At 34.9% G+C, this 72089-nt stretch overlaps 4 protein-coding genes and 2 long non-coding RNA genes across 9 annotated transcripts; 1 reads left to right on the top strand and 5 right to left on the bottom strand.

Moving 5' to 3' along the window:
* Nucleotides 1–24375: 24375 nt before the first annotated feature.
* Nucleotides 24376–27378, bottom strand: LOC132300177 (uncharacterized). Of its 2 annotated transcripts, XR_009480310.1 has the most exons (5): nucleotides 27248–27378; nucleotides 26748–26891; nucleotides 26436–26528; nucleotides 26289–26349; nucleotides 24376–24696 (listed from the first exon to the last, which is right to left on the bottom strand). It is a non-coding gene; the product is annotated as an uncharacterized LOC132300177 (long non-coding RNA). The 2 variants fall into 2 exon arrangements; XR_009480309.1 differs by lacking the exon at nucleotides 27248–27378 and having other exon boundaries at nucleotides 26748–27165.
* A 2148-nt stretch (nucleotides 27379–29526) lies between these two features.
* On the bottom strand, nucleotides 29527–37927 carry LOC132300168 (uncharacterized). Of its 2 annotated transcripts, XR_009480300.1 has the most exons (3): nucleotides 37329–37828; nucleotides 34452–35846; nucleotides 29527–29814 (listed from the first exon to the last, which is right to left on the bottom strand). It is a non-coding gene; the product is annotated as an uncharacterized LOC132300168 (long non-coding RNA). The 2 variants fall into 2 exon arrangements; XR_009480307.1 differs by lacking the exon at nucleotides 34452–35846 and having other exon boundaries at nucleotides 37329–37927.
* Nucleotides 37928–38595: 668 nt separating this feature from the next.
* LOC132300159 (protein PROTON GRADIENT REGULATION 5, chloroplastic-like) lies at nucleotides 38596–39756 on the bottom strand. Its single transcript, XM_059797140.1, has 2 exons — nucleotides 39280–39756; nucleotides 38596–38899 (listed from the first exon to the last, which is right to left on the bottom strand). The coding sequence occupies exons 1-2, from the start codon at nucleotides 39556–39558 to the stop codon at nucleotides 38795–38797; spliced, it is 384 nt and encodes a 127-aa protein (XP_059653123.1). The 5' UTR covers nucleotides 39559–39756; the 3' UTR covers nucleotides 38596–38794.
* LOC132300148 (pentatricopeptide repeat-containing protein At1g28690, mitochondrial-like) lies at nucleotides 39681–48915 on the bottom strand. Of its 2 annotated transcripts, none has more exons than XM_059797119.1 (3): nucleotides 46732–48915; nucleotides 41728–41840; nucleotides 39681–41602 (listed from the first exon to the last, which is right to left on the bottom strand). In XM_059797119.1, the coding sequence occupies exon 1, from the start codon at nucleotides 48770–48772 to the stop codon at nucleotides 46877–46879; it is 1896 nt and encodes a 631-aa protein (XP_059653102.1). In that variant the 5' UTR covers nucleotides 48773–48915; the 3' UTR covers nucleotides 39681–41602; nucleotides 41728–41840; nucleotides 46732–46876. The 2 variants fall into 2 exon arrangements, with proteins under 2 accessions (XP_059653102.1, XP_059653111.1); XM_059797128.1 differs by having other exon boundaries at nucleotides 39681–41004.
* A 13647-nt stretch (nucleotides 48916–62562) lies between these two features.
* On the top strand, nucleotides 62563–69647 carry LOC132300141 (peroxygenase-like). Its single transcript, XM_059797106.1, has 6 exons — nucleotides 62563–62803; nucleotides 66152–66301; nucleotides 67093–67178; nucleotides 68859–68953; nucleotides 69045–69170; nucleotides 69269–69647. Exons 1-6 carry the CDS (start codon nucleotides 62695–62697, stop codon nucleotides 69420–69422), a joined length of 720 nt encoding a protein of 239 aa, XP_059653089.1. The 5' UTR covers nucleotides 62563–62694; the 3' UTR covers nucleotides 69423–69647.
* A 210-nt stretch (nucleotides 69648–69857) lies between these two features.
* LOC132300964 (acid phosphatase 1-like) lies at nucleotides 69858–71543 on the bottom strand. Its single transcript, XM_059798296.1, has 3 exons — nucleotides 71022–71543; nucleotides 70701–70910; nucleotides 69858–70156 (listed from the first exon to the last, which is right to left on the bottom strand). Exons 1-3 carry the CDS (start codon nucleotides 71399–71401, stop codon nucleotides 69979–69981), a joined length of 768 nt encoding a protein of 255 aa, XP_059654279.1. The 5' UTR covers nucleotides 71402–71543; the 3' UTR covers nucleotides 69858–69978.
* Between the last annotated feature and the right edge of the window lie 546 nt (nucleotides 71544–72089).

Here is a 72089-nt window from a genome sequence, read left to right as displayed (position 1 = left end):
AGATAAGGATAAGAGAGATGAAAAAACAAAGAAACCAAGGGCTGAAACACGCACAAACTGTGGTGAACGTATGTTAGTAAGGTATGATGAGGGTTTGCAAAAATTTGCTGTAAAACAGTTTGAAGAAAGTCACAACCATCCCATCATCATGCAGTAGTGCACCCACATAATACCATTGCAACGAAAAATCAGCTCAGTGCAAGGTATTGATGTGGAGTTGGCTTGTGATTCTGGAATAGCAGTTCGTAAAGCCTTCGAATTAAGCTCCAGGCAAGTTGGAGGTAGAGAAGCAATTGGCTACACCAAGGTTGATGTACAAAATTATATTAAGACAAGAAGGCAGAATGAGCTACAATGTGGAGCGGCGGGTTGGCTTATGAATTATTTTCAAACTCAGTTATGGGAAGATCCATCATTTTTTCATGCTGTCCAACTGGACAAAGATACAAAGATAACTAATATATTTTGGGCGAATTCGAAAATGATATCAGATTATGGCCATTTTGGAGATGTGGTTACGTTTGATACAACGTACAAACTTGTCCAAGGTAACAGGCATTCGGGTGTTTTTCTCGGTTTGAACCATCATCGGTAGACATGTGTGTTTGGTGCCGCTTTCATGTATGATGAGACGGTGGATTCGTTTGCTTGGTTGTTTAATACATTCTTGAACGCAATGTCCCGTAAAGTGTTGAGGACAATATTGACTGACCAAGACGCAGCAATGGCAAAGGCATAAGCAGAAGTAATGCCCGACATTAATCACCAGTGGCACCTTATGCTTAATGTACAAAAGCATATCGGCAACATTTCTATTGGTGAGAAAGGCATAAAAAGTATGATCTCTAAATTAATGTTTGACATTGAGGAGCATGATGAGTTTTTACAGGAATGGTCTTTGATGGAAAAGGGAATTTGGTGTGGAGAATAATATATGGTTGGCTAACTTGTTTCGTTTGAAACATGTATGGTCAAGGCATACGTATAAAATGTATGGTCTGCTGGTATGCGTACCACATAGCTAAGTGAAAGCTTCAATAGTGGGTTGAAACAGTACTTATCTAGATAATATGCACTTCCAGATTTCTTCAAGCATTTTGACACGTTGTTATACGATAAGAGGTACAAGGAGTATGAAGCTGAATATGATTTGGTCTAAAAGATGCCTAGGATGAAAGCAAGATCTCCTATATTAGATCACGCCGGACATTTGTACATTGCTAATATATTTGAACTTTTTCAGGAATAATTATTAATAGCTTGTATGAGTCAGTATATCCTAAACTGCAATGACAATGGTAATGGGGAATATGTGTATGAAGTTGTGCTATATAATGAGAAGGTGATATGGTGAGTGATACAGACACGTGACGACCATTTGTCTTGTTCTTGTGGAAAGTTTGAAATAGAGGGTGTCATGTGCAGCCATACTCTGCAAGTCCTTAGAGATAAGATGTGTGCGAGCAAAATACCGACCCGATATGTTTTGAAAAGGTGGACAAGAAATGCGAAGGACGGCAGATTGGAAGAATTAATTGGCACAGATGTGCTGACGGATCCTAAACTTGAGATGAGACGACGGCACAGAATACTTTATCGTCAGCTCACAGAAATATCTTCCATTGCATCCCTTAGCCACGACGGATTCAATAATGTTTTGATGCAGTTTAGTAGTTTGAATCAAATTGCCCAAGGATCAATACCTAATCCTACGGCTGCCACCAAAGACATTATGCAAAGCATTCCAATATTTAATCCGAAGGGGATTGCCACCAAAGATACATTGAAAGGAAGAAGGCGTAGGTTCGTATCTGTGTTGGAAAAAACCACTAGAAAGAATAAAAAGACTGATAACCGTAATTTAGAGGTACATACCCTTAGCCTTATCATGTATGTATTTAGCTTTATGTGCATGGTTTTACTCTGTTATGTTTATCGTTTTATCTCAGTTCTCATTATACAATTTTTAAACAAGAAACTCCTCATATCGTGTTATATAGAATTCCAATAGTGGCGTTGTTGCCGGAGTGGTAGGTTGCAGTGCTGGTATTACCACCCCTTCATATATTTTACACAATGTGAGTGTTCTTCTTAGTTTGACATATCCGAAATCATTTATACATCATAACACTTGAGTTAATGGTTTGATTGTTTGAAGGGTACTGAAATTCCATCACACCTATTCATGTCTGAAGAATATGATAGGGTAGGACCTTCAACACAACCCCAGGAATTGGATAATAGCCCCCGTACAACTTATTTTGGTGAACCCATGACTCCATTAAGTAACTTGTTTGCAAGTGAACCAGTAATGACCCCATCAGCATATGAAGAACCATTCACGTTGAAATTGGTAAGTGTATATTATATGCAGAAGGCCCAAATTTTTAATAAATTTGTTGTTGAAATTGCAAACAACTGATGTATTGTTTTGTGTGAATCATGATAGTAAAAGGGAGTTGATGTAGAAGCTGTATGTCAATCGAATATTGCGCCAATGTCCCCTGTGCCAATGGCAAACATGAATCAGACATGTCACCAACAACAGTGTCGGAAATGGGCAGAACAGAACATTCTGAAGGACAGAAAAATTTGGTGTAGTTATTTCTTTTGCTACAAATATGTTATTGAAGAACATATATGTACTTAAATCTTTTGCTTCCTATGTGATCTTAGAAAGACTTTTGATACTTTATTTATATAGATTGCATTTATTATTGCACCTTAAATAATTCAGTTTGGTGAAGTTGTTTGTAAGAACTGTAAAGAGTCTATGGTTTGTTTGGACAATTACTTTCCACCTACATTGGTAGTTGTTTGAACAATTAATTACGGTTTGGTAAGAACATTAAAAAGGCGAGTTATGTTTACCCATTGCTAAACTTGAAGTTTAAATATTCAGGGATTCTTCATCTCCATATCCTTCGTCTCATATTCACATCATATATTCTGTATAAGCAATGGGTGCACGTCGCTTTTATATTGTTTTCAAGGGCCGGAATGTGGGTATATACAGGAAGTTAGCAGACACGAAGGCACAGACACGAGGGTATCTTAATGCGAAGTATTATCCTTATACTAGTCATGCAGACACTGTTGAAGCCTTCAGCAGATGGAATGCCCACTGCCATGCTGAAGTGGTAAAAAGTAAAGGTGAGGTAGTACAAGATATTCAACCTAATGCAGTCCGTCCACCTCTGTAGGTTTCTCAAGCTGAATGGCAACCGGAACAACTTATTAAGTATGAGGAGTTAACAAATGCGAAGAGTGTAATTGTTGCAGAGTGTAGACGAGCAGGTCTACCCATTCCAAGACCACGTTCACTTGAAATGAAGCTGGCAAGTACATCAGATATGTGTTCCATCATTGCTCAGATTAACCGTGAAATCCGTCAACTTTATCTGAGATGGCGTAAGGTGGAGAAAGTGAATGAAGCTAAATAAATATATGAGGATCCAACTGAACAAATTGCCTACATTTTGAATAACCAAGATCTGAAATCAGATTCTAATTTGTCGGATTTTTCTAACCCGGGAGATGATGACTTTGTAATTCCACCTCAAAGATATGGTAAAAAGAAATAATGTAAGTGGATGTAAGAAATATTATTTCTGGAGTTGTACCTTTATTGTAATAGTTATTTTCCAATTAATTTACTGGGAATAACATCAAAACGATTTCATATGTTTTGTCATAATTAAGTTATATGTACTGTAGGAATTATTTCATAACATAAGTGAAAACAAATTTTACCTAGTCGCTGCATGTAATCGAAAACCATCAATTATAAATTTTATTTTATAATGTACACGTGTACACTTCTACAACATCAATGAACTTTAAAAAAATGTATTAATGATTGACACGTGGAAACTTCCATCTTACCCTTATAACCATTGTTATATTGAAATGTTTTAACTTTATAACTACCCTAGACAACGTTTAAAGCTAAATTTATGCCTATATTTATATCGCCATCCTCTACACCATATGCAGTCGCTGCATGTATTCGGAAACCATGGATGTTGTTCTACATACTGCGATTGAAGATGTAGTTAGACGAGTTGAGGCTATAGGTTTTACAAACAGTCAGGAGAAACATGCATGGTGAGTTATGTTTCAGTTTATAATTTACAATTTACATGCATTCTCAGCTTATGGGTCTACATTACTAAAGTGAGACATATGGGTGTTCTACGTATTGAAAATGAAGGGAAACAGCATAACTGGGCACTGGACCATGGACGACGGGTCTACAGCGATACGATGCAACAATTGAATTAGTTGCACATAATAGGCCAGATGAAAGTATCCCAGCAAGACATATTGTAACGACCCACTCCACCATATGGTATGATATTGTCCGCTTTGGGCCTGAGCCCGCACGGTTTTGCTCTTGGGCTTCACCCCAAAAGGCCTCATACCAATTGGAGATGACACACTTACATATAAGCACTTCACCTTTCCTCTACCCAGGCAATGTGGGACTGTGCACCCGTAGCTCGCTAGTGTGGTAGCCTGACAGTGTCTCTCGCACCCGCCCACGGCACACCCGCCCACAAGGTCGTCACAATCCACCCCCCTTGGAGGCCCGACGTCCCCGTCGGCACACTTCCGGCTGGGTCAGGCTCTGATACCATTTGTAACGACCCACTCCACCATATGGTATGATATTGTCCGCTTTGGGCCTGAGCCCACACGGTTTTGCTCTTGGGCTTCACCCCAAAAGGCCTCATACTAATTGGAGATGACACACTTACATATAAGCACTTCACCTTTCCTCTACCCAGGCGATGTAGGACTGTGCACCCGTAGCTCGCCAGTGTGGTAGCCTGACAATTTTGTAACGACCCGCTCCACCACATGGTATGATATTGTCCGCTTTGGGCCTAAGCCCGCACGGTTTTACTCTTGGGCTTCATCCCAGAAGGCCTCATACCAATTGGAGATGATACACTTACATATAAGCACTTCACCTTTCCTCTACCCAGGCGATGTGGGACTTGTGCACCCATAGCTCGCCAGTGTGGTAGCCTGACAGTGTCTCTTGCACCCGCCCACAAGGTCATCACAATCCACCCCCCTTGGAGGCCCGACGTCCCCGTCGGCACACTTCCGGCTAGGTCAGGCTCTGATACCATTTGTAACGACCCGCTCCACCACATGGCATGATACTGTCCGCTTTGAGCCTGAGCCCGCACGGTTTTGCTCTTGGGCTTCACCCCAAAAGGCCTCATACCAATTGGAGATGACGCACTTACATATAAGCACTTCACCTTTCCTCTACCCAGGCGATGTAGGACTGTACACCCGTAGTTTGCCAGTGTGGTAGCCTGACAGTGTCTATCGCACCCGCCCACGGCACACCCGCCCACAAGGTCGTCACACGTATGTATCTGGAATAATGTTTTCAATCTCGGGATCATGTTGCAAAGTTTATTAAGGGAGTGATATGTTTACTAAGATCATATGTACTCTTTTACGTATTACACTTTATTTATTTGTATGCTCTAACATGCAAAAAAATTTGTACAGGTTGATTAGATTTTTTACAATGAAAAAATAGGGTTGGCTTTCCTTCGTACAAATGGTTACGCGTTCTTCTATCCTATGTGTATTGCATTATTGTTTTTCAATGAAGCGGACAAAGAGGAGGGGATTAATTTATTAACGTTGTTGAGGACAAATTCAATACTCAGCACTTGTATCAAGTCTGCCCGTAGAAAGATGTTAATAATTATTGAGAGGACTTCTTCCTGCAATCGGTCATTCTTTACACATGTTCTAAAATGTTGTCCAAAGGCAACCATATTGATTGCCATTGCTGGATCCTTAACGAGGATCTCATCAATTGTAATCATTGTTGGTGTGATTTAAATATCATGGTTTTGCAAGGTCGTCTTTCGCCACATCACATAGAAGGATTATTTGGGTAGTTCTGTAATTTGAATGGGTAACACACAGTAGACTTTTGCCATATCAGAATGGACTTTCTTCATGTATTCAAGTATATGAATTATAGAATATAATGCATGATGAAAGTGATGTAGTAAAATATAATATTTGTAATTGTTATATAATTTTTGTATGGAGATGTTATTTTGAAAGTGACGTCATAACATTTTAATAACAAGTGCCACAAGTATATTGTATATAATATACGTATATATTTTAAACACATGTCACAACAATTTGTCAGATGTACATAACATAACATATGTCACAACTTTATATATGTTTTAAACATATGTCACAACTACATAACATAAGTAAAATATTACAAGAACACCATGAAGAACCATAAAACATTTATAAAAGTTATTTCATCCATCCACCTCTAAACTTCCAAGTCACAGTAGTAGATGAATCAAAAGCAGGTAGCTAATGGATAACCTATTTCATGTGTTTCAAAGAAAACAATCATCGTTCTACAGGGATATTTCAATTCAAACATCCTCACCATATCTGAATCGCTGCTGAACACTATTATGTCGAGTGTGTCGGGGATAGAAGCATATACGTTCATGGCAAAAGGATATGGAATTGCATGAATGAATGGCAGTCCACACAAATCTTCTAAAAATTTCTGGTAACCATAATTTTCTGGGTCCACATTTCTGATTTCACCAATACGTGGACCATAGTAAACAAGAATGGAAACCATGCCACCAATGCAATCTGAAAAGTAAGTACACAAAACTGAATACTTAAGTGCTCAGACTGAAAAGTATAATTTATATATGCACAGTTAAGATACAAATATTATACTTAACATAGGAACACTCACCAACTTCCCGATGAAGCTGCCTTCCTATTTCTCGAGTTGCAAGAAGCTGCCTTGGATTTTTATGGTTGAATAATATATTTTCAGTAAACTAAATAGTAATGAGTAGTTGGGCACCATTAAATTTTCATTTATACCTAACAACTTCATTATATAAACTTGTTTTACACAAATATCTTAGTTATTAATGTAATGCAGTTGCATCTCTGTGTTGCGGAACAACTAATTGAATACATCATTTCCACTCTGTTTTGTCGAATAACTAATTGAATGCAGCTGCATCTTTCCTTTTGCCACACAAAGCTCTCTCATGCTTCTCTTTCTGATGCATCTCTCAATGCATTAATCATTGATGAGATATGGTAGTTATATTTCTACCCTATAAAACCTAACTTTCCACACTTTTTATAACCACAACCAAAACAAAGATGGACAGGAAAACTAACCCATCTCCTCCACCACCAGTCCCCCCACCTCAAACAACCACGGCTAAGACTGATGATGAGTTAGATATGAACCATCCTAACTTTCTGAATACCATCATGGGTAAACTGACCCGTGTCATCAAGAAGATGCAGATGATGAAGAAAGAACTGCGCTGGGTGGAACGTCGCTTAGCAGACCTGGAAAACGAGCACGACAATGCTTTCATCAACGAGCTATTTCCTCCATCTCCCATATCCTCTCCAAATGAAGGTTAGAACCCAGATTATGCGTAGAAGGGAGCCAACAATTCAACTCTTTTGTTATATGATATATAGTTCGTAAGGTACTTACTTTCATACGTACTGCATGAAATATGAAATATGAAATCTCAACATTTTGGAAAATGATAGCGACGAAGGCCCCCGCATGTACGGCAGCACCTTCTTATAAATATGAAAGTAAGGAAGTACGATGCGAATGTAAGCAAATATGAAGAAGGGCTGATGCGAATGTAACAACTATTTTCTTGTTCCCAACTCTTTTGTACCTGCTTTGTAGTTTCGGCAGTAGTTCCGGCGGCCCCATTTTATTTCATTTTAACTAAAACCCTCTGTTTTTTCTTTTTTCTGTTCATTGATTTCCTATAATACAAACCCACTTTGACAACATATATTACATTGAATACAAACATTATTTTATTGTAATTAAAACTAATTATGTAAACCACTTGGAAACTGATAACTGGCCCTTGAATTTGAACCGTTATAAATGAACCATTATAGAGCCGTTATAAACACACAGACACACACACACACAGGTACATGTGTATATATATATATATATATATATATATATATATATATATATATATATACACACACACACACACAAAGAACTAGTAACAGAGCACCACTAAAGTACGTCGAAATATATACCCTTAAAACCTTCCGATCATCAGTCTTATTCCACTTTTCTCAAGGGTAGGAGCTGTCTAAGGTGTGTACTTTGTTTACTACGTAGTTTTAGCATCTTCAATGACGTCATCGAGCAGCACTGGAGTACGTTGTAGAGGTGTTGTTGACCATCCAATTTGTTTATGTGGAGAAAAGGCTCGTTTGCATGTTTCAAAGACGAAAAAGAATTCTAGGAGGTGATTCTTCAATTGTGCAGAAAAGCGTTGTTCTTTTTTTTTGTGTGGATCGATCCACCATCCACAACAGTTGAAAACGATGTTGTTCGTGCAACAACAACTACTGTAGATGCCGATCTTCTAAATTTACATTTGTCAATCATAAAAGCTTTGTTTATTTTTTTCCTTGCAGGCCTGATTTTTTTTGGATTAGCAGTGATTTTACTCATGCAGGTGTTGTTGCGTATATGAACTATTCAAATTAATGTCAAGAAGTTTTTTATATGTTATGCCCAATTCTTTTGTAACGCATATTAGTAAAAAAGTGTGATGGGTATTTCACAGTTACCTTCAACTTCGTAATTAAAAGTTGTGATGCATGTTAACAAAGAATTCATATATAATATAGAATAACATTGTAACACATATTAGTTAAAAATTATGATGCGTATTTCACAGTTACCTTCAACTTCGTAATTAAAAGTTGTGATGCATGTTAACAAAGAATTCATATATAATATAAAATAACATTGTAACACATATTAGTCAAAAATTATGATGCGTATTTTACAATTACCTTCAACTTCATAATTAAAAGTTGTGATATATGTTAACAAATAATTCATATATCATATTAGTAAAAAATTATGATGCGTATTTAATGATTCTTTCTACGCTCCCTTCAACTTCTTTTGCTCTACATTGCTTGTAAAAGCTGTGATGTATGTTAAGATAAATGTTATATTATATACAAATATGTTCTAACACATAGTACTCAAACATTCTGATGTCTAATAAATGAAATTTGTATAACAGTCCCACAACATTTCAGAAAATTTGACAGCTATCAATTTCACCACATTAACACAAATTAATTATATGAAAGTAATGCAAATTAATTGTTCGTTTGGGACCCACGAATAGATGACAGGGTGTACAAATCAACTTTTTTTTTCATTCCTATCATCATCCAAGAGCTGGAGCAGTATTTCAGAACGCATCGCCTTTGCGTCTGTCTGCAACATTATGAAAAGTATTACACTTTTAGTTAATTCATGATAAAGTAAATGTAAAATCTAACCATTAATGTAATTACATGCATTATATTGTACGAATAAGTTATCACATTTTTTACTTCCATGTTCCAAAGTGGGGGATAAACATTTCCCATTCCACCGCTCCATAAACCTCATGACAAATACTCCACATGATTCACTGCAATTGCAACATTTTTTAATTGAAAGTAATTACTTATATACATGTATAGAGTAGTTTTCTAATTAAATACATAATAACTTATTCTTACCCATCTGGTTGTCTGGGTATTGCCCTTGGTGTGTTGGGCTGAAATTCTGTGAAATCTTCCTCACACACGATCCCAATAAACTCTTTCTGTTATACATACCAATATTTTAAAACTGATAAATGTTCACTCCTAATCAATTACATCAAGACAAACTAAATATACGCACCAACACTTTAACATAATCCAGATATTTATGGGGCCTTCCCAATGAACAAAGGTAATCAACCTTCTTCTTCGGACGGTTGACAACCAACAGAAACCAATGTCCTTGTATGCATGTAGGGAAAAATAACTACAGCAAGGTAAGTATACAGAGTTAATGAATAGTAAAAGTAAATTTTACAAGATTATGGAGTAAAGAAAAGAAAAAAACACACTAACCAGTTTTGCTGTGTCCGCATCAGGTAGAAAACAGTACTCACCATGCTTCTTGAATTTTTCCCACAATTCTTTAAAGCGACTGATGCATTCAAGTTTTTTCTTTAATTCTCTTACCTTTAATTCACTGATTAACTGCATGGCTCTACTACTAAAGTAGTACCTGTCCCCCTTGGATCCTTGCTTGTTATTTAACATATTCCCAAAGTAATTTATTACTTGTAAAAATTACAGATTTTTTTACATACATGCTAAAGTAATTCAATTAACATTCATACATATGTATAAATAATGTAAAAAGTTAATTTAACTCACATCGTCGGATACCCAGTTATCAGCGAAGACACTATGAATCTCATGGCGAGATATAATAGTACCGTACATGGAAAGAATTGGTCACTAACACAATTAACAACAAAGCTTAAGAATTCAATTTCATTTTGAATAAATATTCTGCTATATATATGATCCAGAAATATAAATATATTAAGCCACTATTGGTCTAAAACATTTTTTGTACAATAAACAATACATTACACAGATATATATATATATATATATATATATATATATATATATATATATAGTTTATTCATATATGGTGTTCATGTTTTATTACATAAAAAATTAAGCATTCCACAAACACTGTCTAAGCAAGAAGTGGAGAGACTGCTTCACAAGAAGGAAGAGCTACAAAAGGAAGTGGAGAGACTGCTTCACAAGAGGGAATAGCTTTTGTCAATGCTATCTAGGCAAGAAGATACAAATAGTATTAAAAAGGAAGGACAAGTAGTGGAGAATATTCAAAACTTTCTATCTGTTGTCTCAGCAAGTCCACTAGGTGATAGAGAAGTGGTGGTTCAGATATCCACAGTCAAGCACAATAAAAGTCTGAATATTCAAAACTCTTTATCTGTTCTCCTGTATGCACAGTAAGTGACAATTGAAGGGCATTTCTGGAAGTTAATGAACAATTCTGTTTTTAATCTCTGAAATTAGCATGAAAAGTGCACTGATCCACTGAACTATAAAATGAACCTGTGAAGTTAATTTTCTGGTGTAAATCTGAGGCTGCTGAAGGTGAAATCAAGTTGTGCCTACCTCTGGTGTTAAAACAAGGTTCAAGCATGTGTGGTTGTGGTTTTTACATCTGCAGAAGGTGCTCTCTTGTACCAAAGTGAGCTGCAGTAAGATTTTACATCTCACACTATTACAACTATTTTTCTGGTTTTGTCACTTAATCTGAGCTTATATTGTTTATACCTTGCTATGAGCTGCATGTTATTCATCCTACCAAGTTTCCATTACTGATTAAAGGCTATTGAAATTCAAGATTTACCAGAAAACTGATTATCTTTGTGGTTGACCTATTAAACCTCACATTAGAGAGGGTTTTAGGCTAGTTTACTGTGATTTGAACTAAGAAAGCATTATACCTTGGTATCATTGATGAGATTTGTGTTTGAGCATGTGTATTAACATGAAATATGACTGAGGGTGTCCAGTACAAGACAGTGCACCTGTGAATTTACATTTCAGTCCCTAGTTGCAGAGTTTCTGCAAAAACTGGTTTAGAACACATTTTGAGGCTCAAATTTAATTAATAAAGAAATGTTCCACCTCTATGTTTTGTTTCAAAACATAAATCACGTATAGGAGAATATTTTCCAGGCCTGACACCTTGCAACATACCTTTTCTAGCCTCGGTTGATAGGGATCACAGTAGCTACAAAACTGACCTGATCCTAGTTGTTTTGTTACTAATTTTGTGCTAAAGTGTGACTATTTTGCTGTGCTTATTGACAACATTGTTGGTGCAAGTTTATTTTGATAATTTGAAGGTGTGACAACCTATAGTTGCTCAAGGTTCAGGTGTTTTTGTAATACCCCCTAATTTCGAAACATGGGTTAATCAGGTCCGCGCACAAAATTAGGGAAATATCAAAACAATTAAAGTATTTAAACAAGCACAGATTACAAAATGAAATAAAGAATAAAATAAAACACTGAAGAAATCTAATCAATAGTAAATCCATTAATAACTCCCAAATGGTTACAACTCGGGAATCCCGTAACTCAAGGACCCCTTAACTAAAAGTTACTACTTAGAATTCCAACCAAATAAATACTAATATCAATTGAAACAATAATAATATCCTACTTTTAAATAAACAGAAAGAATGGATAAGTCCTCCAACTGCGGATCCTCAACCTTGAGACTTAACCTTCTAACAACCTGAAAAATAAATCGCGGGTTAAACCCTACGAGCAAGTTCCCTCTACCAAACCTCTGAAAGCCAATAAACAAATCATCTATACCAAAACAAACCCTAATAAAGTTTAAACTCACACAAATCAAATAAACAATTCACTCATTAGCATTTCGCAAATCAAACACCATACAAATTTAACAAATAAAATTACAAAAAATATAATTCAATTAAAACAAGATAGTATATCTACAACACTTAATTAAATAAAACAAACCACAATTTATCTACACACTTAATTAAATAAAACGAATCATTAAAAAAAATAAAAATAAATAAAAATAACAGCACTTAAATTAAACAAATCAAAAAGAAAAATAATAATAATAGTAATTATTTCCAATTAATAAATCCTTTAAAATATTGGGGTATTACATTCTTCCCCCCTAACAAAAGGAATTCCATCCTCGAAATTCACGAATCCATGAAACGAAACTCTGGTTATTTATCCCAAATTTTAATTTTTTTTCTATCCGAAACGTTTACCATCTTAGATAACCAAAGTGCAAATATCGATAGTAATATGCCCCAAACTTTATATATATATCATTATATATATCACCATCCTAAATTAAAACAATCCAGATACGAATGAACATAATGCACTTGTATCTAATAAATCATGTCTATGTATATCTCAAATAGAAACATACCCTCAATTCTTCTGAGGTGCCCACGCATTACAAGGTGTGGCATTATACACCATGCCCTGATACAATTGCTGGATAGGTTGTCCCTATGGTGGTGGTGGTGCTGGTAAGGCCAGAATTGTCTGAGCCTGCACCCGTGGAATTTGTGGAGTAGGTAATGGTTGTCACTGTCCTTGTTGCCCGTGCTGTTTCTGAGCCAACCCAGGACACCGTTTGGCTGAATGCCCATAATCTCCACACTTATAGCAATGACCTCTAAATATATTTGACTGCCCCTCCTGGTGATTACCCTATAGCTGTCCCTGTCCAGTCTGAGGTGCTCCATTATGCTGAGTGGGAACTCCCTCTCTCTGAACTTCTGAATTACCCTTATGCTTCTTCCAAGGCTGTTGGTCCTGGAATTTGCCATTGTCATTTTTTCGATTCCCAGTATCATTCGCTTTCTCAGCTGGCTGATTAGCAGAATCTCTGCCACCCCGCTTCTCACCTCTAATCTGTTTGAATTCCTCATTCAGCTGATAAAGCTGCAAAGCAGCGTCCACCACTTGAGCATAAGTAGTGTAGGCTGGACTACCTGTAATAGATCACTTAATAGACCACATCAATCCCTTAACGAAACTAGTACGTTTTTTCTCCTCTGTATCCACCTCCTCAGGGGCAAAAAGAGATAAGCGCGTGAACTGCTGCTCATACTCTGCCACTGTCATATTCCCCTGCTACAGATTTAGAAACTTAGTTTTCATAGCTGCCCTGACTGCATAAGGAAAATACTTCTCATCAAAGCGAGTACTGAACTGATCATAAGTCAATGTCATCCTCTCCTCTGTGGTGGTAACTGACTCCCACCACTGTCGTGCATCTCCAACTAGCTTGAAGGTAGCTAGCATCTGCTTCTAAACCTCCGTGCACTGAACCAACCGAAGATGTCGCCCAATATCCTTCTTCCACTGATGAGCTGCTCTCGCATCAGTGGAGCCTGTGAACTCAGGTGGGCTCCCCTTTGTGAAAGAATTCCTAGCCTTCTCCCAAGTATCAGTCTGAACAACTGGTGTTGGTAATGGTGCCGGCTGTACCTGAGGCTGATTCCGAAGTGCAGCTGTTACCCTTACTTCTATAGCCCGAGCAATGAGGTCATTGATATGAGGAGGATACTCTGGATCCCTGACCTGATCCTGAGTCTGCAAAACTGCCTTCTGTTCCACATGCAACTGACCACCATTGTCCTGGCAATCATAGCTCTTCCTCCATTTGTTGACGCCATAGGAAATATCGTTGCCTACGTGCCACTCTCCTTTGCTGCCTGTTACCTTGCATGTCTCGTCCTCTTCTACTGTTAACCATTCTGTTTACACAGAATGACAGACATTAGAACGATTATAACAGACCGTAAAGGAATACAATAAATCCTAAACTTAAGCTCGAAATAAAAGAGTACACAATGCGGAATTCACACAACGAAAAACATCCTAGGGACACTTGAACCTGGAGTGCTCTGATACCAACTGTAATACCCCCTAATTTCAGAACACGGGTTGATCAGGTCCCCGCACAAAATTAGGGAATTATCAAAACAATTAAAGTATTTAAACAAGCACAGATTACAAAATGAAATAAAGAATAAAATAAAATGCTGAAGAAATCTAATTAATAGTAAATCCATTAATAACTCCCAAATGGTTACAACTCGGGAATCCCGTAACTCAAGGACCCCTTAACCAAAAGTTACTATTTAGAATTCCAACCAAATAAATACTAATATCAACTGAAACAATAATAATATCCTACTTTTAAATAAATAGAAAGAATGGATAAGTCCTCCAGCTGCGGATCCTCAACCTTGAGACTTGACCTTCTAACAATCTGAAAAATAAATCGCGGGTTAAACCCTACGAGCAAGTTCCCTCTACCAAATCTCTGAAAGCTAATAAACAAATCATCTATACCAAAACAAACCCTAATAAAGTTTAAACTCACACAAATCAAATAAACAATTCACTCATTAGCATTTCGCAAATCAAACACCATACAAATTTAACAAATAAAATTACAAAAAATATAATTCAATTAAAACAAGACAGTATATCTACACACTTAATTAAATAAAACAAACCACAATTTATCTACACACTTAATTAAATAAAACGAATCATTAAAAAAAATAAAAATAAAATAAAAATAACAGCACTTAAATTAAACATATCAAAAAGAAAAATAATAATAATAGTAATTACTTCCAATTAATAAATTCTTTAAAATATTGGGGTATTACATTTGTGATGACCTTGTGGGCGGGTGCGAGAGACACTGACAGGCTACCACATTGGCGAGTTACGGGTGCACAGTCCCACAACGCCTGGGTAGAGGAAAGGTGAAGTGCTTATATGTAAGTATGTCATCTCCAATTGGTATGAGGCCTTTTGGGGTGAAGCCCAAGAGCAAAACCGTGCGGGCTCAGGCCCAAAGCGGACAATATCATACCATGTGGTGGAGTGGGTCGTTACAAATGATATCAGAGCCTGACCCAGCCGGAAGTGTGCCGACGGGGACGTCGGGCCTCCAAGGGGGGTGGATTGTGATGAACTTGTGGGCGGGTGTGTCGTGGGCGGGTGCGAGAGACACTGACAGACTACCACATTGGTGAGTTACGGGTGCACAGTCCCACATCGCCTGGGTAGAGGAAAGGTGAAGTGCTTATATGTAAGTGTGTCATCTCCAATAGGTATGAGGCCTTTTAGGATGAAGCCCAAGAACAAAACCGTACGGGCTCAGGCCCAAAGTGGACAATATCATACCATGTGGTGGAGTGGGTCGTTACAGTTTTCAACTTGGTGTTGTGACACCTCATTGTAAATGGTAGTGAGGCTTTGTACATCTTGTGTTCATGTGGTTTGCTTAACTTAACTTGTAATATATATCCTTCTCAGCTCAGTTTCTACTTAAGTGAAAAAAATAAGAAAGTTGTAAACAGACCAATCTGCCACCAACCACAACAAAGCTTAACAATTCAGTATCATACTCATGCAATCCATTTTGAACAAATATTCTCCTATATATATGATCCACAAATCTAAATATATTAAGGCAATATTAGCTTAATTATAACTCAAAGTACCTTTCATATATAGTAAGCATTCAAATTAAATAACTAGCCTAATAAAAGTCGGTGCATTGGAAAACTTACGATTTATCCGCCTCAGCATTTGCCACATATGTCAACAACATGTTTTGCTCCATAGTCAGACTAACCATTTTGCTGCCTTTGTATACATATGGATAGAAAAAAAAATTCTTCACTTTCAATTTATTCTTCCCCTTTCCCTTTTTTCCTTTTACATCACTGGTTCCCTCTTCAACATTTCTTAAATCAATAACCTCATTTAAATCATTTTTTTCCTCCGCACCTACCAACACCTCCTGCCTAAGACTAGAATGACCCTCATTTTTTTCACCTTCCACATCACTGCACTCATGGTCACTTCTTTCATTACTTTCCTCACTCCCATGCGATTCATCTTCATTATTATCTGAACCACTTCCCTCGCCCACTATTTCATTATCACCACTAAAGTCTTCATCATCATTCATTTCACAATCCTTACCAACTCTGCTATCATCTTCACCTGCGTTCTCAACGGTTCAACATCCCCATCCTTACCACCTCTGTTATCATCTTCATATTCCCCACCTACACTGCTGGCGTTGCCATTGTTGTCCCCAGACATTTTTCCTTTTTTTCTGAATTCCACGCTTCTTCAATGAAGTCAACAATTTTCCTAGACTCCTCTTCGAATTTCTTATATTATATTCAGCTAATGCAATGTCCATCTTTACTTTTTTAATGCAAACCTGCGTATATACAGTTCAATGACATCCTACATACATAAAATGCATTTCACTAACTAAATGATTACCTCCAACTCTGAGTCAGAACATTCATAATCATCATATTCAAAGCTCAATGAATAAAACGGAGAAGGGGCCGAGCCATCTTCGGCTATACCATCATCGTCTCTGCCTCTTCTACATGTCTTCGCCTTAAGAGGCACCAACTATTCAAATTCAATATGAAAATACATAAGTCAGTCATTACATTATCATATAATAAAATAAATTACCTGTTCACAACAAACACTTCAATTACCTGTCCACTACCAAAACCTCCGTTACCCAATTCCCATCTTACTCGAGACAGAAAAATTTTTGTGGTCCAAAAATCAAGGGCTTTAACATCTCCCTCTGGGTAACCTCCATATTGTGTCTCACAGCTCATCATATAAAGCATTTGTTTTTAATTACAACAAACAAAGTAAATAAAAAGGAAATCTAAAGAAAATAAAAAGGAAATCTGAAGAAAAGAAAAGAAAAGTAAATGTTGAAAGCAATGAAAGCAATGATACCTGCAAAAACATCAAACAACCACCATAGGACTTTTTTAGCTTCCCATTTGTATGTGATTTCGTAGTTCTCAACAAACAATTGCGGACATAGCCGCACCAATTGTAAGTACTGATACCATTAACATTATCAACATTTTTCAACAACCCCCAGTGGCATGTATTTTTGCCAGTAGGACTTAGTAAAGTGGAGCAAGCAAAGAGGACAAATGCTCTCTTAAATTCAGTACTTGCCATTAACTTTAAAACTTGGTCAAACAATAACTCGTCATGAATTCCGCCAGTGTCGAAGTAACTACCTTCGTCTATCCACTCCGTATCGTAGAAGTGGACATTTATGGGAACATTTGGAACTCCAAATGGTATCCCAAGAATCGAGTGTACATCGGCTAAATGTATCGACATAAAGCCTCCGTCCTCAAGTCTTATGCAAGAATTATCAGGGTCGTAATTCTTTAGTAAGTACATGCATAAGTCCCGATACATATATGTACATTTCAGCTTCAATAAATTTCTGAATCCAATGTCATCCACAGCTTTTCTCTTATCGTTATCAAGCTGTGCAACAGCTTAAACAAACTTGGAAATGGTGCATCTGTGCCACGCACCTGGATGAACAATTTTTTTGCCCTTTCTTTTCTGCTTCAAAGCCATACCATTAAAAAACAAACATCATGCATATAATATTTTCAGAGAACTTAGCCATAAAATTAACTAATTACAATGAAATATAATTACCTTCTCTTTTATGGGAGCTCTTTTTTTCTGGAGCGAGCTTCTCATACTCTTCCATTTATTTTTTTCTTTCCCTTACCCACAGTTCTTTCTCACTAGCCGACATTCCATTCCATGTCATTTTGCAAGCATTGTGCACTAAATTCATCACAGCCTTCGACATCCTTCCAAGTTTGTTATTAGCTTTCTGATACTTGGCCATATAGTCAGACCTGTAATCATAATAAAGAATTTATTATCAACTTTTTAGACGACTCAATTATTAAATGAATGTATATTGCATCAACAAACTAACTTCCCTACCATGTCCAACAACAGAAGATAATATGCAATACAAATTATCTACTAATTATGTTTTAGGCCTACCTCTATGTTCTTCAGGTCTTAAAGGGAATAATTGTAAAGATCTGGTTGATAATGTTATTAAACAGATTTCTCATTGGAATACTAAGCTGTTGTTTCTTGCTGGTAAGTTAGAGTTGATTAAAACAATGGTGAATCATATCTTTCTTTACTGGTGTAACAGTTTTAATGTCCTTGTCGCTGTGACAAATCAAATTTAATACTTATGTAGAGATTTTTTATGGGGGAGTACTATTCATGCTAATAAAATATATTTGCTGAAGTGGGATATTATTACAAATACAAAAACTGAAGGAGGTTTTAGCCTTAAGAAGCTGTTTGATCTTCAAAGAGTATCTAAAGTTGTGTTGGCTTGGGACTTTTTACTCAGTAAGGATAGGTTGTGGGTGTCTTGGTTTCGTCATAAATATTGTGCTAACTCAATTGTCTGGAATGTGGTACCAACAAGTTCTAATTCTGTCATTTGGAAGGCTATTGTGGAGGCTAAAGCAACTATGTTGACATTTATTTTTTATCGATCAAGTTGGAAATGGCAAGGAAATTATATTGTTTCTTAACCCTTGGAGTGAGGGGTTAACAATTACACAAAAATTTGATCATACGCTGCCTAGAAGGTTATATTTACACAGGGATGTTTTAATGCAGAGTATTGTGTTGAATGGAGGCCAGAATTTTGCTCTGTTGGAAGATGATTTGTTTCTCCCTTTCAGGGCTTATCTTGAGACTATCAGTATTCAGTCTAAACCACATAAAATGATATGGATTGTTGAAGTCCTACATTGGAATATGGAATTGTTTGCAGCTGTTAACACAGTTTGGGAGCTTTTTCTCTGGTTTAATTCTCAGTACCAGAGTTTGATGGTTCTGAAAAGTTTATTTGCAACATCTTTGTGGGCTATTTGGAAGGAAACAAATGTTAGATTACATTTGGATGTTTGCACTCTTTCTAATTCAGTGGCCACACACATGTTTTTTGATGTTGTCATAGTACAGAATGCTAGTTAACAAAATATTACTATATAAATTGTGGTTTTTTGTTGCTGTCTTTTGTTTGTGCTTTACTAAAGTGGAAATTGTAGGGGACCCTATTTTTTGCTGCTGTTTTGTTACCATGAACTGATTACAAGGCTTTATAAGTAAAATTTGTGAGAATGTTAGTAAAAAGTTGTGATGGTTTATTAATAAAGATGTTTACACTTGTTTTTGAAAAGTTATGCTTTTCAGTTGAAGTATGTTTGGATATATTTTGTATGACATGTTCATATTAGTGGTGCCACATGTTGGAAAAGTGTATGAATGTGTGAATATGCATTATATTACTCTATCTGTTAAAATCAAGTGAAGATGTTAGGTTAAAGATGTGATGTTTTATTTATTAAACCGTTGGCACTTGTGATGTTTTGTTACCATGAACTGATTACAAGGGTCTGCATTTTCTGTTTTTTGAGTTGATATTTTTGGATTCATTGGTTTGCTATTTCACTTTCCATTTGACAGCTTCATTTTTCATTTCATATTTCTAAAAAAATAACAATCACAAATTCTTTTAACATCTGTGTATTATGAATTCCATAGTACATCAACAAACCTTCCTAACATATGTATGTGTATTATACTTCTTATTGCAATAAATAAGATACACTTCATTTTTTATTTCATATTTTTATAAAGATAACAACCACAAATTCTTCTAACATCAATGTATTATGAATTGCATACCATACTAACATGTGTATTTACAGTTATATAACTAAAAGTAACACAATGTGAATTTCCAGTTCTATAAATAAAATTAAAAACACTAATTTAATCAATCAAATTTTATATAAACAATCAATTTTTGTAAAACCTAAATACTAAAATAAATGCAATTGTGGATATAAATTAATTTCAACAGCTTAAGGAATATTTACATATGCATCACGAAGACTGAGGCAGGCGGTTTCACCAATGTCTGCTCTCCACTTGCAATATCTTCTTTGTTCATTGTTTTAGATACCGATTCCTTTTCCAATTTCTTCTCCACTATAGTTTTTTTCCTCACATTATATTTCCCCAAATGCTTAAAACCCTCGCAAAATCACATGATTTCTTTTTTGACGGAATAAGATGCAACAACAACAATGACTGAACATCAACAACTGCTATTAAACAAACGAAAGGGAAAACGGACAACCGAAAATACGATACCGCCTCAGAGAGAAAACGAGACGAACCAGATGAGGGAGGGAGGATAAAGGAGGGAAGATAAGGTGAACCAAGAAGAAGATAACAGAAGCTGAGGAAGTAAAGTAAAAACTGAATGACCAAAGGGAAGCCGCTGGCGCACGGTTCGGACGGGAAACCAAAGGACGAGGAAGGAAGAAGAACAGAAGCTCAAAGAATATAAAGAGAAGAGAAGAAAGCAAAGTAAAAAGTGTAATTTGGGCCCACGTATAATTTTGGTATATTATATTCATATATGGTAAGTATGTATTTTGTCTGCAGTATTCGTACATGGTAAAAAAAGTAAGGTTCAAAAGTTACTGCTGACTTGGCGCTTCGTCATTGCTAACAAGGAAATGACATGGCAAGATGGGCTAACGTGTCTTCATCCTAGCCCTTGAATCTGCCATGGACACACTCTAGTGAGAGGTGCCAGTGAGATGATTATAGCCTTATGAATACCCAATAAAAGTAAGACCAAACAACAAAAATTCAAAACCACTTAAACCAAAAAAATGACTAAATAGACCCAAAAATATATATTTTTTTTGATCCATTCAACACCGAATTAATGTAACTTAAAAACAACAATTACCTCAAACTCACAAGCATGAAGGGAAAAAATAGCTAGACAAGAACAAGTTAACTGACCCATTAATCCCAACAAAAATTATATCATACAAGTGAGCTGAACAACAACAACAATCTACCTACATATGAGTTCAACAATTTACCTATTAATACAACATCAAAAGTTCAAAACAATAAAAGCCCTAAACTTGAAAGCATGCTTAAATATAATCATAATGATAAATTGAACTCATACATTAACACCCAACAAAAACAGCATCACAACAGAAACCCTTAACGCAAAAGCACAAGAACATGGGAAAACATATACATACAGGCACATATAAAACAGTTATATATGTTAGTGAGAACCGAACTATAAAAAATTGAACACCCAAATCACATTCTTGAACAGCAAAAACTGGTAAGTAAATGAGGATCAAGAAACAAGCCATCTATTGTTGTAAATTTAAGGTTTAATCTCACCGTTCATCCGTCAATAATTTGTCTCTCCTCAAGAACCCTATCAAGAATCGAAGGATCTGCGAAGACCACGAATCCGAACCCTCTGGGCTTACCAGTGAGCTCATTAGAGTAGATCTAGTGCGGATCTAATGGCTGTGATAGTGCCACTTATTCATATTTTGCCACATCATGATCTAGTCATTGCCTAGTCGGCCAAAAGGTCAAAAAATTACTGAGCTACATTAATTTTTACTATACATACAAATACCATATACAAATACACTTTACAATACAATTTCCTCGTTCTCCCATTTGTCTTCCTCTCTTTTCTTTGTCTTAAACTTATCTTTTCAAAATCAAACATCAAAACCTGTTCTCAAACCCCTCACGCACACTGGTCCATCCATGGCGGTCACACCTTCGGCATGGTAAAGAGAATGTGTACGTGGCGAAGATCGCATACTGCCTATGAAGGGATGTTAGAGTTCATGGAAAAGATCTCGGCGGCGGCAGACTAGTGGAGGAACGCTACTTCCTATCCGTTGCTGACAAGAATGTGATTGATGCAAGAAGAGAGCCTTTGCAACAAGACCACATCTCCATGATCGGAAACTACATATCGAAGGTTGAGTCCCAGCTCTCCTCAATCTGCGATGGTATTCTCAAGTTATATAACTTAGGCATCATCCTTCGGCTTCGATTGGACTCCATAGTCTTTCCCGAGCGATTATCATCATGATCTTGCTGAGTTCGAGGCCGGTTCAGAGCTCAAGGAGGCCACTGAGAGCATACTCAATGCCTACAAATCAATTTAGGTCAAATGCAATTTGATCCAATTTGTTTTCCTAAGTTCAAGGTGTAAAGTGATTTTTTATTTTTATTTTCATGGAATTAGTTATAAGAATATAGTAAGTTTACTGAGCTCGGCCGTGAAATATTTATTAAGATATGTGTCTGTTCTTAATCATTCTTTCAATTTTTTTTTTTTTTTTTTTTTTTTTTTTTTTTGGAAATGTTGTTATGGAACACATTTCACATTAATAAAATTAATTGTAGATGTAATCCCCTTTGCCTAAATAGAATTTTGGTTCAATTCAACTCTACGAAGGCTTATCTTGACAAGTCACGCAGTTGCACAAACTCAGATTTGCCATTATACTCTATCACACAACTTCAATTATATTTTATGCTATCATTTTTATTTTTTTTTTTATCATCTAAACTTGTGTTAATCTTTGTCAGCATTATCCTCAACAGGGACATAGGTGTAGTTATAGTCAACTCCTGATCATTAAATAATATAAATCAGGACAAAACTCTTAATTAATGAAAAAAAAAAAAAAAACATATTTTTTTGGGTTCTAAAAAAAAATTGTCATTTAGAACATGCATCTTTACCTACCAAATAAAAGGTTAATTTTTGATAAGCAAACAGTTGGATCATAGCAATTTCATAACTACCATCATAACTAAAATTTAATTAGTGTAGGACAATATTTATAACATAAATCACAACTCATTTCATTTAAGATATATGAGATTCATAAAATTAACTGAAGTCAAAGGAAAAAATATGCACGTGTTTAGAATAACACTATAACGATTTCATAATTAATAGTTTCCATCACAATTAACCTTTATATAGTGTAGGAACATATTTGTAACAAATATCACAATTTATTTCATTCAAGGGGAAACCAAGTACGTGTCTCATCATAATGATTTCATAACTATCATCATAACTAAATTTCATATAGAGTAAGAACACATTTCTAACATATCATTAATATATATATATATATATAGATATATATAGATAATTCGTAAAATAAACCGAAGTCAAGTGAAAACCCAACATGTGTTTAGAATAACATCATAATGATTTCATAACTAACATCACAACTGAATTTCATATAGTGCAAAAACTCATTTCTAATATAAATCATAACTATTAAATATATATATGAGATTTATAAAATTAACCGAAGTTAAAAGGAAACCAAACACATATTTAGAATAACATCAGAACGATTTTATAAGAGTAATCACAAATAAATTTTATATAGTCTATGAATCAATTTCTTATATAAATCACAACTTATTTAATTAAATATTGAATTAAGCAGGCAAGTTGAGGCATGTCTTCTTTTTTCCAATGGTACTTCTTTTAGTTTATTTTTTGATCCTTGGTACGTAGGATGTTCTTAATTTGCACCAGAAATTTGGTTTAAAGAATCTTATTACTGGTTTCAATACTAATGCTACTGTTAGTAAATTGTGGCAAAGCTCTAGGTGGACTGTACCACCATCTTGGCCATCTGAGATACCACGGTTCTTAATAAGTTCAACACTCCTGAAGCTGATGATGAGATAGGATGGATTGTAGGTCAATTTAGCTTTAGAGCAGCATAAAACATTTGTAGCTAACAAGGTGCTGAGGTTCCATGGTATTCATTGGTTTGGAATGGCAGTAAGCCTAGCTAGGATATCCATTTTTGTTGTGTTGGTGCTGCAGCAAGCAAACAAGTCATTGATACACCTTAAGAACCAGTCTCATTTTCACAGCTATATGTCATAACTGCCACAAGGATGAATACTCAAATGCCCATCTTTTCTGGTCTTGTCCATAAAACTTGACAATAAGAAACTCATAACACAGCAACATGATAACTTAAAAGGTCACTGTGAACTGGGGAAGAATAATAGAATTACACTTCAAGCTGTTGATTAAATAATAGTAGATTTAACATTCATCGTCTAATATTAATACAATAATAGTAATTGAGAAGGCTACATTACTGATTATTTTAAAGAAACAAAATAAAATAGCTCAAAAAACAATTCACAGTGCCAACGACTCAAACCAAAAAACTTTCACTCGGTATTTTGTCTAGAATTCCTCAAGAAATGTCTCTTTCTAAACTCAATGAACAACCAATTATTCAGTTTCACTGTGTACAAGAAAAATTAACCTTGGTGTACAAGATAATAGTCAATTCCTTCTCTGATATCTTTAGTCCCCTGCAAACACAAACACGTTGTTAAATCAAATTAAGTACATTTATAGGATGAAGTAAGAGTAATCAGATTCATATAGATTTATGAAAAACGTCAAAAGAAGATCAACACAAAATAAACAAACTTTAGCAATAAAAGGCTAGTAGGGTGTGCAATTTAACCACTCTACTTGAAAGATTTCTCATGCAAAGAAGTACTAATTTTCTCAAGTTGTTCCTACTCTGGGAGAATCCTAGAGTGAACAAATTAACCTTGTATCATGAGTAAAAGCATCAACTTCCAAGTTTACAGGTCTCACAGAAAACGGTTTCCAATTGTTTTTACTCATTCTCAGTATAGATAAAATAGATATAGTTAGATATATTTTAGGTTTACTAATTTTCCAAGGTCCCAATATGTGCAAGCATACCAGGTATAAGTAATGAGTTGAGAAAAGAGAAACACTAAGAAAATAAATTAATATATATATATATATATATATATATATATATATATCCTTGCTCTTTATTGCATCTAGATTAGATAAAACCCACACATACAATACAAAAGACTGCCACGAAATTCATTCCAATAACAACTCTAAACTTGAGTATATATATATATATATTAAAAAAAGAAGAAATTTCAATGATGTCAATCCAAAACCCTGAAATTGATTAGATTGCAAAAGCAAAATCTCAAATTAAAAGAACCAAAGAAAAGCAACCATTACAAAGAAGGTCAAAATTTTCATTATACATAAAAATTAATATAAAGCATCTAGAGAAAATAAAGAAACATGTAATTGCATTTCAGATTATCAAGAAGTATATAAGGGTCTGTTTGGCTGCTAATAAAATTGTGAAAAATGAAAATTTATTATTATGTCATTGAAGTTGAATCCCAATACCAAAGGGTATTAGGCTAGATGTAGGAGAGATGTTTAATTGTAATCTTTGTGTAGTTAAATCCTAACCGGCATATTTAATTACAATTTTTGTGTAGTTAAAATCTTTGGTTGCACGCTCATCGTCTTCCTCTTCCAAATCCTTATCTTCATCTTTTAGACCTGCTTAAATCAATATATTCAGACTTCTATACTATCAAGTGAATTTTCATTGAAGGAATTTGTAAAACTTAAAGTAAAATTCAACATGGTCAAGGAATGAATATATAAATATAAAATCAAAACCGAAGGAAAATTTTAACATACAACTTTGACCATGTTTATATGACAAATATAAACCACGTTTCTCACATTATTTTAATTGGTTCAATCTTCTTTGTCATTTTATTTTTCATTTCAAAAGAAAATTTATAACAACCATTTCCAATACATTCCTTTCTTCTTCTGTCTTCCATAGAAAACATAATCAGAAATAAAAAACACCACTGAAACATATTGAACAATTAGTCACAAATTTCAGACATTACCGAAAAATTCATCAGGCGTTCGTAACCGATATACTCAAATCTACGTAAATAAGCCATCTTGATAAATGGACACGACTCAAATATTTACTAATATTGGCAAAACAGTATTGAGATCAGATTCAAATTTGTACTAATGTCAGCAACTAATATGGAGGAGGGTAAAAGAAAAATAATAACAATACCCCAAGCATAAGGTCGGCCTTGATCATCAACAGCCAAACAATGCCACCCACCAATAGTTGCCTGCAATCAAGAACCCACCAGTAAATTCCACTCACAACAGTAACACTTATTCTGTGTTCCAATTCAAACTGATATATTGAAATTACCTGACAATTTGTACATGGACTCTTTCTTTATTCTCTATTTTAGTCTCAGGGATGTCCTAAAGTTCCTCTTTGGTTCCAACCTAAAGTAAAAAACTGATAAACACCCAATTGAAAAAAATTAGAAAATAAAAATAAAAATAATCTAACTAACAACAAACAATTCTATCTAAAATAATAATATTAAAGCTACAAATCAACCTAATAGTAATAAAGGGTTCTAAAAAAAATGCAAGAAGAAATAAAAAGAAAATTAACTGATATTTATTTAGATATATATATGTGAGTGATAGATATAAAGGGTAAAAAGGGAACCTTGCAATCTTCACAAACAGTGAGTGAATTGCGACTTCCGGCAACTACATAACGGATGTGTTGAGACTCAAGAGATTTCATTGTGCAAACCCATTATTTCTCTTTGTTGTTGATGATTCCCAACTGTCCGTCTTCTCCAGAGCCCTTGAAAAAAACCAAATCAAAACCCTAAAAAACTCAATCTTTCACCCAACAAAAAAGAAGAATAAGATGAATTGAAGAATATGTTTGTCTTGGCTATTCTTATTTGTGTGTAGTACAAAACCCTAAATCAAATTTCATGGTTAGGAGAAGAGAGGGCTTTTTCTCTTCTGTCCGGAAGAGAATTTGGAAGAAAATGTTTCAAGGGAGTTTTAGAGTTTCAAATGGGAAGTGAAAATTTGAGAATAGCTGACACCAACTAATGAATAAAATAATTATATATAATATATACATACTCTATATAAAGAAGTTGTATAAAATAAATATATATATACTGAAAATGGTAAATATTATTTTACCTCAATTGCCACCTCAGCAATTTTACCCTCACCGGACAGTTTCTAGTGAGAGGGGAATGGAGACGATTTCTTTCCGATAAAGGCTGGGTTTACGATGAGAGAGAAAGAGGAAGAGAAAGAGAATAGGTAAGTGGAGTGAGAGAGTCGGTACGCAAAGTTAAGAGTATTCTGAATGGACGGATGAGATTGTTTTAGTTGGACGATTGTTATTTTTAGGCTTCGTTTGGATACACTGGAGAGAAAAGAAAAGAAAGGATTATGAGAGAAAAGAAAAGAAAAGAAAGTGAAGGAAATGTTTATATTCATGTTTGGATAGATAGGAGAGAAAAGAAAAGAATTGATAATATTGTTGTTTGAATAACAAAAAGGAGAGAAAAGAAAAGAATTGATAATAATAAAATTACTATCTTACCCTTTACCCTTTTTGGTAGGGTTAGAACACAAAATCATTTCAGCCTCCTCCATCTATCTATTCCCGATCTCACAGATCCCTCTCTCTCTCTCTCTCTCTCTCTCTCTCTCTCCAACTACAAAATCTACAAAAATAGTCAAAAACCCATATCAGCTCTCTCTCTCTCTTCAACTGCCAACTACAAAATCTACCAAAATTAGTAGTTCAAAACCCATCTGCTCTCTCTCTCTCTCCCCAGCTGCAAACTACAAAATCTACAAAAATAGAAGGTCAAAACCCATATCGGCTGTCTCTCTCTCCAACTGCCAACTACAAAATCTACAAAATCTACCAAAATCAAAAGACGATCTCTGCAACAGACGATCTCTACAACTTCCAGCGAATTTTCCGGCGTTCTCTGCAACTTCCGGCGAATTTTCAGACGATTTCTGCAACTTCCGGCGACTTTTCCGACGATTTCTGCAACTTCCGGCGAGTTTCCGACAGTCTCTGCAACTTTCGACGAATTTTCCGATGATCTTTGCAACTTCCGGCGAATTTTCAGACGATTTCTGCAACTTCCGGCGACTTTTCCGACGATTTCTGCAACTTCCGGCGAGTTTCCGACAGTCTCTGCAACTTTCGACGAATTTTCCGATGATCTTTGCAACTTCCGGCGAATTTTCAGACGATTTCTGCAACTTCCGGCGACTTTTCCGACGATTTCTGCAACTTCCGGCGAGTTTCCGACAGTCTCTGTAACTTTCGACGAATTTTCCGATGATCTTTGCAACTTCCGGCGACTTTTCCGGATGGGCTCCAAAGGTCATTAGCTCCCTTTCTCTCCAAATCCCTCCAAATCTTGTCAATTTTGGAGGGATTTGGTTTTACTGTTTAGGAGAGATTTGGAGGGATAGGCTATCCCTCCAAATCCTTCCCAATCCTTTCTTTTCTCTCCAAAACCCTCCATCCAAACACACCTATCCCTATCCTTCCCTTTCTTTTCTCTCCAAAACCCTCCAAATCCCTCAATCCAAACGAGGCCTTAAGGTTTGAGAGTCATGGCTTAATGGCTATGATTTAATCTGGGAGTTTTTTTTTTTTCAAATCTGGGAATTTTTAACTTGGTCCACATTAAAGATACGGAGTATTTTACAAAATTCGCAAATTCCCATACATGTATTATACGCATATAATATACACGATATATCAAATTTTAAAAAAGGTATATTTTCTGTACAAATTTTTAATCATATTATTAAAGAAAAAACGTTTTTTTCCAATATTGCGCAATTATAATAACATAACTGGTAATTGACCTAACAATCTTAGGTCCTTTGTTAAATGTTAAGATAAATTAATTTGACTATATAATTAATAACAAGCTAAATATTAATAATAAAACAAATAATAAAAGATCCATTTTTTTTGTAAGTAAATATGTTTACATATATAAACAATTTCATTTAGTATTGGAATATCATTGGAACCAATAACAAAATGGTATAAAAAAATAATTATTTTGTCATTTATATTGATATAGGACGATTTTGTTTAGTATTTAGTATTTTTTTATTATTTAGATTTCTTTTTTCTTTTCTTTTTAATATATTTTTAGGAAGGTTAATTTTAGGTAGTTTCCTCGTGTTTTTTATTTTGTTTAGATTTTTCTAATTTTATTACATTTTTTATTCTATTTTTTTTAAAAGTTAATTTTCTTACTCTATTAGTTTTCTTTTAGTGTTTAGTTTCTTTAGTAATTAACTTTTTTATTTTTATTATAAAATATGTGAGGTCTAAAGATCAGAATTAATTGACACGCATTTATTCAATTATCAAATACAAATAAATTATATATAATTGCTACCATATTTGTAACAACCCTAAATGATGCCAAAATTAAAATAAAATAAAAAATCGGCATGACCTCTGCTAAAAATCGTCCTACAACATGTTTAAATGTATTTTTAACCTGTCCCAATACAATAAACATATAATACATTCCATGGTGGTACAACCACATACTATATCATCCAGATATCATAATTACAGTCTCAAAATACAAGATTAATATCAAATTTCCATGTTTTACAACATAAGTACAAAACAACAAAATAAGCTCCTAATCCATATTAAGCCTGTGGTAGAATGTCATCCGCCACTTCTTTCCCGTTTCCTGAAAAAAAAAAAATGTAAAATAAAAGGGGTGAGCAAAATTGCTCAGTAAGTGGTGCCTAAAATACACATCTTGTGTCCCCATAAATCCAAATAAGGAATAAGACAACAGGAATCGGGGTCATACTATGTCGAGAAAGTACAACATTAAATCCAATCTCAGCATGCACAATATGATGCTATGAAATGTAATGCATGCCGATGTCACTTTCCATTTTCAACATTCAAATTCATCTCTTTTAAACTGTTAATATAACCCGCCCTTTGGTGACCCCGCAGCGTGTCCCTGACCCTTGGTAACCCTGCGGCGTCATTTTGGGCCCAGCTAGCTTAACCACGCTAGGACAATCTCCCTAGTTTCCTCTAGGCTATATTAACACTCCGGCTCTTTGGTACCCCCGCGGCGACCGAGTTTTCATAAAACACTTTATTCAAAACTTCTTTCCCAAAATTTCTTTTTTTCATTTCAAAGCAATTTGTTCCATTTTTCTTCCCAATGTTATCCATGTAATTCGTTATTCTACAACAAATTAAAATTTTAATCTCACATTACATCTTCCAAGAATTTCTAAGAATACATAACATGCTTTCATACAACAATTTTAGCAAGTTAACAACATTGTCGGCTAGGGAAAATAACACATAGAACATACTTTTCACACATAACATAAATTTAACACATATCCACATACTCAAATTTCAAGGTTTAGTCTCCTTAAAACAAAATTAACTCAATCTAGCATAATAAGCAACAAATAACAATAATTATACTCACTAAGGCACAACAATATATGGATTAGAGACCCCTACCCCACTTTTAATCAAAACCCCCAATTTTCACCTCAAAATGGGTCTCAATTTTCAAACTCCCTAGGTTGTTTAAAACTGAAATTGCTGGGACACACGTGTAGAGCTCGTCGTGCTCTCCGTTTTGCCGCAAACAGCACTTAAAAACACTAAGAAATGAGGGAGAAATTAAGCCTTGAATTTGTAAAATAAAAAATAAAATAAAATAAAAAAACAAAGAGCCGAAAGGAAGACACAGAGACAGAGATGGGAGAGAAGGAATGAGATTATAGAGAGCTAAAACAAACGTGGTCTTATGACCACTTAAACCATTAGTGGGTCGCACCTATTTTTTTTTTTTTTTTTTTCTCTTTTTTTTTTTTTTTTTTCCTTTTGTTTTTAACTTACACCACATATCCATACATATCTATATATATTAAATCAGACCATTACAATCTCTCCAACTTAAAAAGATTTCGTCCCTGAAATCAAGCCATACCTGAGGAAGAAAACAACGCTGGGTGCTTGGAGCGAACCTCCTGTTCGAGCTCCCAAGTAACCTCCTCAACTCCGTGGTGTCTCCAGAGAACTTTCACCATTGGTATCGTCTTGTTCCTCAACACCTTCTGCTGTGTGTCAAAGATCTGAACTGGTCCCTCTTCGTAGGAAACATCTTCATCAATGTCCACATCAACCCAACTCAAAATGTGAGATGGATCTGGCTCGTACTTCCGTAACATCGATACATGAAAAACATTATGGACCCTGTCCAACTGTGGTGGCAAAGCAAGTCTGTAGGCAACCTCTCCTACACAGTCCAAAATCTCAAAATGTCCTATGAATCGTGGTGATAACCCGCCACTCTTCCTGAACCTCAACAACCCTTTCCGTGGAGAAACCCGAAGAAAAACGTGGTCTCCCACCTCAAAGGATAACAGTCGTCTCCGCTTATCTGCATAACTCTTCTGTCGGCTCTGAGCTGTAAATAACCTCTGTCTGATCAGCTTAATCTTCTCAATAATCTCGAGTACTATGTCGAGTCCTAAGGCGGCAGTCTCACCCACCTCAGTCCAATAAACAGGTCACCTACAAGGTCTACCATACAACGCCTCAAATGGAGCCATCTGGATACTCGCTTGATAACTGTTGTTGTAGGCAAACTCAATAAGCGGTAGAAGATCTTTCCAACTACCACACAAGTCAAGCACACATCCGAAGCATATCCTTCAAGATTTGGATAGTACACTCCGACTGGCCATCTGTCTGTGGATGAAATGCCGTACTAAGATACAACACTGAACCAAACGCTGCTTGAAGTCTTTCCCAGAACTTTGAAGTGAACTTAGTATCCCTATCTGAGATAATGGTTACTGGAACTCCATGTAACCTTACAATCTCCTTTACATAAAGTACACCAAACTTCTCTACATCGTCTGTTGCCTTAATAGGCAAAAAGTGAGTCGTCTTAGTCAATCTGTCAACGATGACCCATACGGCTTCATCGCCCCTCTGTGACCTTGGAAGACCTGTCACAAAATCCATAGCAATATGTTCCCATTTCCACTGTGCTACAGGTAATGGTTGCAACAAACCAGCTGATCTCTGATACTCGGCCTTCACCTGCTGATAGCTAAGGCACTTAGCCATAAACAGAGCAACATCTTTCTTTATCCCGTTCCACCAATACTGACGTCTCAAATTGTAATACATCTTGGTACCACGTGGATGAACTGCAAAGCGGGAAGTGTGAAACTCCCGTAAAACGTCCTCATGACAAACCATGGGAACCACCAACAAAACCCTGAACCATAGACCCCCATCTGCATACAAGGCCTAATCTTTCACTTTCTCACCACTGGAGATCAAAGCGTGAATGGCATCAAAATTCGGGTCCTGTCTCTGTGACTCAATCACTCGTATAACAAGAGTAGGCTAAGCCACAAGACTAAACAAGAATGCTGGCTCACTGTCAACATCGTCATCAAAACAATACAATCCCACATCTGCCAAATCCTTAAGCATCTTCCACTTCCGAATAGCCAAACAGGCCAGAGTCCCATGAGATTTCCGGCTTAAGGCATTTGCTACCACATTTGCCTTGCCCGGATGATACTGTAAGTCAAAATTATAGTCCTCCAAGAACTCAATCCATCGTCTCTGTCTGTTGTTCAAGTCCTTTTGAGAGAAAAGGTACTTGAGACTTTTATGATCCGAGTACACCTCGAATCTCTCACCATACAAGTAATGTCTTTAACACTTCAAGGCAAATACAACTACCGCTAACTCCAAATCATGAGTAGGGTAGTTAAGCTTGTGACTCTTCAACTGTCGAGACCCATAAGCCACTACTCTACCATCCTGCATCAACACACATCCCAAAGCATCACGTGAAGGGTCACAATAAATCACATAACCCAAGCCACGCTCAGGTATCACCAACACTGGAGCTGTAGTCAATCTTGTCTTCAACTCCTGAAAAGATGACTCACAGGCTTCATTCCACACAAACTTAATCCCTTTCCGGGTCAAACGGGTCATAAGCGCTACCAAACGGGTCATAACCCGCTAGGCTAAGGAAACTCCGAATCTCAAAAACATTCTTGGGTTGCTCCTAATTCAAAATTGCTTCAACCTTTGATGGATCTATTGACACTCCACCTTCTGAAACAACATGCCCCAAAAATTTCACCTCCTGTAGCCAAAACTCACATTTCTCATATTTGGCATACAATCGGTGCTCCCGCAAAATCTGTAAAACAATACTCAAATAGACCTCGTGCTCCTCCCGAGATCGTGAATACACGAGAATATCATCCACGAAAACTACCACAAACTAGTCCAAGTAATCGTGAAAGACGCAATTCATCAAGTCCATGAATGCCGCTGGCGCATTAGTCAAGCCAAAAGGCATAACAAGGAACTCATAGTGTCTATACCATGTACGGAACGCTGTCTTTGGAATATCCTCATCCCTAACCGATAACTGATAGTAGCCTGACCTCAAGTCAATCTTCGAAAAACAACTGGCTCCTCTCAACTTATCAAACAAATCATCTATCCTTGGCAAAGGATACTTATTCTTTATGGTGGCACGATTCAATTTCTGATAATCAATGAACAACCTCAAAGAACCATTTTTCTTCTTAGCAAACAAGACCGGTGCGCCCAACGATGACACACTCAGTCGGATGAAACCTTTCATCCTCAAATCATTAAGCTGCCTTTTTAATTCTTCCAATTCAACTGGTGCCATACGATACGGTGCCATAGAAATCGGCGCGGTACCTAGCATTAACTCAATAGTGAACTCCACTTCTCAGTGTAGAGGCGACTCTGTCAAATCCTCTGAAAGCACATTCAGAAAATCACGAACAACTGCAGGATAATCTTTTTCCACAACATCATCTTCTTCGGCTATAAGGTTAGCTAAGAAGTAATCACCATGACTCTATCCATGAACTTCATAAAACGATGAAATGTGGGAATCACTCCGAAGTCCCACGAAAAAGAAACAGTCTCCCTCGGAAGTGCAAACTGTTACCCTTCCTCTATAACAGTCGATCGTGGCATGAAAGGAAGCTAACCAATCCATCCCGAGAATGACATCAAAGCTAGTCATCTCTAGGAGGGTAAGGTCAAACGCAAAGGTCCGCCCGGCTATCACAATGGAACAATCCTGCATAACTCGGCTCAAAGACATTGAAACCCCAACTGGTGTATCAACACACTACGCCTAATCCATGAAACTAACCTCTAACCCCAATGCAAGTGCAAATGACAATGAAATGAAAGAATGAGATGCACCAGAGTCAAACAAAACATGGGCCCAAGAACCAAACACTGGAAATATACCTCGGAGAACTGAAGATTCAGGAGATGCATCAGTCAGTGCAAGTGCAAAAACACGTCCCTGCGGTGCTTGAGAACTACCAATCTGAACACCAGACTGTTGTGCCGACACAGTAGAAGTATCCCTCCTAGCTGATCGTGAACCCTGAGAAGATATGGCAGGCTGTGGTGGTGGCGGTGGTCTGAAACCTGACTGAACCGTAGCCGACTGTGACGGCCTCTGCTATGACCCTCTGCAACTACCAGTGCCTGGTCCTCAAGTAGGACAATCCCGAATCAGATGGCCCTGCTGGCCACACCCATAACAAGCTCTCGATGGTGCAGAAACTGTGGTTGAGTTCATAGGACATCTGAACTTGTAATGTCCAGGCTGCTGACACTGATAACAAACAACTGCACTCTTATCTGACCCAGCTGGCATAGAGTGGTAGGAGTAGATCATGCAGACGGCCGCCCCTGAAACTGAGATGAACCACCCCTATTCCTCTTCCCTGAAGGTCCCTCTGGAAATGACCCTGCATTCCTCTTTTGTTTCCACTATTCCCTTCTTGCATCTTTATCTTTGGCCTCCGCCTCTAGCATCAATGCCCTTTCCACTGCCTCAGAATAAACCTTGATGCTTTATGCTGTTAACAACGGCCTCATCTTGTAGTCAAGTCCGGAGATAAACTTCCGAACCTTATCAACTTCATTACTCACCATCTCTGCAGCAAAGCGGGAAAGAGAAGTGAACTTGTTCTCGTACTCTGTCACTGACATATTGCCTTGGATAAGGTCAATAAACTGATCCTTTAACTCCCACCTCTTGGGAGCAGGAAAATACTTCTTATATAACAGCTCCTTAAACCTATCCCAACTCATCTCTTCAATCTTATACTGATTTATGATCGATTTCCACCAAAACTTGGCATCCTTTGTAAACTTGTAAGTGGCTAGGATGATTTTCAAGTGATCCTCCGCCACATCCATAGAAGTCAATTGAGTTTCAACTTACTCCATCTGGTCATCCACTACCATGGGATCTGCACCACTTTCAAACATCACTGGCATCAACTGAGAAACTTTAATAATCTTAAGACGCTTCTGTGCTGGCGTCTCCTCTACTTACACTACCGGTTGTGGTACCGGCTGCGGTATCGGCTGCGGCTGAGTAGTAATAGTGGCCCTCAAGGCCTTCTGCAACAAGCGATTTATACTAGTTTCGCCGAACTTTCACCCTCTTCAACGGGTGCTTCCACGTTATCCCTACTTATAGGGAAACTTCTAGGGGCAATCAAATCCCTAAGAAGTGTGTCCTCGTCAACTGGCTCCGCCGGATTAGAGCTCGAGCTCTCGCCAACATCACCCCTTGTTGGCCTAGAACCAACTTCCCTTAGTTCTTCACACCGTGACATCGTTCTATAAAACAAAGAAAACGATTCAATAATGATAACACTAAGGTCCAGCCGTGAACAACTCAACATAAAAGGATGTTATACTAACACTTAACATGCAAGACTACGCAATGAACACATTAATATAAGCATTTAAGCACATAAGCATGTAAGCATGTAAACAAGTAAACAGTTAAGCATGCTTTTGCACATAGCAAAACACTTTAACAATTAATCACATAAACTATGTAAACGACTTCACATGCAACCCCTATGTAGGCCTCTACCCGTCGTCCTAATGGTTTTCGAACCTCTGCTCTGATACCAAATTTGTAACGACCCTAAATGATGCCAAAATTGAAAAGAAAAAAAAAAAAAAAAAAAAAAAAAAAAAAAAAAAGTTCGACATGACCTCTGCTAAAAATCGTCCTACAACAACATGTTTAAATGCATTTTTAACTTGTCCCAACGCAATAAACATATAATACATTCCATGGTGGTACAACCATATACTATATCATCTATATATCATAATTACAGTCCCAAAATACAAGATTAATATTAAATGTCCATGTTTTACAACATAAGTACAAAACAACAAAATAAGCTCCTAATCCATACTAAGTCTGTGGTAGAATGTCATCCACCACTTCTTTTCCGTTTTCTGAAAAAATATATTAAATAAAAGGGTTGAGCAAAATTGCTCAGTAGGTGGTGCCTAAGACACACCTCTTGTGTCCCCATGAATCCAAACAAGGAATAGGGCAATAGGAATCGGGGTCATACTATGTCGGGAAAGTACAACATTAAATCCAATCTCAGTATGCACAATATGATGCTATGAAATGAAATGCATGCCGATATCACTCCCCATTTTCAACATTCAAATCCATCTCTTTTAAACTGTTAATATAACCCGCCCTTTAGTGATCTCGCAGCGACACGAGAAAAGGATTGGCTAGTGTCCCTGACCCTTGGTAACCCCGCGGCGTCATTTTGGGCCAAGCTAGCTCAACCACGCTAGGGCAATCTCCCTAATTCCCTCTAGGCTATATTAACATTCCGGCCATTTGGTACCCCCGCGGCCACCAGGTTTTCATAAAACACTTTGATCAAAACTTCTTTCCCAAAATTTCTTTTTTTCATTTCAAAGCAATTTGTTCTCTTTTTCTTCCCAATGCTATGCATGAATGCTTCATGCCATATAATTCATCATTGTACAACAAATTAAAATTTTAATCTCACATTACACCTTCCAAGAATTTCTAAGAATACATAACATGCTTTCATACAACAATTTTAGCAAGTTAACAATATTATCGGCTAGGGAAAATAACACATAGAACATACTTTTCACACATAACATAAATTTAACACATATCCACATACTCAAATTTCAAGGTTTAGTCTCCTTTAAACAAAATCAACTCAATCTAGCATAATAAGTAACAAATAACAATAATTATACTCACTAAGGCACAAGAATATATGAATTAGAGACCCCTACCTCACTTTTAAGCAAAACTCCCAATTTTCACCTCAAATCTTCAAAATGGGTCTTAATTTTCGGACTCCCTAGGTTGCTCAAAACTGAAATTGCTGGTACACATGTGTAGAACTCGCCGTGCTCTCCGTTTTGCCGCAAACGGCACTTAAAAACACTAACAAATGAGGGAGAAATCAAGCCTTGAATTTGTAAAAAAATAAAAAAAAACAAAGAGCAGAGAGGAAGACACAGAGACATAAACGAGAGAGACGGAATTAGATTACAGAGAGTCTTATGACCACTTAAACCATTAGTGGGTCCCATCTTTTTTTTTTTTTTTTTTTGAATTTTCTTTTCTCTCTTTTTTTTTTCCTTTTGTTTTTAACTTACACCACATATCTATATATATTAAATCAGACCATTACAATATTGTTTACCACAGTTTTTTGTATTAACATTCATATTGTATCCATCTACACATATATGTGTAGTCTTACGATTTATAATTTATATTTTTTAAAAACGAACTTTTTAAAAAAAGAATTATACATATAATGTATTTTTTTTTTTACGAAGAGAATCAAGCTTATAAGTTAATCTATTGGATCACATTAACAGGATGGTTCATCCAACCTAGGTTGGAACCTTATCCATATCTTGGAACTGTCTCTCAATCTCAATAATCAGTTTTCTTATCTTAATAATATATTTTATCAAATATCTATTTGATTTACCTGTTATATTGTTTATATTTGTTGATAACTATTCGATGTGGTACAATACTTGGATTCGAACTCAATTATAGTATTCTTTTCATTGTTGTATAAATTGTAAACCTTGCTAATTGCATTTTTAGATTTATGTTCATGTTAGTGTCATTTTATTAAATGTTAAAAAGTGATGTCTCTTTTGGTAACATTTTCTGCTATGATCTTGATTAATTGCTTCTAAATGTCTCATGAAGTGTATAATTCATACAATCTTAATATTCTAAGCAAGGCATCAGCATGATATGAATGATATGAATTGGGTGGTATAATTTCTCCTTCCCAAAGAGAGAGACGAGCGTTCGAGTTTCATAGCAGGCCATGTGAGTATACGTATGAATGCGCCTAATAAGAATATGAAACTCGAATCTATTTGGTGTATATATCCTGCAATTATCTTCATGGGTGATTTTATTTTGGAAATAGTAAATAATCGTGTATAAGTGGCTGGTAAATTAAAAAATAAATAAAAAAACCTACTCTGCATTATGATTTCTTGGACCATTGTATATATAGCGCGCTGATGAGCAATCTTTCTTTTGCAATATATTTCATGATAGTAAACAAAATATTACAACTACGCGACATGAAAGTAACTGCATCTAGTTTACGTTACAATATTTCTCCGGAAAATGAAAATGACTATATATGTATATAACTATGAACTTGTAACATTGCTTATGTGTTGATCATGAATAAATGGAAGTACATGATTTTAAATCATGCTAGGAATCCAAGTCTCTCTCCATTCTTCTTCGCTAGTTGAATTAGTCCTTGTCGTTGTTTCACGTCTGTCCCTATCGATTTGCAGAATTTGGTAATCACCTGAAAAAATGAACAAGTTCATGTAAATATATATATATAAGCATATATGCAGCCACATTCATAATGGCTTAATTACGCTTAACTCCATGTGCTATCATGCATTTTTTAGCACATTCTTGAACTATCAAAAAAAATAACTTACAAGGTGTCGTTAGATTGGGTGTAAAATGACACTATTGCCCTTTCAAAGAGAAATATGTTCTATTACAGAAAATATCAAAAGGGGCAATAAAGTCATTATACAGATATTATTCATGTTGCATTGTGCTAGTAACCAAAATTGAGCAGGACCATGTTTTTGTAGCCTCAAGAGTTGTATGCAAAATATATAGATACGAAAGACTAATGATATATATATATATATATATATATATATATACCTGAGAGTGTAAAGCAATGGCTTTGCCTCTGAACTGATTGAATTGCTTCTTGCCGATGATATCACGAGTGACAACAACCACCGGAGCAAAGACACCCTTCCCTTCATTCACGTTCTTCATCATAACTTGTGATCGTGTCGGCTTTCCGACTCGAACATGGTTGGGCACTGACTTGACCAGCATGGTGTGATCATGTCCAGCCATTGATGTTCCCCAACTTCCATGGAAGGAAGAGCTCAAACCTCCTTTAAATCCAGCTGCAGAAATTGAAGTTGCCATTGAAGATAGCTCAACTAGCAAGATCTAGTAGGTATTCTTCAAACTTTTGGTGAAATGGGTGGTGGTTTTAATTTGCTTTCTGTTCTTTGTTTGTGTGAAGTTTGGTGTGTAAAGTTGAGATCCTTTGGTGTCCTTTTATACTATGGTATGTGTATGTGTGTTTGTATGTGTGAGAGAGATATTTGTTTGTGAAGGTATGATGTTTTGTTGTGTAAAGTTGAGAGCCGTTGGTGGCCTTTTATAGGACGGTAGTGTGTGACTGTGTGAGTGTGAGATGCATTACGAGCCACAAAAACTGGTGGGTTGGAATTTTTGTGCCGATGTTCCCAAACGCGTATTTCAATTGAATAGGCTTTTCTCCTACGGTCACCAGCTACATTTGGACATCTGTTTGTGTTCTTCTAGTGGCTCTTTCTACGATCTGGGTCCCAATACTCTTCTATCAGTCAATTGGGTAATCACAACCATCAAACTCGAATACTTTCCACTTTGACCTAAATTTTTGATGACTTTATGGTAATGACCAAAGAATGTCATACTCATACCTTCCTGTTTCTCACCAACTGCATGTGAAATTCATGCTGGAGGCTGGACGGCCATGCAATGAAGAGGAATTAAACTATGAATTTGCAGCCGTTGATGTCTGCATCAAAGGAAGGTTCTGCAACTGTTCGTGAAGTTTCTTAATTCTCAAGTTTTGAATTTTTTTTATTTTTTATTTTTTTGACAAACCCAAAGAAATTTCAGTGGACTCTTTTAATTGAACTCTCTTAAAATCTGGTATTCAATAAAAATTATTAAAGTTAATCCTATAAGTTGCAAGAACCATAAGATCCAGATTTGACTCCTAATTCTACTGATTCAAAATAGTATTATAAAATGAAATTCAACACCAAATAACATCACAATTAGAAACCACAAACTAGTCGAAAACCAATGCGATGCAGAGGTGAATAAGTCTAATAATTTAATGTATTCCAAATGTTTCTTACTTCAAAATTTTGAATAATCAAGTATGCCTTGGATTTCACAATCTGTATGGTCCTGTAAACTTCTAGAAGGAGAGGAAAGTTAGGTATACTACAGATAAGCAATTTGCTTTACTAAAAAAAAATTTAAGAATCTAGGTTTTAGAAGCTTCTCACACAGAGAAACCAAACTATTTTACCTACCTGATCTTAACAACGAAGGATTACACTTGTGATACCAATGGGCATTAGCTTGGTTGATATGATCTCTCCCCCCTAAAGGAGAGGTTGAGAGTTCAAGCCATGCTAAGGACAATATTGTGGGTGTGTGCGCGTTTGCTTGAACTTTCGGGAAATAAAAAAAGGACTACACTTCGGGAAGTTTCCTTTCCCACATGCCTCCTGAAGAAGAAAGCCATAAGTTTTCCAGTTGCTGCTAGTGATCTCGTTCCATTTGTATGTAGCCAGTTACCTGCATCTGGAAAGGATTTAAAGTTAGGGGTCCCTGGAACAGACATTTCCTATCTGTGCATAGGCAATGGACAATGAAACAAAGACAAAGTTCAATATATGTTGCAATCAAACTAATGCAGTCCAAAAGAGGGAGTTCTATAATTAAATGGCGAGTCATGACTGTATCATATGTTGTTTAGATGTAGTTTAGATATGGTTGTGTAAACAAGTAGCTCTGTTTTTCGGAGTGTGTGAGAACAACATTAAATAGGAGTTGCAAAACCAGATTAGAAGGAATTAACGAACACATTATGTTAAAAAGTACTACAGTTTATTCAATCACTAAACTAACTGTAACAAAAGATTGCTAAGCCAAAGTAAAAAGTTCATATTGGACAAAGTAAAACTGGAGTCCAGCATATGACAGTCCGCTGGACATCTAGGATCAACTGGATGTTATTGCTTCACGAGAGCAAGATGCTGCCTTGATCCAAAATATTAATTTGACCTCTAGCAGTAACCCTTTGTCCTAACCCTTCTTGTCCTCACAGGTGATGGACATCTTCTTAACAGCCTTTCTCTTGTGACCTGATCCCCACCCTTTAAAGTTTGGGACACAAATCCTACAGTATAATATAGAACGAGAAAAATCGGATGAGAAAATTTAATTTTTCGCGTTTTATTTTGTTTTTGTCTCACATAATTATAAAATCGCTACATAGTCCATACCTTAAGAATCTACTATTACCTCATTGGAAAATATAAAAGCATGAAGCGCAGAAACAAGGCTGAAGGTAGAAAGACTGAAAAGATTGCCAATTTTCAGGGAAAAGAAAAGGCATTCATGATTCACCTATTCACCTGCAAATGATTACAACTATCAAGTCAGTAAAAAGCTCAGATTAGAACTCTTCCATAAGCTACCTAAGTAACCACCTTTTGGTGCGATTATATATTTATACTAACTAATTTATTCAGTAAACTGCATCATGACTTACGGATTCTTCTAAATGGATGAAATACCTGTATTTGACACACGACATCTGGTATGGGTATGGGATACTCATCCAACTTGTCTAGTCGGACATGCAAATGTAAAGTGCATAAAAATCTCCTATTATATTCTTTTTGTCACCTAATTGCTTCAAAAGGAATGAAATGCGGACGTTGAACACCACATGACATTCAAACACCATTTAACCCTAAAATTGAAGAAGAATTTTGAAAAATACGAATGTTTAGACGTGTCTTTCTGTCCTTTGTTTTGGAGATTGCATAAATACAATGCTTAGACATGTACCCTATTATTTGTAACAAAGATTACAAAGATTGAATAAAAATAATAATAAAAGAATGAATGGTCCCAATATAAAGAAAGAAGATTCAAGTTGAATTCACATTGTTGCATCACAGTTCTCACATACTGTGAGCTTGCTATGATTGGAAGGCTATCTAACTCAGCTTTCAAATCTCAATACCATTAAAAGGCTTCAAGGTATATTCCACGAAATCGACATGACAAGACCAAAGAAGAATCACCCATTCCTCACCACCATTGTATAAGAGTTCTTCAGCTAGGGTCTTTTACAAGTGCACTTGGACATAGTAGACACAGGAAGATTCAATAACCAATACTCTTTTCCAAGGCATTACAGGGACAAAACCATCCTCTAAAATACAATGGAGCCAACAAAGAAAATAGGATCATCACTACTAAATTGTAGAAATATTAAGAATACATCCTTCCTTAGTCATTTCTCTAATCACTTCCCTCGTTCACATCTCCTAAAGTAGCACATGAATTATACAGATTAACATTGTCTGGAAGGTTCTTGGGTTCTAGTCCAATATCTATGAGCTAAACCCTTCATTTCAACAAAAAGTTGCACGGGCGCTTACAAGAGCTCTCCAATCTCCAACTGACAAACTGATCAAGCTTCACAAACATTGTTTTGATAAAATCTAATGTTTGGTAGAGCTTATGTAATTTACCAAACATATTGACAATAAGGCATTAATCTCCGCACTCAGTTTAACTTCCACAATTATTCACTATTAAGCTATAAATGTCAGAAACTTCACTTGTCAATCCTGAACCACCACAAGCAGAAAGAAAACCAACCATCATCGTCGTGTCTTATTATGAAACATTATTGCATCCCATTGTAATATCCCTTATTTTAAAAGGATGGTCTTGGCATTTTAATTATGGTTTTATTGCATTTTTGTGTGATTAATTGATTATTTGCTAAATTGTTTAATTGTTTTATTATTTATTTTATTTAATTGTTTAATTGTGTATTTAATTACATTTTTGATTAATTGGTTGTTTAATTGAGTTAATTGTATTTTTATTTTCTTGAATTGGCTAATTGTATTTTTATTTTTCTTTATTGGAAATTACTTGTTTTAATTGGATTAAATTGGTGTAATAGTTATAATGTTGCAATTAGGTTTTATTCTTTTAGAAATCACGTATGGGCCGACTAGGGTTCAGTTTAGGGTTTTAATTGGACTTAGGTTTTGGTAATCTCCTATAAATATATATGTCATATGTCTGCCTAGGGTTTTAGAACCCTATTCACGGCACAATGAAGACAGAGCGACATAACAGAGACTTGTGAGAAAACAGAGCAAGTTCGGTGAGGGTTTTGGCCGTGGCTTAAAGGTCGAACCTAGGAGGAGGGAAGGCTGAGCAGTAGGAGGTTGAGTAGACATTAAACGAACGTTGTCAGAAAGCTTAGGAAGACGGCGACAAGGTTTTGATTCCAAAACCACACAGGCAAGTTCTATTATGTCCCTCTCCCCTTGGCCTGTGTTCTGTGCATACCTAGGTGGTCTCTAGGGTTTTAATTAAACGTTAACTGAATCTTGCATGCTTAGTTTGTGTTAAATTAATCAACTGTATGTGTTTTAATTTAATCTGTAACTGTTCTTGCAAGTTGGAGTTCGTTATCTGTTTTAAAGTATAATGAATCCGTGGTTTTTCTAATTGTTGTTATTAATTCCTACTGTTGTAAACACATGAGTGGGATGCTACTGGGTATAAATTAGACTCTTAGGTTCAGTATTAATGAAGAACAGAAGGGTAGAAGTGGCCGAAGACGAAGCAAACGGTCAGAAACGGATCGGGCTCTCAGAGAGGGAGAGAGTCGGCTCCATGGAAGAGGGAGCTGGCTCCCTCAAGTGCAGAGCCGGCTCTAGGGGGTTTAGAGCCGGCTCCCACCCCTCTAGAGCCGGCTCCAAGGTGCATGGAGCCGACTCCATGCATGGACAGAGCCTGCTCTCAAGTTTTGAGAGCAGGCTCCCTTGTTTTAACGCAGTCTGGAATGGTTTTAGGCACTGTTTGGACAATTTGGGTTTCACGAACTGTTTGGAATATTAATGAAGGTTCTATATATTAATTCAGAGTGTATTGAAACCCTAGGAGGCATAATTTATCTCTATATGCTAATGGTTTTCACAGTGTGGAAGTTTAAACAATGTCGCATACTGTTGACGGATTTAAAGCATTTAGTTGCTTAAACTTATTTTCAGCAACTTAGATGACTAGAGTATAATTTCTAAATTTATTTTGGATGCATAATAAATTCTTTTACATATTAGATTTTGTTATGGTTCTCCTGGATTTTAATTGATGAATTAATAAAATTTATTCTGTCAAGTACATGAAAGTTTCCCTGGATTTTAATTGATGAATTAATAAAATGTATTCTGTCAATTATATGGAAGTTAACCTGGATTTTAATTGAGGAATCATTAAATTATATTCCGTCAATTACCTGGATTTATGTGTTGGAATTTAATTGCTGAATTATTATATTAAATTCTGTCAATTATATGGATGTTATGGATTGCATGCACCGGTATGGGACGGTGGCAAACTAGGGATGGTTTAGCTCAGAACGCTAAGACCTAACCCATTGGAATAAGAGAATGGATTGTAAAAATTGAATCCTACTTATAATTAGGTCAGATCAACTGAGTAAGTTGGGTGACTATATGGATTAATTGTTATTTGTAGTTAAGTCAGATCAACTGGATAAGCTGAGTGACTAACTGGATTATAAATCTTATGTCAGATCAACAAAGAATTGAAATGACATACTCTGGTTTTGGACGGACTTTAAATATATGAATATGGTACCACGATATGAGCTTGAGTCTCAGAGTCGATGGTTAGGGCGCGTATATGCAGTAGATGTGTAGCTGGCTATGATAGGTTGAGGTGTACCCTGTTAGGCTTAGGTACTCATGCCCACTCAGATGCGTTTTGCATGTTGCCTTCTATTCAGGTTAAGACCCCCTTTGTAGTCCAATGAATGTCCCTTAGTGTGGGAGACAGTCACTCATTCATCTGTTTACGTAGGACTTCTCTCTATGTTTTAGTTTGGGATTTTATTTTCAGTTATTCAGTTTCAGTTGGGATTTTGTTTAGGGGTCCACTAGATGGATTCTCGAGTTGTACTCTTGGAGGTTTTGGAGAGTTGGATTATTTTTATTCATTATCATTTTGAGGATTTTATATTAGCAATTCCTTCAGTTTTGTTATTTATTCTTTAATTCATTTTGTATTCTTGTTTGTTTATGTATTAATTGTTTGATATTCCCTCGGGTTTGAGCTTGGGCCTGATCAACCCATGTCTCGGAGTCAAGGGGTATCACACCCATGATGAAGCATCTCATACACAATGAGTGGCTCCATACCCTATACTTCCATGTCCATATCTGGAAATCATCTAGAATGAGGGCACAATCCAAGCTGTCAAAATTTGAAAAGGTATAATATAAAGCACAACTTAGAAAACATGTCATGGTTACATGGCTTGCTAATGGAGAATTTATCCACTTACCTTGCACCAAGGCGATGAGGACTAAATGAGGACAATTGTAAGTTGAAAAGAGGTTATCAATGGATCGCATATGATTTGAACCAGATTGGGTAATTTGGATCTGCTGGTAATGTTGCGACCCATTAACTCAATTATGATCTCAATCCAGAATCAACCTTGGATTTGGTATGACACAATCTGATTATTACCAATCTATATTATATATAAATATCATTTCATAAATATCAATTGAATCACCTACCGAGAGAGAGAGGGAGAGAGAGATAAATATCCAATTTATCAATCTGTCAAGAACAAGTGAATAATATTTCTGATTTCTTGATCAACTAAAATGAACATTTTGACACTGCACTATATTGAAATGATGTTTCTACATAGCATTGGAATCATTTGTTTCCTATAGAATTTCAAAAAGAGTGTTCTTATGTATAGGAAAATGAGCTGTATGACGCGATTTTCAACAATATATTATCAATTTGTATGCTTTCTTATAGTAGAAAACTTCATTTATTTCTTAGTGACTCAATACTCCTACTCTAGTATAGAGAATGGCTTCCCACTTTCATCATTATTGGAGCTTAACTTGCTTCTCTGTCCCATTGATTCTGCTCTTAAAAGCTGTCACACTGACATGCCATACATGTATTTTTCATGTGCAATATATATTTAGCATGTTTATATGATTATGTTCCATAATCACATACCTGCAATCAAGGGCTTGGTTATATAAACTTTGTATAAACATGTGTTACATATCAATAAAAGTATTTCAGTGTTGAAACTTCCCTTAATCTGATACAAAAATCTTATCGATACATTAACCATTAAAAAAGAATATATCGGTCCCAGGTGAATCTATCTTAACCTTAAATGGCCACAAGGAAGAAGATAGAACAAACCTGAGCAAAAATACATTTCACCACACAGTTGACAGATCCCAAAATGACAGATGGGAAAAGAGCTCCTATCATCAGTTTGCTCTCTGTTTGTTGCAGCACCACACAATTGTACAAGACAGATCACTAACCCATTGGTGTCATATGACTATGTCAAATATTCAAAATCAGAAGAAGAACCCGTTCCCTTCATTGCCAAAACGAGTTCATCTAGCATTTTATAAATTATATCAGAACAAGGATGTCCTTTATCAGCAACACAGAAGCTATGGGTTTTGCTATTAATGTTAATCCAACTGCACCCAGGCAACTTCCTCAATCCTCTATCTTTCATCATTGTTCTCACCTCGGCCACAACATCCCACCTCCGGGAAGAGGCATATAAATTTGATAATGAAACATAATTTGAGGGGTTTTCAGGTTCTATCTGAATAAGGAACCTATAAGCCAAATCTTGCATCTCAGAGTTCCCATGAAGTAAGGAAGCACTAACAAGAGCACCCCAAACACTAGGACCAGGTTGCAAGGGCATTGTCTTGATGAATTCCAATGCACGATCAAGCTGGCCTGATCGACCCAACATATCTACCACACATGCACATATCTCTAGTGTAGGCTTAATCCCATAATCATTTACAACTGAGCTATAGATATTAAGGCCTTCATTTACCAATCCTGACCTGCCACAAGCAGAAAGGACCCCTACTATTGTAATCATATCTGGTTTTATCCCAAGTTGAAGCATCTTATCAAAAAGAACAATGGCTTCCTGACCCTCCCCATGTAATCCGTATCCAGAAATCATTGAACTCCAAGAGATTGCATCTTTACAAATAGAATCGTCATTGAAGACTCGTCTTGCACATTTCAAGCTCCCACACTTGGAATACATATCAATCAGTGCATTGCATAAAGTAATTTCATGATTCAATTCCTTTCTAATGGCAAACCCATGGATTTGTTTCCCACCCATTAAACCAGCAAGTGAGCTACAAGCAGGGAGAATGCTAACAAGCGAAACCCTATTGGGCTCTATTCCATCTCTCACTTGCATTTCTCGAAAAAGAACCAAAGCTTCATCTGAAGCACCACTCTGTACATAACCATTGAACATCGCTGTCCAGGCGAAAACATTCCTACACTTCATCCGGTCAAAAACCATTCTACCTACATTGGCTTTATCATTTCTCGAATACATATCGATCAAACAACAACCCAAGTGAACATCTGAACCCAAACTCAAAGCCAGTTCATTCTTCACAATATAACAATGAAGCTCTCTACCATAATACCATTTCCCATTATTGGCACCACACAAAGGAAGAAGACTAGAAACGGTGAAAGCATCCGGTCGCATTCCTTCAACCTCCATACATTTAACAAACTTCCACATTTCCTCATCAAAATTATGATCCTGTAAAACCGCATAACCCGCTATTATAACATTCCAAGAAGAGACATTTCTTTGCGGCATTTCATCGAACAACTGGCGAGACCCACCAAAATCCTCACATTTACCGTACATTGACATAAGGGAATTAGCAACTACAGTGTCTGACACAACCCCAATTCGTATACACTTGTTATGAATCGCTTTCCCAACTCGCAAGTCCCCAATCTCACCGGAGACTTTTGAAAGCGTCGAAAGCGTAAAGTCATCGGGCAAGTCCTCACTTCGGCACATTTGGTTGAAAAGATCAAAGCTTTCATTGTACAAACAATTCTTCGCATACCCATTAATCAGTGTGTTCCATAGATACACATTCTTGATACCAACATAGTCGAAAACGAGTCGCGAGTCAACTGGGTTTTTGCATACAGAGTATGCCGAGATGAGTTTCGTCACAATGAAAGGATTTTGATCGGACCCATGATGATAGACTAGAGCATGGGATTGTTGGGTGAGTTTCAGAGATTGATTGTCGATTGAGAGTTGGAGAAGTTGGAGGAGAGAGAAAGGGGGGTCGAGCTTGGTGGCAGAAGTGTAATAACGAGAGGTTAAAGGGCCAGAAACAAATCCTTTACATGCAGAGAAGAAGATCATTAATCAAGACGAAAGCGTTGAGTTTTGCCACTGATTTTGCAAAGACGCTGAGATTGTGTTTCTGTTCTTAGAAGACTGATTGTGGGAGAGGAGTTACTGCTTTAAATGGTTGTACATAGTGGACAGGTGAATCTACTTCAAAATAGAAATAGAAGGATAAATTAGTCTAAAATGTACAACTTCCTAGTTGAGGATTTGTATTTTCGGATGTTACAACTTACAACGTAGAAGTGTCAATTTTGTGGTCAGTAACCTTGTGTACTACCACCGTTGAATTTTCTTGTTGTGTTTTAATTAAATTAATTGATGTAAAAATTAAAAATATTTTAAAGCGTAATTTAGATATTGTACCTGATTAATAATTAAATTATATAATATTTTTAGAATATTTATGTAATCCTCAGTAAGTTTCTGCAAAATATTAGAACGTTTTACCCTTTTCTGAGAGTTGTCGATACGATAGGACTAAATAAGGGTTTTAAAACCCTTATATATAATAACAACAGAGGGGGACGGCTTCTCTACAAACAAGCATATCTAAGTCTCCCTTCCTATCATGGAAACTTAGATATCAATGGTTAGAATTAAATCATACCAAATAAGTTGAAAAACCACAATCCAACGGTATAAAATCATACTCCTAATTAAACCACCAAATTGGAAAGTACAACCCAATCCATCAAGTATCAATAATCACATTGTAATCCTATTTTAGAAAACGTAGTACATAGGATCATAAAATAATTTTTATTATTTAAATATATATATAAAAATTCCAATCTCCCACTTGGTCCATGCACTCTAAGTTTTATAAAATGATACTATGGATTGCAACACACTTTATAAAAGTCGAGTGGCCACTTATTTTTATTTAGAAAATACAATTATCGAAATTGATGGATTGAAACTTTAGAACACTCTCCTTCATAAATTTCCTCAATAGTGGATCATGAATGCGTAGACAAGTAATATATTAGTCTAAATAGTTCCATGGACTCAAAACTGATTCCATCTAGGATTCAAGCAAATATAGTGGTTTTACTGTATTTCATGAGATGTGCAAACTGCATGGGGTCTAAACGCGCACCTCACTATCCGTATTGCTTTATACCATCGCGGTATGTCACCTACACATATTACAGCAAACCGCCAACCTTCTGTTCAATGTGAGGGTTTACCGATATGGAGTAAATCCCATATCTAACCCAAGCTATCCATCCTACTTCATACCATTGCGGTATGTCACCTGAACATATTACAGCAAATCGCCAACCTTTTGTTCAGTGTGAGGGTTTACTGATATGGAGCCAATCCCATATCTAGCCCAAGCTATTCTCATGGAGTGTGAAAAAACTCCCATAGGCAAAATTTAATATTTATGTTTGGATTTACCAATATGGTGTCAATCTCACATCTAATCCAAACAACCTCATGAGTGAAATACCACTCCCAGACAAATCTTATATTTGGATTTACCGATATAGCGTCAATCTCATATCTAACCCAAACAACCATATGAGTGAATTATCACTCTCAGACAACCTTTAATAATTATTTTGGATTTATCGATGTGGTGTCAATCTCACATCTAACCCAAACAACCTCATGAGTGAAATATCACTCCAGGCAAACATAATAGCACGTGCATAAACCATATATATCAAGATAATAATAATTATGCATCATAACTTTATTTTAGATACAAATAATTGTCACCATAAGGCGTAAACTGGAGGAAAAATAACTGTCACCACAAGGTGTAAAGAAACTAACTGCAATGTAGCATATATAAAAGAAATACCAAACATCATAACATCATAACATAATGACTCTCGAATACCTATCCGAATCACATGCTTTATAAATACTTTATTATCTTTAGCTGAAAACCTTTAGTGAGAGGACATGTAACAATCTTTCTGTAACCATATGGGAAAATCTTAAAGGCACTTAAACCTTAACTTTCTCATGCTTGAAAATGAAATTTATGTCAATGGGCTTACTATGCTTGGTCACCGTTAAAATTTTTCATATACTTAATTAATATAAGCCTTTTGAGAAAGTCCAAATATTTCAGTAGCATAATCTATGTGGTTTCTAAAGCCAAAGACATACTTTGCATACCCATGTCCTTCATGTCAAAACTTTACATAAAATTCTTAATATCATGTATCACATGAATGTCATTGCTACCTTGCAAAATATCATCAACATATAGGACAAGGAAAATAAAATGACTCCCACTAAACTTGAGATATATGCATTTATCCATAACATTCTCTTTGAACTTACAATTAGTAACCACTGTATCAAAATTTTGGATACTACTACTTTAAAACTTACTTAATCCATAAATGAGTGATAATGAAAGAATGACTCTTAAAAAGTCCTTTAATTAAGCTGGAGAAAATCTCAAAGAAATCAACACTTAACTTTTGCTTAAGTACTTAGCCATCAATTTTTGTCTTATATCCACCAGACATCTCAAAATTACCAACTACAGCATACTTCCAAGCTCTAGAAAATCTCCTAAGCTAAACTAGCTTAGGAACTAGATTGGAAACTGAAAGAAAGGTCTGCAAAGGAGAAAAAATTGAAAGAGTAGGAATATGAGTTTTAACTGAAACCACTAAAGAAAGTGGAATGAAGCCTTGGATAAATAGAATAGATGCTAAAAATACCTTTCTGCAAAAAGAAACTACAATATCTTAAACTCCCAGTGGATTCACCACTCTCATTAAATATGCATGACATATTCCAATAATCTCCATAGGTCTACAAGATAGTAAAATCTCGAATTCTTTAATCTTTCAAGATGTCTAATAAAAATAATCATTGGTAATGTGAGTATTAAGCTCCTTAATATCTGCATTATATAACTATATCTCTATAAGATATCCCTACACTTTCTATTTTCTGCAACTTTATTCTGTTCAGGAAAACTAGGAATGGTGTATTATGACACAATGTCTTACTCTTTAAGTATGTATTGAAAATACTACTATTTACACACTCCTTATCATTCTCCTATTAAAACTCACCACCTTAGTCTGATCTTAAAACTACTTTCAACTTTAGTCTAGTAGATTTTACACACACCAAGTGCTTCGGACTTCTGGTGGATTAAGTACACAATCATACCTTGAGAACCAATCAATGAAGACAATGAAATACCTTTGCTGCAAACGAGCTACAATAAGAAATGGACCACAAATGTCGGTATAAATATAGTCTAAAAACCAAATGACCGAATAGCCTCAAAATTGCGTTTCTTAGCATTTGTCCTTTGACACAACCAATGCATAAAATTTGTGGCCTAATAATCTTATCATTGACCAAGCGTTCAAATCTCTTTTGAAAGACATTCCCCAATATCCTATGCATAACATAGATGAATCTTCTCTGACCAAAACACGATTTTATTCGAATGGTATCGAGTCAATTGAAAAACAAGAAGCAAGTAGGATCACACCCGAATCCATCCACCATGTTTATACCTATATTTTTACCAAATTAGGCTCAAATATTAATATGGCAATTTTCTTTCTTGCTTTGTTTTTCTTTTCACCACAATAACCTTTTCTTTTGATGTCCTTTTATTTCTACAAGATCAACATTTATCATTCCATGATTAATGTTTTTATTTAGTTTAACCTTATTCACTTTCTTGCTACCTAGTTTCTTCATGAAACTACTCTTACTATCACCGCAAGATAAGCTAACTCAGTTTTAACACCCTTGAGTCGTTTCCATTCAATAAACCAAAATGCTAACAGCTGGTTAATGCCACATTTAACTTCTTGTGAATTATAATTCACCTTAAAAAGCTGGAAAAACCTAAGCAGAAAATAGATCACCATGTGGACTAATTAACTTATTAGCAAATATGATTCTCTACTACCTCAGATCATTAACCAGCTTGCACATCTTATAAATGTACTCCCTCACTGAACCATTACCATTATATCTCACTAACATAATTCATGTCAGATAATAGTATTGTAGTTACTTCTTAATACCCACTAACTCTTTCTTGATCAAATCAAGAAGTTCCTTGGCAGTATCAAAACTAGAATACCACCCTGAATAGTATCACCAATAGAAGTATATATTAATCTAATGGCATGGTAGTACCTGTAGTTCACTTAAAAAATGCAACAACTTTTCCACCTAAGAGGACAATGCACTGGGCATATGGGTTTCTTTCTAAAACAACAGACACGTAGTCCAAGAAATCCAATATAATATCAAAACCTGTCTTCTAGGCAGTATAATTTTAACCATTCAATGGTTCAATCCTTATAAGATATCTTTAAATTGCGAAAGCGTCTGTAACCTGAATAAATGTTATATTGAATAACATCATATAAACAACATATAGTAATATATCTCAGCTTTGGGGATTATAACTTTAATTCGTGCTTGGGGTTTTAAGCTGAATTTATCAGGGTGTTTTACTATGTGCAAAACCATCCACCCCGCGGGAACAAATAAAATGTCATCTAAAAATCACCTTTTGGCAGAATTTTTAATTTTATTTTACTCTCAAACCTGCGATCAAATCGCATATAGACCTATTTGATTATACTTGAATTATTGCTAAACACTTCCACTATCTTTTGGCAAGAGGGTTATTTAGTTATAATCCAAGCACTCTCAAACATTCTACTCACTTATCCCACACTAAGACATTGATCACCTTTTGGCAGAACTAATGCCTTCATGTAGGTAAATGCACTGTGAGACCTCAATAAGACCAATGTCTTAAAAAAAATTTAAAAATAATAATAATAACCTTCGTGAGCGTGTCACCTTTTGGCAGGCATCACCCACTTTAGCTATTACCTTTGAAACGGTCACTTTACCGGTCTTCCTAAACCCTAAGAAAAGACCTAAACTGTAGATATTCGATTTTATTTATGTTCATATTTATTTAGTGCACATAAGCCAAACCCAAAATTATGGAACATTTAATTTCACTGTAATATAAATGGCTTTAATACAAATAAAATAAAGCCTCCTCATACATCTTAAGAAATTACGGTGAATAATATAATAATAACATGCACATCAATCAAGATTTAAAAATCTCAATTCTATATATACTTTAATTAAAATAAAATAACTAAACCGTGATGCATGTATATTATATATTCGACAAACAATTTAAAGTACTTTGAATCTTTAAATCAATTAGGTTAATAATACTTACTTATGGTACGCAAGCTCCCATAAGTTTTCAACTTAAAATTGAACAAGTATCATTAATTACTCAATGTGACTAAATAGGCACACAACCTCATGTCCCACTCAAAGGTCACTGATTACATGTAATATAACATGAATTAAAATTCTAAACCTGACATCAACTAGGCAAAAAACAAGTCACACTTTAATACCTCATTGACCATTTATGCATTTGATGCGTGAATGTATAAACACATTCAAATAACTAGTCCACTTTAAATTCATGAAAGTAGAAACTTCATATCTATATATATATATATATATATATATATATATATAGATGTATTTCTTTACTGTTAATCGCACTACTAAACATATATATAGATATGCAAGATTGAATGTTTAGTAGTGCGATTAACAGTAAAGAAATATATATAGATATGCAAGATTGCATGTTTAGTAGTGCGATTAACAGTAAAGAAATATATATATATATATATATATATATATATATATATCAAAACATATATATTCACAATACAAAGGCTTGCTCACAAAACCAATCAGTCAAATATGTGGGTAAGAAAAGATTTACATCGCTTGTACATGTACATCTCTAACCCATGAATATATATATCTACATGAATTAATTATGTGTTCATACCTATATCTGTATTCGTAGGACTAGTGTTTCTAAGCAAACTTTCATTATAATATAATATTATAATTTTTACATAAATGGTCTGGGTATTAAAACCAATACATTTGTTTTATATATAATTATATATGAATCAGCCTTATATAGTACCACGATAATCGATTGATCCAACTAATAAGATAGTGACAAACTTCAAAACTTTACAATAGCTTTACTATTCAAATCTTTAAGATTTTCTTTCCTTTCCCACTTTTGTGCCATCTTTTACAAAAAATAGTAGTCAATACTAAAACCTTATAGTATTTTTTTTTTTTATTACACTTGAATTGTCTTCCTTGTTCGGCGCATCCTTAAAAAAAAAAAAAAAATACAAATTCTAATTACAAGAAGCTGATTCTTTGTAAAGCCATTGTCTTTTCTTCCTCGTTTCGTGTGCATAGACTAGGAAGAAAACGATTTGATTACAATTGAATAAACTAATTCATGCTTGAAATAATTCTTTTCATGCTTAAAATAACAAACTGATTCATGTCTTTTTCTGATTGATAATTAAATAACAAACTGAGTTAATGTTCTCGTTCGGCGTGCACAAGCTATATTGCATTTTAAAACAAACTCCAATAATCTGTGATTGCAGACAGTCTGGTTCACAAGAATTAACAACATACAAAAAGAATCTTACTGATTAGATATATATGAATCAATTGATTGTTTAAACATCAATTATTATAATATACAATTAATTCATATTAAAATCATATCCGAAAAAACAAACACAAAACCGATTCAAATAGTACAAAACTCATGTACACAATTTGTAATCAAATATAAATTTACTTATTTATCTTGTCCTTAATTTAAAATAATATATAATGTGAATTCAATTCACTGATCTTGATTTTTACAAACCTTAACCTTACTCTGATACCAATTGTTGGGTTTTAATTAAATTAATCGATGTAAAAATTAAGAATACTTTAAAGAGTAATTTAGATATTGTATCTGATTGATAATTAAACCACATAGTACCTTTAGAATATCTTTGTAATCCTCTGTGAGTTTCTGCAAAACATTAGAGGTCTTTACCCCCTTCTGAGAGTTGTCGATACGATAGACTGAATAAGGGTTTTAAAACCCTTATATGTAATAACAGAGGGGCGACTTCTCTACAAACAAGCATATCTAAGTCTTCATTTCTATCATGGAAACTTAGATATCAATGGTTAGAATTAAATCAAACCAAATAAGTTGGAAAACCACAATCCAACAGTATAAAACCATATTCCCAATTAGACCACCAAATTGGAAAGTACAACCCAATCCATCAAGTATCAATAATCACATTGCAATCCTATTTTAGAAAACGTAGTACATAGGACCATAAAATAATTTTTATTATTTAAATATATATATAAAAATTCCAACATTCCTTACACCGCGATCAATATTGCGATTACGAATCAAATTTTACACATAAATTATGATATTTCAAATTCAAAGTAAAACAATTTTTTTTCTTTATAAATGAATTTCGTGATGGAGTTTGAATATAAATTATTAAAATGAATGATATTTCCTTCACTTTCTATTGCGTTTAAGTTGTTAATGTGGGAATTTTTTTTCCTTTTAGTATTTTAATGTGGGAATTCTAATAGATTCTAATTTTGTTAGATGTGCAAACTATTTATAAAAAATTTATATCTTCAAATTGTGTACTCGTTGTGTGACTAATCTTGAATTTATGATTGCATTAAGTATTTCAATGTTATGATCCCTGTTTCTGAATTTTATTTACATTCATCGACTCAATCACTTCCTTTATTCTTTGCTCGTTATTCTTTAGATAAAAATAAAATGCGTCCTAATATTTTGCCTTATAATCAAATCAAAAGTTTATCACTTTGAGAACTAAATTTAGGGGTTTAAAAAAATCTCTTGTCCTATTCTAATAATCATATAACTCTCTATAGTTTCAAATAATTCATAATAATAATAAATTATTATTTTATTGTAAAATTGATCACTGGACAAACATACGCCCCAAATTTAGGTAAAGAATATATACACGGGCATTTTAATGATGTGAAGAGTAAGCAGAAGCACGTGACACTAACATGCTTCTTTCTGGTTAGTGGTCTGACAATAAATTAATTGGAATGTGATAATTTAATGACTTTTTGAAAATTTAAGAGAGTTGTATGAATGTTCCGCACTTATTAATTTAAAAAATTATGATAATAATAAATAAAAAAAATTGAAAAAAAAAAAAACAATTTATAGTGAATTTGTTCATGTATCAGAATTTACATGATTCGCCAACACGATTCGAACACAATACGAGATAAATAAGTTTAAATTGATCTTAAATGGGTTCGGGTCATAAACAGGTTGACATGATTAACCCGTTTGCTCGTGTCGAGTTAAGTTGAGGAGTTCAATCCGTGTACCCCGTTTATAATTCGTTTAACTCAACATTCTATAATCGTGAATATAACCTATGTAATATGTTACATGTTTAAATCCAATTACTATTGATAGTTAAGTCATTTCAACATAAACTTTGTCTATACCTTATGATTTTTTTTTCTTATTTTGAATATTTGGACTAATTATGACAATTTATTATTATTATTATTTATTTATGATTAAATATTAAATGTCTCATTTTGATAAACAAGTTAACACGTTTACCCATTCAATAAACGGGGTTGGGTTAGTGTTGAGAGTTCTTGATACGATTATTAAAGGGTCAAGTGTAAAAAACACCCCTATAGTATGCTTAAAGTGCATATTGCACCCTTCCCGTGCAAAAAAAAACCCTAAACTATGACATTTGTGCAAATAGGTCCTATTTATAAAATTTGGACTAAAATGCCCTTAGCAACACATTTTATAATATATATAAAAATAATAATATTTTGTGAAATGACTAAAAAGGATTTGGTCCTTCTTCTTCTTCATCTTGGTGGTTGGCAAGTTGCCGCCGCAGAGAGGGTGGGCTCAAGACTCCATGGTCGCGGGTTGAAAAAAAAACCATTTCACGTCGATCTCATCATCACCGGAGCACATCCCTACCGAGCAAAGTCCAAACACAATCCTTAGTTGTCGGTTTAGCGTTGTTCTCGCCGTCGTGGAGCTCTCTCCACATTCCACGAATAATCATAATCCTCACAATCACAGTCAAATTCCACAAGGTCCGAGAGAATCAATTCCTAAAATTAATAGGGAATTGCTCAAACTTCAATTAATTTCTTAATTTTAATATTGACCAAATTTCTTAATTGCCTAATCTTCAATTAATGGGCAAGTGTTTTAGCTTCTTAGGTTTTTCTTCATAATCGAAGACCTCTATAGATTTTTATGGTCACCGGAAAGTTACCGGAAATATCTAAACCTCCGCCTCCTCCTCCACCACCGCCTCCTCCAGTCGCCGACCGCTGACGAAGACTAACAATCAGATATAGCATTAAATCATAATCCAAAAAATATATATATGACACACAAATGAAGATAACACCGACGAGATTTTGGTGTCTTTGTTGTTTTCTTCCTTAGATCGCAGACCCATGCCCTTACCAATACACAGACGCGCACACATAACCACACCCACCCAAAATTGCACAGAAATTGGGGTTTTGTAACTTCTCCGTAAAAACGAAAACAAATAATTGAAATCGCCACCACCGCAACCACATATCTAAGCACAAACGAGCTGCCACCGCTGAGGACGATAATGACGACTCAACCTTCCTCGACCTCTCCCACATCAAAGCTATCAACAGATCCCAAAACGGCATCGATTCTTGGTCTCTTGCACCATTAACGTCGTCGAATTGTTCCACCTCTTACCAACTCTCCCAACCACGACAACCACTACTCATCACCACCACCATGTACTATCTATTCAACCTTGAAGATGATAATGGGAGGTTTGAGTTGTGTACTTATTTTGGTAGGTTGTGTATCTAATGGTGGGTGGTGGTTGTGGGGTGGAGGTTGCGGTGGTCAGTGGAGAGAGAGGGGGGTGGAGGTTGGAGGATTGTGTGTGGCAGGGGTGTTGAATATGGGTTTGCTTAAAATGTGGTGGCAGATGAGATGGTGATGCAAGAGATGGGGTTGCGGTTTTGGGGGTGGAGAGTAAGGCTCGGTAGGGGTATTTTTTGAAGACTAAAAGGGTAAAATAGGCATTATATTAATTGATGGGTGTTTTTGCACAAATTGAAAAGAATAAGGGTGTTTTTTGTATACTTTTTAAAATAAGGATAAAAGTGTTAAGAAATGTATAGGGTGTTTTTTTACACTTACTCAATTATTAAATAGATTAAATTTAAATTTACGCACATTTATATCGACACGGCGTGATTACCACCACAAACACAAATTACCAAGAAACAAACTACTAGAATATGATATAACCAACTATTTGTATATGTTGTTCATTAAGTATGTGCGTTTAGTAATGTTTTCGTTTTCTGTTTTTGCAATCTTAAGAAAGTAGAAACATGATTTTGTTTTCTTAAGTGAAAATAGAAAACAAAAATGATGTTTATTAACACTTATTGTTGCCACAAATTTAAAAACATAAAACAATAATTGTATTTAGTAATACAACATATTTGTTACAAAATGTACATAATATTCTTTAATTTTAATTTTAATTTTTTTTTATTTCTATTTTATTTTCTTCATGGCAAGAATTTTCGGAGTTAGTGATTAGAGGGGAGGGTAGATGACTTGAACATGAACTCTCGGACACAGGGAGCAACCCAACCACTCAGGCACGACACTTACTTCAATTAATATCAAAAAGCCATAAATCTAAAAAATCTAATTTCAAATTACAAATCTTTAAAATACCAATAAATCATAAGTACAAAATTAGATATATCAAGACAAAAACATTCCCACCAATTATGTATATAAATACATGTATATACATGATGTATACATTTATGATGTGATATATAATATATTTAGCATATAATAATTTATTATGAATAAAAAATATTAAATAATATATCTTATATGTAATAAAATATATATTGTGTTATAATATTGTAAATTAATTATAATTTAATATTTACATATAATATAGATATAAATATGATATATAATAATATAAAATTATCTACTGCTTAATAATTTAATAATATTATATTCTATATCAAAAATTATTTTGTCACAAAAAATCATTTACATTATTATTTAATATATTATATATTAAAATATATTTTTATCAAATAAAAAATAATATACAATATTTAATTTATAATATATTAAGAATATATATATTTATTAACATAACTTAGTATATAACACAAATAATATAAATTTAATTTGAAATGAATAGTGCCTGTACACTAACATTAGTGAAAACGTTTCTTTGTTACAGTGCCGAAAACATAAGAAATATCATTTTAATGTTTTCTCTTTTCTTTACAAAAATTGAAAATGTTTTCTGTTATAAAAAAGCTAAAACATTTTATTAAACGCGATTTTTATTTTCGTTTTACCTTTTTAAAAATTGATAACAAAAAATAAGAAACGTTTCTCGTTACTAAAGTATGCTAAGATTTTTAATTTTACTAGTTTTGGGTGCGTTTAGTAACGTTTTTGTTTTCTGTTTTTGCAGTCTTAAGAAAGCAGAAACATGATTTTGTTTTCTTGAGTGAAAATAGAAAACAGAAATGATGTTTATTAACACTTGTTGTTGCCACAAATTTGAAAACATAAAACAATAATTGTGTTTAGTAATACAACATATTTGTTACAAAATGTACATAATATTCTTTAAATTTTTTATTTTAAATTTTATTTATCAAAAAAAAAAATTTATTTTATTTTTAATTTTTTTCATTTCTATTTTATTTTTTTCATGGCAAGAATTTTAGAAGTTAGTGATTAGAGGGTAGGGTAGATGACTTGAACACGAGCTCTTGGACACAGGGAGCAACCTAACCACTCAGACACAACACTTGCTTCCATTAATATAACAAAAACATAAATCTAGAAAATTTAATTTAAAATTATAAATCTTAAAAATACCCAATACATTATAAGTACAAAATTAGATATACCAATACAAAAATATTCCCACCAATTATGCATATAAATACATGTATATGCATAATGTATACATTTATTATGTGATATATAATATATTTAGCATATGATAATTTATTATGAATAAAAAATATTAAATAATATATTTTATATGTAATAAAATATATATTGTGTTGTGCAGGAAGGCTCTCATGCTGTCCAAAAGAAAGAATTTTTTCAATAGTCAAATAATCAATTGCACATTATTACTTTATTAGACCTAACCATAGTTAATATTTATTACCTTAATAATTAATTTACCATAGTTTTCATGCATTACAATTTCTTTTAAATTTTATGCACAAATACAATTAAATATCCAATTTCATCATCCCAATTTTGAAAAAAGTTTATGGTATCAGAAAATTCACATTCAAAATTTTAAAATATCTCAAAAACTATTTCTATTACTCAACTTCTTTTTTACTTTGTTCGGTGGTTGAAAATAATCATGCAGAAACATTTTGGCGAGGCCATGTCAAGTGCACATAACACACACACCCCCCATTTACCACTTCACAGTTTCTCCAATTTAGATCATCATTAACAAGAACTTTAATACTACATGTCTAGCAATTCATGATACTACTTGCACAGGTATATCAAACTAAACCTTATTTATCAATTTGCAATGTAAATTGGAAACTCCTTCTCATGCCATTAATCTATCATATGCTTCCAATATGCCAATTGGTTCCCTGTACTCTAGATACATGTGGGACAATTCTTAAATTAGTTTCCGAATGATGCTCAATTTATAATCGAAAATAACTAAGATCGCATTGCTGGGTTAAAAGAACAAATTGAGAACGAAGTATGAAATAATTACTGAATAAGCTTTTTTCATGGGTTCAATGGATACCAATTTTTTAGGGTTCGTGAATAAGCTTTTTTATTTTTTTTGCTCTTTTATTAGGGAGATTTTTTCATAAGTAATGATTACAAATTTAATAATAAATTAACTGTTGGAGATTGCAAGGAAAATGGAAGAGATTGAGGAAGAGATAGATTGAATAAAGGTATTAACTAAATATGGTAAATTGACTATTAAGGTAACAAATATTAACTATGGTTAGGTTTAATAAAATATTATGGGTAATTGACTATTTGACCATTGGTCCGCTAAAAAATCCATGAGAGCATGCCTGTTGTGTTATAATATTGTAAATTAATTATAATTTAATATTTACATATAATATAATACAAATATGATATATAATAGTATAAAATATTCACTGCTCATTAATTTAATAACAGTATATTCTATATCAAAAATTATTTTGTCACAAAAAATCATTTACATTATTATTTAATATATTATATATTAAAATATATTTTTATCAAATAAAAAATAATATACAATATTTAATTTATTATATATTAAAAATATATATTTTTATTAATATTTAGTATGCAACTTAGTATATAACACAAATAATATGAATTTTATTTGAAATGAATAGTGTCTGTGCATTAACATTATTGAAAATGTTTCTTTGCTATAGTGCCAAAAATATAAGAAACATCATTTTGATGTTTTCTTTTTTCTTCACAAAAATTGAAAATATTTTCTGTTATAGAAAAGTAAAAATATTTTATTAAACACGATTTTTATTTTCGATTAACCTTTTTTGACGTTGACAACAAAAAATAAGAACCGTTTTTCGTTAGTAAACGCGGTCTTTGTTAATCAATCTCAAATGTCAACAAAAGATGACACTCCAAAACTAGCACCTATGTCTAGATTTGCACAAAAAAAGTGGGTTCTAGCTGTCTGCCACAGCCAACTGTCTTAAGAGGAGAGAGCGTAGGAGTCATGCAAGTAGTACTGCCTCGCAACCTCAGACCTTTTGCATGCTCGCCACGGAGTTGTTTTGGTGGCCCTTTCGCGTGCTTCCTACTCCATATTGCTCAAAGACGCTGAACTATATATACACACACACACACACAGACAAACACACACACACACGCAGAGATGGCTGCAGTTGGTGAGAGGAATGCAATGGCGACGGAGGCTCCTCTTGCACCGGTCACTAGCGAGAGGAGGGTCCGGACCGACTTAGAAACGTCACTTCCAAAACCATGTGAGTTTTTCTATTTAATATATTAATTAACTCTTTTTTTTCTTGATGATTCTAGATGTCAAATCTATGAGTTTCAATTGTACCTTGATATATATAGTCCACTAACTTGCCTTAATTTCCGAATCTTTAATAAAAGTTACATCTGCTATAGAAATAACAAAGGTTATTATGATTTTTTTATTTTTATTTTTTTAAAATTATTTATTGTGTTTGCTGTAAATTTTTATGAGTAAGTTTTAGATTCACATACAACCCTTCTCTAGTCTCAAAGCTTTTAAGGATTCAGAAACGGTTTTTCAACAATTCATGATGTTTGATTGTGCATAGGTTGAAAGGTTCAAGATTAATTTGAAACAGAGTGAGTTAATATAATTTGATGTTTTCGAATTTTAATATTACTCAAGGCATGCAATTGAAGTATCCTAAAAGACATCAAAAGATGCTTTGACAGTAACTTTCTTCTAATTACATTGTGAATGCCTCCAAAAGAGTTCAAATAAATCAAATCATTGTTGACATGAATTGGAAGCACTGTGTTATATATGATTGTAGGGATGTTGGTAGGGGACAGTCAAGATGTATTATGAATGTGGGGTATATATGTGCTGACATCTCTTGCATCTATTTAAGGCCCACATACTTGCGGGGCGAGTAGTATAAAGTATATTAAAAAATTAAAAATTATGAAGTTAAAATTTTTAATTCAGAATAGAATTTTTGAAAGTTGAATGTAAGAGGATTATTTACAAAGTAAAGGTATTTTTGTAGATCATTTAACTGCATAAAATGAGAGAAAAATAGAGTGGGATCCATTTTTGGGAAATATGAGTCGAAGCAATAACAAGAATATTTTTAGTGAAATATCTTTCACAAACCCCGGAAAGATGGTTCACTAATACATTGAGGGATTAGTAATTCGACTCAATTCACATTTAGATTATGAATGTTTGGAATCCATATTATGCAAGGAGACATTGCTTTTGCTAATTCAAATTGGAGGGCCGTGTTTGGAATATTTGAGCTTTCCGGCCTTCTTCATGTGGACTTCCACTTGTAAGACAAAATGACCATGTGAACTAGTCCGAAATTCTCTTGAAATTTACAATTTTAAGTCCTCTTTTAGTTAAGTAGGTCATTAAAGAATTGTCTATCAGTTCATCAATTTTGTAATAGAATTGTTCCTTAAGTACTTCATCAATATTGTTAGAGCCAAGGCTCTCTGAACTCTGGATGCCAAACAAGAGAGAGGGCTGATGGGCCTGACCACACTGGTGTGCCATTAGCCCTATCTCTTTCGGTACTCTGAATGCATTCAAAATTTGGTGACCAAAATATTTCTCGTAGTGTCATAAGATTGCTCCTTAGTCCTTACACATATTTCGTGTCTACGAAGTACGAAGGTACCATGTCTAGCATATAGAAGTGACCATGTCTAGCCTAGTCAATCTCGAACTTATTGGATAGGTTACGGGGATGCACAATTACTGAAGTGAACAGGAAACACCAGCAATAGCAATAGCATGACTGATGAAGGCATTCTTGCTTTGTGGGTTTACCGTCTTAATTTGTTTCTCCAGTAACAAGCAATAGGAAATGTAGCTTATCTATAATATATTGTAAAAGATGGTTGACTTTACCACTACTAAACAATGGTAACACAATCATTGGAAGTTATATGTTATTGGAATGTCAGTGGACCAAGAGAACAGAATAGACCTAGAGGAGGTGAATTAGTGTCCTCCTTCTGTATGTCATTGATTTTAATCTCTCTTGAAGTTGAACATGAAATCACACAATCGATTAAAGATTCTTTTAGGTGATATTCCCAAATCGAGGAAAAACGAGGGACCCAAGTTGAGAAAAATTAGAGAGATCCTGAATGCCAGCATTGAAATTTACGTGATAACCCAATTCAAGTCTTTGATGTCACTTGGGTACACTAGCAGAATGTCTAGTGGATTCACATATATGGATTAGACTTAAGAGTAAGTGGATTGAAAGTCTCGAGTCATAGCTGCAATCAGATGGTTATGATGAATGCTCCTGTTGCTCTTTACTATCTTTCAATCTCTCTATTAGGAACAATGATCCAAGTGAATAAGTCTTTTATCTCACACCCGGAGTCGCAGAATATGTGCAAATGCTTGCAATAGCAGAATTTCCTAAGAAGCTATAAGTTGTTTTGTGCATCTCTTGGACTATTTCCTTGTGTCTCTCACCAATTTCTAAGAATATTGAAGACATCATATAAGTTTAAAAAATTCGGTTGAAGTTCAAACAACAATAAAAAAAACTCCAATTTTCTCATCTATTTGATGGATCCATTGGTGCATGAGTTCTATATATTGGTGCATAACTCTTTATAAGCTAATGTATGTACAATAAGTGCGTACCAACTATAACTCACTGTTGTGAACATGTACAATGAGAAATGCACTCGGAAGTCCTTTTTCAGAAAGTGGATTTTGAATGTTCAAAATCATTGAGAACACATGTCGAAAATAAATGTTTCCAGAAGCATTTAGAAAAGCACTGTGACCAAATCAGTTTGGGATATTTAGAAACTAAATTAGATTACGATCCAGTTAATACTTTGAAGCAAAATTTGGTAACTAAATAAGTTCTAACAACCAAAGTCAGAATAGTTCTTATTTAATAAGAACATTGACATGTTCAGACTAGTTTAGAACTTGATCACACTCCAAAGTAGCTCTGTACGAGCTCAGTTACATCATGATTCTTTTGAGGAGTAAAATCTATTTATTGAACCCAGGCTTACTCTAGGTAGTTCTTACTTGATTTTAGTTGTTACATAGTGTCACTTATTTACCAACTTATTTGCCAGCTTATCTGTGTTCTAAATTCTACTGCCTTTACTTGAACTCCTTGTTAGTGTCCTCTCGATGTCCCCAAATTTTGAGCGAACTCCACAATTTCAAATAAAATTGTATATTATTCATGGTATTAAATAAAGGCAATCAGACAGATGGAAAAAAATTTTGAACTTGCAGGGAATAAATGTGGAGGTGGTAACATGAATCAAGATCTCCCATAACTAAGGTCTTGATACCATGTTGGACTACCAATTGCTTTGTAATCTTGAGATGTTAAGGAATGGTCCAACAATGTATATCAAGCTCTAACAACTCGATCATGGATGATTGGTTGAAGAAGTGATTTTTTTTTTTTTTTTTTTTTCCTTTCTTAATTCATCTTCTTTTTTTCTTTTTCTTTTTTATAAATTTTAGGCACAAAATGGTGGCAATGCTAATTATGATAAGGAGGCTTGAAACATATCCTCCTTTACACTCGCTAATCTTTCTCTCCCTTTGATATGTATGAATTCAGATATGCCTAGAGCATTGGCTGCTGTTGATACGGACCATGTGAATGGGACTCCGGGCCATAAACATCACAACATGAGTGTTCTTCAGCAACATGTAGCATTCTTTGACCAAGATGCCAATGGGATTATTTACCCTTGGGAAACCTACACTGGTAATTTTCAAGCACCTGACATGTCGAATCTCTCCTCCATACAGGGAAATGCAAATGGACTAGGTCATATATCTTGAGTTGTCACACTAGAACAAATTTTTAATGAAATTAGAATGTTCTAGTGAAACTACTTTGTAGTTTCCAGTTTGGGTATTTCAAACAGTGGTTCGAATGAGTTCAGGACTAATGATTTATCTACTCCTTGTTATTGAACTTGGTTCAAATTTGCGCTGGCATTTTGAATTCACTCACTATAGTGTGACTCTGTGTCCTAGCATTTCTTAAAGACGGTGAATCAATGTTAAAAACTCTTATGGGATACGCATCCTCGCTTTGTCTTTGCCTGTTGGTTTGCAACATTCACTTCATCATTGTATAGTTCAATAATAAATGTCCGTGTGCACGTATAGTTGAATATGAAAATTCCAAATCCCATATTCCTTTAGAATTACACAGTGCAATTTAATGTCAGAAAAAAAAAAAAAAAAAAAAAAAAAAAAAAAAAAAAAAAGAAAAGAAAAAAATTCCCATTTGCTTCTAAATAATCCCACTCTTATTCGAGTGCATTTAGCTATCATTTGACATTTTTTATTAGGAGCTGTTATTGTTTTGAAAATTTAAGGTTGCAGTGCTGGCGATAATGCTTAAATGTTGTAGAAATAAACTATAAGATGAATTCTCATGCTTATATCTCAGTGTCTTATGCACTCCTGTTTGCTGCTGAATTTTTTTATTTTTTATTTTTTATTTTTTATTTTTTTTTTTTTTCCGTTTTTGGGTTTTGTGCACAGGACTGCGTCAAATTGGTTTTAATACGGTTGCCTCTCTTATTATGGCCGGTGTTATCAATATGGCTTTGAGTTATCCTACTCTTCCGGTAAGTTGATATGCTGTGTTACAAAGTATTGATTTTGGAAAGTACCACCAAAGGGGGCTAGCATTTAGTCAATTTTAAAAAAGAAAAAAATTAAGGAGAAAACAAAACAAAATGACAGAACCACAAATCACATTGCAGGAATTGAGAATGGTTTCTAAAAAATGATAAATATCTACTGTGTTTGAGGTGTAATTTGAATCAAGTTTTTTTTTCCAATCTGGAAAATTCCGATAGCACTTCGTAATATTTGAAACCAGTCCACTGCTCTACAGGCACATGTTCTTTTAGAAATCATGTGTCATTTCTCTCATGAACATGTCGCAACTTATCTTTTGTGAATTCATTTTTTGTTTTTAATTATTATTATTATTTTTCATCTCCCCTTTGAGGGCTTCAGGCGTTAGATGTAATGACAAAAGATGATATAAGGCAATGCTTGTTCTGAAATTGCTTCAATATGTTCCCAATTATGCTGTATGTCTTGGTATACCACTGTTCCTTTTGTGTGCCTTTTAACTTCTTCTTTCTTGTTTTATTTTGATTACGTTGAAATATATTTTTGGGGTCTTTCTTGTTGAGAAATGAAAATTTATTATATTTCTTTTTCAGTATAGAACTTTTCAGCACTTCATTTCATCTTTAGTCAACTTCTGGTTACCTTTTTGATGTGGAACTCTTAATCAAGCTGATGGTGAGATATTTATTTACTTTCTATGAAATTGTGACAAGAGATCTTTTTCTTTTTTCTTTTTTCTTTTTTTAACTAAACTGAATAACTTATGGTGCTCTGTTGGTTGAAGTTGAGTTTTTTCCTTCCTTCCTTTTTTTTTTTTTTTTTTTTTTTAATATATACATATATTTCCTTTGGTGCTGGGTATTATTTGGTGCAAGTCAGAATAAGACTGAGTGGCAAGCAATTGAATTCACTTAGAAAGAATTTTGGTTCTCTTAGTCTTTTTTATTCTAGAGTTTGGGTTCAGGTTTTGATATTTGGTGGATTCTTCTCTTGTAATTTCCATCAATAGAATGGAAAGGAAAAATAAATTAAAATAAAATAAAGGTCCCTTGGTGCCACAATGGGGGCTTTAGAGTTGATTTGTATAAGACACAAATCTAAAAGGTTTTCTGTGAGTAATTTATCCCAAGAATATAGTCTTAACTCTTGTTCCTAGTACTCGACACACACGACCATTTTTAATATCCAAAAGCTAGTTTGATTATTTGTTTGTTAGACCATTTTTATTTATTTATTTATTATTGAGATTGTACCTTCTTTGTCATCCTAGTGTTTCTATCTTCAAGTTGTTTAACGACTTCATGGAGTTTAATAATGTCCTGTTAGAAGTCCAGAGATATATGGTAGTATTAAAGTACATATTAAGCTCAAGTCTTAGCCGGCCATGAGACGTCGTTCCTCATCCCATAATCCCATCATCTGACAGATGAGTATATGCAGGGTGTGAAACAACACATCACCAAATATTCATTTAGCATTCGTGTTCAGATTAGTTGTGAATGATGGTAATTGCCTTAATTAATTACATGGTTGTTCGGGACACTTTTTCGGTGGTAAAATTAATCAACTCCAAATGGTGTTTGTGTTTTTTCACTCATTCTCTAAAGGTTTGATTTACTTGGTCATGCGATTTTAGCTGGTTTCCTATAATGCTGTGTGTGCAGGGGTGGATCCCTTCTCCTTTTTTCCCTATCTACATACACAACATACATAAGTCCAAGCACGGGAGTGACTCCGGAACTTATGACACAGAAGGAAGGTAAGCGTATAGCATGTTATTTATGCGTCATTATAGAAATCTCATGGAGTTTCCAGTGAACTTCCACTTTTAATATTCAATATATTTGCAGGTTTGTTCCAGTGAACCTTGAGAACAGTTTCAGCAAGTATGCTCGCACAGTGCCTGACAAGCTCACATTTGGAGAGATCTGGGACATGACCGAAGGCAACCGTGTCGCATACGACTTCTTTGGATGGTTCCTCACCAGACCCTACCGTTAATTTTTTGTAGAATCCATTGCTGCCATTTTGGAATGTTCTTTCTACCGAATTTAATCTTTGCATTTCTATGCAGGCTCGCGAGTAAGATGGAGTGGGGAATACTGTATGTTCTTGCCAGAGACGAAGAGGGTTTCCTGTCTAAAGAAGCCATCAGGCGCTGCTTCGACGGAAGCTTGTTCGAGTACTGCGCCAGGATGCAGATAGGTGCTGAGGCTAAGACGTATTGAAGCATACTATGTGCAAACCTGTTATGTGAGTTGTATTTTGCTGTTTCTGTTTCATGTTGCAATAGTAGTGTAATATCTAAGGAGATGCTTTTTGCACATAGTATGGTTTCTTGAGGTTGTAATATAGCCTACTTAATGCCCATCTATATGTATATGTTTGAATAAATGTGTAATGGTTTGGCCTATTTTCCACCAGATAGAATCTACTTATAGCAATTATATCAGTGTTATGAAGTATGGAAGTACTGGTTCTTGATCACTGAGTCAGGCTTTAGTCTGTTCTAGCTCAAGCTCAACGTTGATTTTTGAGCTCAAATCAAGCTCATTAAGAATATTTGAGTTTGGCGCGAACATTATTTGAGCTCTGCTTGTTGTTTGATAACAAAAAGTCTAGTTCATACATGTTCAAATACAGGAAAAAGCTTGCAGGTTGCTTGGTGATTTATTTTAATCAAATTAACCAACTCAATAATAGTAGATACAACATGATCTTATTAATTTGGAGCCAAAATATGATGTTCATTGTAGGACAATCTGAGTAGAAGTTTGTGATGTTTCAAGAAACATAGTACAAAGGATTTGGTAGCTTGAAAGTCCTTTCAGCAGTTGGAAGTCCTTCAATGCTGCTCCACTGGTCACCAACAATGCCCCAAATGTGATAACCCTCGCTAATCAGTTGTTTCCTTATCTCAGATTTGTACTTTTGGACTTCATTATTTTCATCATTTGGACCCCTATGTAAAAAAAAATAAAAAGTTGCTCAAAGTCACAAATAAGTGTGTGTGTGATAGAGAGAGTGAGAGAGAGAGAGTAGGGGTGTTCATTTGATCCATGTGGAACGCGGTGGCGGATTCATAAATTAGGAATTCAGAGTGTGTGTGTGTGAGAGAGAGAGAGGGATCGCAGTGGCGGATTCATAAATTAGGAATTCAAAGTGTGTGTGTGTGTGTGTGTGAGAGAGAGAGAGAGAGAGAGATAAGGGGTGTTCATTAATTTTATTCGTGCGGATCGCGGTGGTGGATTCATGGATTCATAAATTATAAATTAGGAATCCGTTCAGTTCACGAATTAGGGTTGGTTTGGTTCACGGATTAGGTTTGGCTCATGTATTAGGGTCGGTTTGGTGCACATGTTCTGTTCGGTTCAGTTTGGTTCACGGATTAGGGTTGGTTTGGTTCACATATTAGGGTCTCAAAATCTGATTCATTGGTTTAGGTTTAATGTTTAAACTAAACTAATCCTTTCATGGTGACCCCCAAGAGAGAGAGGATTGCATACCTTAAAATGAGACTAGTCCACCCATAGTAACCAACATTGACAAGGTTGTCAATAGTGGCAGATCTAAGATGTTCCCTCCTTGAAGAAACCAAAATGATCTGAACTCCTCTCCCTTTAAGCTCATTGAAAAGCTTGAGTGTGTGATCAAGAGCTGTTGCTTTGGCCTTACTCATCCACTCCTCCAAACAAGTCAAGTTCAACTTCTCTCCGCTATTTCACACACACAATTGCATTTCTCACACAATCAAAAATTGCATGATCATATATCAGTTTCACTATATGATTGGTATAACTAAACTAATAAAAAATAGATCAAATTACCCAAAATTATGTTTTTTGTAGTAAGGCACAGTGGATAGGAGTGTGTCATCAACATCAAAAATCCATGCATCTCTGCCATCTTTCTTCAGGCTGCAGCTGGTGCTGAGATGAACAGTGCATTCACCGATCGCCCGCTCGGAGTCCACCTTGTACTGGGTGGATGTCATGTACTTTCCAATGTATCCAACACATTCTGCAGGCACAACTTCAAATTCTTTGATGTTGTTCAGCTCCACATTCATCCTCCAACTCTCACAATAATTTTTCAAGCTGATTTTCAGCCCATTTTTACCCTTTTGATTCAGAATGTTCCAATCTGCAGCTGTTGAGCCTATGGAGAGACTCAAGAAAGCTAACAAAAACCCTAGGTCTCTCACCATTTTTTTTTTCTTCTTGTTGTGGAATGAGATGTGCAAGAGTGATTGAAGATGGGTTTTTTTTAAGTAGTTGGAGTGGGTAAGAGATTAAAAGTTGGTCACATGGGTGTTGGTAATGGATCACATGATGATCAGAATGTCAAATGACTTGAACTAAAAAAATAAATTTTTTTTTTTTTGTTAAAAAAATAATAATAATAATAATAATAAATTTCCTGTCTAGCTGGTTATGCACAAGATCCCAATGAAGATCTTATTTCTGAAGATGAGCCTACAGTAGCCGACTATTGGGACTCTCTCACCAGTCACTTGATGGACAAGATGAATCCACCTAAAAAGTAAAAGATTCCTCTTATCCTGCCGACAGAAGAAGCCAAAGAACTTTTCCCAAAAGTCTTTGGTTCTACAGTATTTCCTTCATCAGATATCCACTTCCATCCGATAAGGAGACAGAACTTAGTGGTGGGCCGACCGACTGCATTATTCCAGCACACGATCCCATGCACTATGCGGACTTCAAAATGATAATTTCAAGTCCATTTTATGTATAAATAGAGGGCAAAGTTTCCCTTCAATGTATCTTTCAATTTCCTTTTCTTCCTTCTGTAATATTTCTCTGTACTAACTTGAAAATTCAATAAAGAAAGTTTTCTATAAGTCTGTATAAATTTCTTATTCTTGTCTTATAATA

The sequence above is a fragment of the Cornus florida genome, unplaced genomic scaffold (assembly GCF_030987335.1).
Source record: "Cornus florida cultivar Cherokee Brave unplaced genomic scaffold, ASM3098733v1 CherokeeBrave_3.0.0_Hap2_Chr01, whole genome shotgun sequence".
Lineage (NCBI taxonomy): Eukaryota > Viridiplantae > Streptophyta > Magnoliopsida > Cornales > Cornaceae > Cornus > Cornus florida.
Note: the sequence above shows the minus strand (reverse complement) of the source record. Positions and strands in the feature narration are given on the sequence as shown.

Excerpts from the sequence above, each read along its gene's own strand:
- LOC132300159 (XM_059797140.1), bottom strand. The coding sequence starts at position 39,558 with ATGGCAACTTCAATTTCTGCAGCTGGATTTAAAGGAGGTTTGAGCTCT. Across the intron at positions 38,900-39,279 it reads CCATTGCTTTACACTCTCAG|GTGATTACCAAATTCTGCAA; the intron begins GTATATATATAT and ends TCATTTTTTCAG.
- LOC132300148 (XM_059797119.1), bottom strand. The coding sequence starts at position 48,772 with ATGATCTTCTTCTCTGCATGTAAAGGATTTGTTTCTGGCCCTTTAACC.
- LOC132300141 (XM_059797106.1), top strand. The coding sequence starts at position 62,695 with ATGGCTGCAGTTGGTGAGAGGAATGCAATGGCGACGGAGGCTCCTCTT. Across the intron at positions 67,179-68,858 it reads TGAGTTATCCTACTCTTCCG|GGGTGGATCCCTTCTCCTTT; the intron begins GTAAGTTGATAT and ends CTGTGTGTGCAG. Across the intron at positions 69,171-69,268 it reads GCATACGACTTCTTTGGATG|GCTCGCGAGTAAGATGGAGT; the intron begins GTTCCTCACCAG and ends ATTTCTATGCAG.
- LOC132300964 (XM_059798296.1), bottom strand. The coding sequence starts at position 71,401 with ATGGTGAGAGACCTAGGGTTTTTGTTAGCTTTCTTGAGTCTCTCCATA. Across the intron at positions 70,911-71,021 it reads TACAAAAAACATAATTTTGG|CGGAGAGAAGTTGAACTTGA; the intron begins GTAATTTGATCT and ends TGTGTGAAATAG. Across the intron at positions 70,157-70,700 it reads TGGACTAGTCTCATTTTAAG|GGGTCCAAATGATGAAAATA; the intron begins GTATGCAATCCT and ends TTTTTTACATAG.